We start from the raw sequence: 72,089 nt of genomic DNA on the forward strand, positions 1-72,089 counted from the left end.
GAAAATAAGCTAGGTAATTTTTTGGGAGCCTATGACCTAAATTGCATAGGGCCTAGTTTGACCTTTATTTACTAAAATGTTATATTTAGGCTTTTTAAGCAACAAAAAAAGCTAGTGTTTGCTCTTATTGAGAGTGCTTAGAGTGTGCATTTTTAAGTAAAAAAGGTCATATTTAGATTGTTTAAATTTAAAAAAAGGCTAGTGTGTGCTCTTATTGATAGTGCTTAGATTTTTTTGTTTTACTAAAAAGACTTTTTAAAAAACCTAAATATGACACTTTTAATAAACAGGTAAGACCAAATTAGACCTTACAAAATCTAGGGCGTAGGCCCATGATGAGCTATCTAGTCTATTTTTACCCCTATCTACCATGAACAATGATAAAAAGAAACAAGAAAAAGTGAGAAAAAGTCAATGTGTGATAATGTTGAGTGAGGAAAAAAATAAGAACAAGGGATGAATTAATATTTGTGTGTGTTCACATTTAGTGTGTCTAGATTGTGTATCTTTTGTGTGGTGTGCATTAGAGAGGGAAGAAATAATATATATGGTGAGTAAGAGAGTCTAGAGTGTTTATGCAATGTGTGAGTGGTCTCATAGTGTTGAAGAAGGGAAAAAATAAAGAAAGTTAAAAAAATACGTTGTTATTATTATTTTTTGTTATTTAAGATTTTATTTATATTAATTAAAATTAAAATTATACATTACATTTATGGCTTACTTTTTTCATGTTACAAATTTGCCACTTTTTTCTTTTGATCTATGTATTTTTATTTTATTTTTTGTCCCCGTAATATTTTTTTTTTCATTTTAAATCCCTTTTCCAATTTTTTGCCCATCTATAGTAAAGGTGACTTGACACTATTTCTAACATGGTACTATTACTAATGTGACAAGTTATGCTAACATGTCACTGATAATTGATAATTATCCCCTATACTTAGATTTTAGCAGTGTTTTTTTTGTGCAATTATTGGGTGTCTTGTATGTTTCTAATGTATATTTTACGCATTATTTGGTTAATTGTTGAATAAATACTTTTAATAGTTAGGAATTTAGTTTTATTGTTTTTTTCTCATGATACTTGTTATCTTTGTTTATTTTGTAGGAATTGCATCGAATGACTCTTTTGGAGAGATATTTAAAGCAATGTCATGAAAGTTTAAAGCTCTAGAGAAGTATTGAGGCAATGACTCACTTAAGCTACCTATATCTAGTTAGACTAAGCAAGCCAACTTGTTGAAGTCTAGAGCATTATTAGGCTATTTTAAGTGTGACCTTTTTGGCTCTCTTAAATGAGAGCTTGTTGTGCTTCAGACATAATAGATAAATGAACCTAGTCTAATTATAGAAAAAACAGTAAGTATTGAATTATCATATCCACAAAGACTATGTGTAACATAAAGGAAATCAACAAGCAATTTTCAGACACATTGTTGTAGTGTGTTGTTAGAACTTTATCTTGAAAGATTGTTCTCCTATCACTAGAATGAGGGAAGCAATGGTTTTTCTCATTGAGCTTTTCTTTAAAGGTTTCAAGAGAAAATATTTTTGTATTTTTGGATAAAAAACGGTTCAAGGGTAAAATTTAAAATATTTTTGGTTGACATTTTGGCTAAGAGGCTAAAATAAAAGAAAAACAAGTGCCTTGATCTCTTTCATGCTTTATGTGACATCCTAATGATATAAGTTTCAAGAGAAAATATTTTTGTATTTTTGGATAAAAAATGGCTCAAGGGTAAAATTTAAAATATTTTTGGTTGACTTTTTTGGCTAAGAGGCTAAAATAAAAGAAAAACAAGTGCCTTGATCTCTCTAATGCTTTATGTGACATCCTAATGATATAAGAATCAAACAAAATCAATGGTAAACATAACAATGGTGATACACATTTAGTCACTATGTAGGTTCACACATCACACCTCACAAGGTAATACCATATTTATAAGTCTCATCAAAGAATGTCACACAACCAATCACATCCAAATGCACCAATCAATTGAATTCATCCAAGTTCACATATGCACAAGTCCCATAAAATGAGCATAATCTTTAATTCATCATGTGTTGTGATGCGCTTGATCATTTCAAACCAAACAAAGGGACTACCAACATTCTGTTTTATTTCTTTTTAAATTTTAAAATTTAATTTTTCTAATAGTGGGGTTCATGATGGCAAAACCATATCTTGCCATAGGGAACCTTGTATGTTTTTCTGACTTTTCTTTTGATTAATTCACTACAATGAGTGTATGATTCGCTATAGCGAAAATACAATTGTTCATTTTTTAATTAAGTGTTCTTCGTTGAAGCGAATTCACCGCTCGTTGTGGCAAATTTATTAATTGTAATGACATTAAAAATCAACTAAAAGCATGCACAACAGCAAAATTAAATTTGAAACCATCCACAATCACATAAAATTATCCAAATTCTACAAAACATTCTCAAAATCAAATCAAAATTGTTCAAACTTATCCTTGACACTTCAATTATATCTAATGCATATCAAAATTTGTCAATTGCTTGAATGTTGAGACACAAGTCCCCTACAGCAACACCAGTTTCTTGTTGTGCTACAGATGCAATAGGCAAGTAAAGTTAGTTTAATTATAGAAAAAAAACAAGTATTGAGTTATCGTATCCACAGAGACTATCTACAATATAAAGGAAATCAGCAAATAATTTTTAGACGCATTCGTTGTAGTGAGTTGTCAATTTGTTATGACAAAACTAAACTCATTTTGGTTTTGAAAGAAGATTTTGGAGTGAAAATGGATTCAAACAAAGAAAAGTGTTGCTGAGATAACATCCACAAAATTCTTCATATGAAAATTGTTCCTAATCAATCTCTTAATTCAATGCAACCAAGATCCAAACTACAATGACTAGTCCTAATTCCTCAGTAATTAATCCTTGAGTTCCAAGCCAAATCCCTAATTCCTTAGGTGATTTAGACCTAGAAACTTAGAGTTAGATAAGTGAATCTCTACATATGCACATATTTGATTAATTCCTAACATCAAATCCTTGCACAATTTCAATTCAGATCTAGGATTTGATTTTGTTTCCACACAATCCAAATCCCCAAAAGCTAGGTTGATCACTCTTAACATGCATCTAAGCATAGAATTGAAATAGGATCACATAAACTATGAGAATTGATAAGAAAATAGAGAATTACATACTTGAGTTCTACTTCAATCACTTAGCAATAATGAAATTTAGATCATTTGGATCATGAAGGATCCAAATAGAACCTCAAATGGGAGTTTGAATGGAGGAAAAGAAAGAGAGAGAAAAGAAGAGAGAAGTTCAAAATTCTATTTTTGAAATTCACAAATGAACCCAAAGTTCTTCCAAAATATGTTTCAAGCTCTTTATATGGAGTTGAGATTACATTTTTTTGTGCCATAGAGGATTTTCATTGCAACGAAATTACAATTATACATTAAGGACTTTTGCATTGGATCTTCATGCTTCTGAGCCTTGTTTGCTGAGGCAAAATGGATGACTCGTTGTGGCAAGTTTCTTTTAACTACAAGGTCTTCAATTTTGCAGATTCGTTGTGGTGAAGTGTTGCTTTAGTTGTGTCGTATCTCTGCCACTTCCTATTCATCAATAGCCCAGTTTCATTATGGTGAAAACACACCTTGTTGTGATGGGATCATGTTTGTAGCTCTTTATTCTTTGACAATCAAAATATGCTCTTGTAACATCCAAATTTACATAAAAACATAAAAAAAAACTATCTTTTTTAGTTTCTAAAACCAATTTATACAATTTTAAACAAAAACAACAATTATGTATGAAAAATCTAAAGAAAAGTTAAGATAATTACTCAAAAAATAAAGTGTGAAAAACAAGTATTAGAGCTCCCCCGGAACAAATTTGGATGTTATTGTGCTAGCTTAAGTGGATTAAGTACAACTTGCTTAAGCGCAATTGTTTGACAAAGCCCAATTGTTGAAGACTCAATGCCATGTAAAAGGCCAACTAAAATAAGAGTAGATGGTTCCAAATTTTGTGAATTCCAAGGCACAAAGGTTAGGGATAGTTATGTGGTGACTTCCATGCTTAGGAATTCATCTCCACTTGTTTCTTCATTGATTTCTCCTTCCCCCACGGCTATGAGTAGCTAAATTCTTCATTTATTGAGTTTAATGTAATTAGATCTTTTTTTCATGTAACTACTATATTGTTTCTTATTCAATATAATATTGTTATTGTTTCTCTTCTACGCTTATTTCTTGCTCTTGGTCTGATCATCTGATTGTATAACCTTTTTCATTCAATTTTTTTGTAAATTTCAATTGAATCACGGATTGAAGAGAATTGCCAATGAACTTTATACTAGAGATAAGGTAAAGGTTTTTGATCATTGTTAGAACCCTTGTTCTTAATGCAAATCAATTAATTATACTAGTTAAGAGATTGATCGTGTAATTAAGGGACATAGGTTCTCTCTCCTAAAAGATTAATGTTAAAAAATATTTGTGGGTTGATGATAACATATGCTTAATTGAATATAAATTATTTGTAATGCATGTTAGGTTAGTCCAATGAATGTAAACCCCAACGATTTCTTCCATTGATGCAAATCCAGTTCATGTTTTCACCACGTGTTTGATAAAAATTTTGAACTAACTTTATTCCTTTAAACTCTTTACTTCTATGCAATTGTCTTTTTGTTATTAAATTATCTTAAATTTCATACTTTGTAAAATATACTGTTAATTATCCAATTATTGCACAAATCCCAATAAAGATGTCTTTACTCATCATTTTGTTATATGGATGATTTAATACTCTTGCCAAAATCTTAATAATGACATAACATTATATTAACATGGCACATGCTGACATCAATATTATTTAGATGGCATGATGTCATTGACAATTTAATGATGATGTACCTAGTTCGACAACAAAGACTAAAATAAAAATATTTTGTTAAAATTTAATTTTGGTTATTTTATTTTATTTAATTCACAAAATTCGCCCCTATAAAAAATATAGACATTTAATCTTTTTATTTTTTCAAAATCAAAGATTTTGGTTTAATCATCAATTTTGTGGTGTTGATTGTTGATAATAAAATGTTGATCACTAAATCATTGACATAATACTATATCATTTGTTTTTTAAAATTAAATTCTTAAGTTATTCAAAGAGTTTTTTTAATCACTAAAAAATGAATTTTTTAATAAATAATACTTTTAATTAAATTCTTATTAAATTAAATGATTTACTAATCAAATTAATAATTAAAAAAACTTAATATCATAGTGCCAAAGATTTAGCTACCAACGTTTTCACGTTAATAGTCAATGTCCTAAAATGGTTGGTTGAACTAAAATTCTTGATTTTAAAAATAGGAAATTAAATATTTTTATTTTTTTAAAGAACAAAAATTATGAATCGAGAAAAATTCAATAATTAAAATTGTATTGTAGAAAAAATTATAGTAACGAAAAATGAAAAGAAAAAGTTAAACTAAATGAACCAAATTACCAAAATACTATTGTTTACGAAAAAAAAAATTCCTTCAACAATCTCAATTACACCTAAAAAACAAACAAATAAAAATAAAAATAAAACTAAGAGAGAAGAGAAAGAGAGAGAGAGACGAAGAACTGGGATTGAAGTCTCGCTGACACCCTCCAAAACCCAGAACCTGCGACTAACCACAACCTACGACTACGACTACGACAGAGGAACATAAACGGTGTAGGCAATTCATTTCGCTCTGTTATTTCTCCCTGCTTCACATTGTTCAATGATTTATAATCGCCATTTGCTTTCTTCTGCTACCAATCTCTACAAACTCACCCATCAATCCTCTCTTCTCTCTCGCGCTTACTCCTTCGTTTCTCCACCACCCTTTACCCAAAAGTTAACGTTTTTGGCCTTTCCATGGAGATTCCCCTCTACCCGACGTTTGTGCAATGGTTCAAACCTTGTGGGGATGAGAATCATGAGATGTTACTGCCATGACAGTAGGGGGTCTAAGGAGTGGACCGAGGAAATTGAGTACTTGGATGAATCTGGTGGTGTTATTTACAAGGGTAAGGGTGTTAGGTCTGTTGAGCCCGGTGTTGATGATCATGTGATGGTTGGTGAGGTGAAGAAGCCCTTTGTGAATGCCCTGGCTGTGGCCAAAATTGTAGAGGTTGTGAAGAGGTGGAAGTGGGGTCCAGAATTGGAGACCCAATTGGACAAGCTGCAGTTTGTGCCCAACATGACTCACATTGCTCAGGCCTTGAAGGTTGTTGGTGATGTTGATGCTTGTTTTAGTTTGTTTAGGTGGGCCAAGAGGCAGGCTTGGTATGTACCTAGTGATGATTGTTATGTCATGTTGTTTGATGGGTTGAACCAGAAGAGGGATTTTGAGGGGATTCAGTTGTTGTTTGATGAGATGGTTGGTGATTCGGCAGATGGGGTTTCCTTGTTTGCGGCATGTAATGGGGTGATTCGGTACTTGGCTAAGGCGGAGAAGTTGGAGGTCTCGTTTTACTGCTTTAAGAAGATACTGGATGTTGGTTGCAAAGTTGATACCGAGACATATAATTCGCTCATTACTTTGTTTTTGAACAAGGGTTTGCCTTATAAGGCATTTGAGATGTATGAGAGCATGGAGAAAGCCGGTTGTTCGTTGGATGGTTCAACATATGAATTGATGATCCCAAACTTGGCAAAGTCGGGGCGTCTTGATGCTGCTTTCAAACTCTTCCAAGAGATGAAAGTGAGAGGTTTTCGGCTGGGTTTGAATGTGTTTGCATCACTTGTTGATTCGATGGGGAAGGCGGGGAGGTTGGACAGTGCAATGAAAGTTTACATGGAGATGCGAGGTTATGGGTACAAACCTCCCCACACTATATGTTTCTTTGATTGAATCTTATGTGAAGTCTGGAAAGTTAGAAACTGCTCTAAGGCTTTGGGATGAAATGAGGATGGCAGGGTTCAGGCCCAACTTTGGCTTGTATACTTTGATCATCGAATCCCATGCAAAATCAGGGAAGCTTGAGATTGCTATGTCTACATTTTTAGATATAGAGATAGCAGGATTTCTACCCACCCCATCTACGTATGCTTGTCTCTTAGAAATGCATGCTGCATCTGGACAAATTGATCCTGCCATGAAACTGTACAATTCAATGACTAATGTAGGTTTGAGGCCTGGCCTAAGTACTTATACTGTCCTTTTAACTCTACTGGCTAATAAAAAGCTGGTGGATGTGGCTGCCAAAATTTTACTTGAAATGAAGGCCATGGGATATTCTGTGGATGTGACAGCTAGTGATATTTTGATGGTTTATATTAAGGAAGGTTCAGTTGATCTAGCTTTGAGGTGGTTGCGTTTCATGGGTTCATCAGGGATCAGAACCAATAATTTTATTATGAGGCAGTTGTTTGAGTCATGCATGAAGAGTGGGTTATATGAATCGGCCAAGCCTCTTCTGGAAACATATGTCAACTCTGCTGCAAAAGTTGATTTGATACTTTACACCTCCATTTTAGCTCATCTTGTTAGGTGCCAGGAAGAGAAAAATGAGAGGCATTTGATGTCTATCCTTAGTGCTACAAAGCATAAGGCACACTCTTTTATGTGTGGACTTTTCACAGGCCCAGAACATAGGGGACAGCCAGTGTTATCTTTTGTCCGGGAATTCTTTCAAGGTATTGATTATGAATTGGAGGAGGGTGCTGCTAAGTACTTTGTCAATGTTCTTCTCAATTACCTAGTTCTAATGGGGCAGATAAATCGAGCTCGATGTGTTTGGAAGGTTGCTTATGAGAATAAACTTTTCCCAAAGACTATAGTATTTGATCAGCATATTGCTTGGTCCCTTGATGTTCGAAACTTGTCAGTTGGAGCGGCTCTTATTGCAGTAGTGCATACTCTTCATAGATTCAGAAAGCGCATGCTATATTATGGTATTGTGCCAAGACGCATAAAATTGGTTACGGGAGCAACTCTGAAGATTGTGATTGCACAGATGTTGAGCTCAGTAGAGTCTCCATTTGAGGTGAGTAAAGTGGTTCTTAGGGCATCTGGAGATTCTGTCATGGAGTGGTTTAAGAAACCAATTGTTCAGCAGTTTCTTCTGAATGAAATTCCATCTAGGTCTGATATTCTGATGCATAAGCTGAACATACTTTTCCCCAGTTCAGCACCTGAAGTTAGATCTCTATCTCCTCCTAAACCTCTCATTGCAGGCAGGGCAATGTAAACAGTTTTGATATCTACGGTTAGTAACTGGTGTTTGAGATGTTATTGTTAGTCTAATGTCATAGAGTGGTGCACACTCTTCATATGTTCTGAAAGCTAATGCTATAAACAGATATGTACTATTCAAGAATTTGGAATATAATCTATGAAGATTCATTTTCCCCCCCAAAATTTTTGAAGTAGATGCATAGAGTATGCTTTCTCATGATTAGGGTATTCATGTATGTCAACTTAGGGTTTTCGATCTTGGTGAATAAGAATTGGTTTAGTTCACATACTAGAGGATTATTATGTTCTTATTTCTCAGGTCTTAATTAATTGTTAATATTGAGGAATTATTAGCCCTCTTTTGACTTCTCCCATTCTATCCTCTCTCTAAATTTTCCTTCATTATTTTTCCTCTTTTAACACACGTACTATAAAATAAGAGGGTGTATGTTAGCAAATTCCTTTAATTATTTAGAATAAAATATAATTTTTAGTTTTATGGCAATGATGATAAGGATAGAAAATCTTCATATCCAAATGTTAATTATTAAAAATTAAAGATGACATATATTCCATAGAGTAAGCCGCTCATTGTTGTTGTTGCCAACAACTTATCCTACCTTCATATCCTCAACCTTGAAAAGGGACCCATATGAAAAACCCTAGATTGGGAAAACGTCCTACCAAATCCCGCTCCATTGTCCATTGCCCGAAAAATCGCAATAGCTACAAATCTTCACAGCGAAACTTGAATTTGATAATGATTTGGATGTGTAGTTGTGGGATTTTCAATCCAAAAGGGGATTTGGGTAGTGAAGGATGAAACTAATTTATCATGAGTGTTCTTATTTTTCATTTTGTGGTGGCTTTTAGCCACAAGTATTTGAACATCATTAATAGTGTTAGCTTCATAATGATGGAAGAATCAATTTTGAACCAATTTAAAAAAATAAAGATCAAAATGAATTTTTTAAAAGATAAATAATCAAAATAAACAAAAAAAAAAAAGATAAATGAGAAAATTTTTATAATACGGGTCATCAACCTATCCCAACAAAATTTTATTTTTAATAGTTTAGTAAATTTTAAAGCATAAAGAAAGCTACTATCTCCATTCAAAAAGAACTAAGGGAGGAACAAGAAAAATGATTGATCATAACAAGCAGCAGAAAGCGACCAAGCAAGGTAAACCTTGGACATTTCATGATGATGTGTGTGACAACTTTAATAAAACTGTCAGTTACAGAGGAGACAAGAAAAAGTGGCGATCTTATCAACTTTGCATTCTTCAGCCCCACATGTTGTACAGGTCATGGGGTGTTGTGGAGGAGTTCAATTCAAGCTGTGTCGCTAAGGAACACACAACAGCAGCATAAATCTTATTTCACTAAATGAGATCTACTACATAAATTACACGAAATCATTCAACTTGGTTAAATTCATATAACATGGGACAAGCAAAAACAAAATATCCAATTCACATTCAACAATATGGAATCACATTCAAAAAAGCAGTGGCATTCTTCTTCACAAGATGTTTTGTAACATTTTATTGATTGAGAGATTGTAAAAATGTGGCAGTTTCAAGAGATGGTTATGCTTATTGCCTATTATCCAAGAAGAGAAAATCTTTCTCAAGAGAATTGAAGTTATCCCAAGACAGAATGGAATCCAAATCATCAACCCATTGCTGTAAGGAATTTTCCTGAAGGTAAGAGGATTCACCCACAGAATGGTTGCTAGAATCATCAAGTGAGAAAGAAGAACTACAATAAGAACTAGTGCTGGATTTGGTTTCTTGGCTCACCCATGATCCCAAGTCCAACTGTGAGCACAGCATTTCATAATTGTTGAAAATTCCAGTGGTATCATCCCATGTCACCTCGTTCTCTTCAATTTTCCCTTCTGTTTTTGCCACTTCTCTTGTGCCATGCATGTCCAAGGATTTGTTCTCCACACCTTGTTCAGACCCTTTTGAAGTGTTTGGTTGTAATTCTATATTTTTTATGTCATCACCCGACTTTTCCTTTTGCTCAGCTGGCTTCAGTGTCAAAGGGTCCAAACCAAGGAGCTTCAGCCTCTTCTTGATTTTTGTGTTCCAATGGTTCTTGATTTCATTGTCTGTCCTCCCTGGAAAATGTGAAGCAATCTTAGACCACCTGAAAATGTGCTTCATTGTGTCAGAAGAAATTAGTATGCATTGATATCCTTTTAAAACCGCAATACCCCTAGGATCATTTCAAACAAAGTTCTAAAAAATGTCCGTGACCGTGATTTTGGCAACATCAAGATTTTTGAACTCTTTGCAAGTACATTGCAACTGCAATTTCAGTTGCACATGCCTGTAATTTCCTACAATGTCAAGAATTGTGACGAAATCACGACGACAATTTAAAACCTTGATTTAAAAGGTTGATTTCGGCCCATCAAAGTTTTTGGACTCTTTGGAAAAGCATTGCAACTGTAATTGCGGTCACGTGTATGCAATTTCTTGCCGTGTCAAGGATCGTGATGAAACCACGGCCATAATTTTTTTGATTGGCACCACAATCATAATTTAAAACCTTGATTTCTAAGGATTTTTCGCATACACACTGTCCAAACACCATACCATTTTTTATTTTTTTTGCAAAGACAATTTAGAAACATGTAATATATATACCTATTACCAAGACACGAATGCAGTTGCATAATTTGATCCTCTTCCATTTCAGTGAATCCACCTCTCTTGAGGTCTGGCCTCAGATAATTAATCCATCTCAATCTGCAGCTCTTTCCACATCTTAGCAAGCCTTCACCAGCATGCCACACACAAAAATAAAAAAAAAAAAACCAATTCAAGTAAATACACAACTTTAATGCAAAGTCAAAATGTGAACAAAATTTTCACAAAATAAATACCTGCTAGCTTGGGAACTGTTCTCCAGCAGTGGATACCATTATTGATGATGAAATTCACAAGCTTGCGATCTTCCTCAATAGTCCATGGACCTCTCTTCAAACCAACCTTATCACAACAAGGCTGTCTTCCCATTTTGTAACCTTCACCTTTTCCAAATCAAGAAATTTATCCCTTGAGGGTTAATAAGTGTGACAACATATAAAGGAGGACACTTAAAAAAGGAGCTCATTTAAGGTTCAAGCAAAGATGCGGCCAGTTCATTCAGACATTTAAATAAAAACAAGGTGTCCTATGATAAGGGTGACAAATGATTGGATGGAAAGCACTTTAGTTGAAAGCTACGAAAGCATGAAGGGGTTGTCATTATAAAATGATGGCCACCACCACCCTTATTGAAACAAAAGGAAGAGTTTCTTCTTCCACTAGAGAATTTTTCAATGCAAGAAAAAAGAACCAGACGTGAGTCCACCTTTCTTGAAAAATTTCATTATTTGGTGCCATAATCTTCTCTTGTTGATAGCATTCCATGTAAAATATTGAGTTTGATGGGATTCCCTGGTCCCAAAATGGCTGGCACGCTTTGTCGTTGTAGGCTACCCTCGTTTCATCTTTCACTACTATAGAGATGCCTTCACTATTATTATGTCATGGCTAGTGTCATGAAATTCTTCCATGGATTCACTAAGATCTGGAACCTTGATCATTAAGTAAATTGAGAATGAATAAGACAATAACATATACAACACAATCAAAATATTTTTTTTAGAATTAAATTAATTAATTTTTATGCATTGTAAACCAACTAGAAATTATAATTATAATAGATATAATTTTTAAAGTAATTATTATAAAAATTTATAAAAGTACAATGTATACGATGATTTGTAACCAAATATTATTAGTCAATAAAATATTTACTCTTTCTTTTTTATTATATATATATATATATATATATATATATATATATATATATATATATATATATATATATATATATATAATAAAAAACGGACAGATAGGAAGTAAGAATGCAGTATGATTAATGAAATGAAAATATAAACTTGAAAACAGATATCAAGGTCACACCGGAGACCGGCTTACAAAACCCAGGTTTTCATAAACAAAGAAACCGAAGCGGCGGCAGAGCCGCACAGGATCGGTGAAGGGAGAAGAGAGAAGAATGAAAAACAGAAATTTATTGAATCTAGAAAGAAGCGCTTACAAAAATCTTGTTTCAGAGCACCTCTCTTCCGAAACCTGAAAAATGACTAAATGAAAGGGTGCCTCACAACATGCTTGAGGACTCCTTATATAGCCAAATATCTAAGACCGGTAGTTGCCGGTAGTTTTGACCGGGACTATTTGACTGTTTGTTACAAGACAAGTAGTTTTGACCGGGACTTTAATGACTACAGGACAGGTAGTATTGTCCAGCATTAATTACACATTAGTTACAAACAGACGGTTTTGTGACCGAAATTAAATTTAATCTAAACAGATACCAAAACAATCATCTTCGTTTTGGTAAAAGGGATCTTCTTCGTCTTCTTCAACAGAACTTGTTTCTTCCTTCTTTGAGGATGAAGCTTCTTCTTCCTGTTGTAACATTTGTAGAACTTCCTTCAGATTTTTAGCTAAGACCTCCTTTGATGTCGATCCTGCTAAAAATGCTGCCAGATGAGACTTTTGGTTCAAGAACACTGAAGTCTCTGGATCAGCCGCTTTGAGGAATTCTGGATGGGATTTGAACCATAGTTTTACTTGTTCTGGATCCGCTTTGGATGAGTCAAATTGTGTCCACCATTTTACAAATGCGTGTCTTTGTAGTGATGGATATTGATTTGTCTTTTCAGTCTTGCTGTAGCGATATTGCCATGAGAATATCCATGACAGTGCAAAGCTTGAAAAGTATTTAAGATCTGCTGGAATTCGTGATTCCTGCGAATTGTATTGTTTCTTAAATTGGGAAAATCCTTGTTGGACCGTTTCTGGGAATATCTCTGGGATTGGTCCAAAGAAGTCCCACCATTGCAAAAACCAATTGGGAAAATTGTAAATTGTGTTGGTCTTGAAATATATTAGCCATGAATGCTTGAAGCGGGTATTTTGGTGCCAAAACACCTTGGTCCAAGCATCAACGTAATCCCAATAGGTATAACCTACCGGATCAAATGGAACTGAAAATCTCTTCCCTTTGTTCAAGTCTGAACCAAAGTGTCTTGGTTGAAGAACTTTTAGTATTTGGATGGTTGAATGGGTGTTTAAGGTTTGGTCTTTTGGATCTTTGAAATGTTTGATAGATACTGAGTTTGAATCTACCAAAATCAATTCATAAAAAGTTCTTGTCTTCAGGATGGTGGTTGGTTTGTAGTGAAATCCTGGTGGGAAAGCCTTGGCCGTCGCCTTGAAGGGATTTTTGTCCCAAAATTCAGGTTCCATTTGCAAAACAGTTAACAATTTATTTTTATAAATATAATTGTTAGTTTGTTTGGTAGGTGGTGTTTGAGCTTTGGCTAAAGGTAGTTTTCCTTTAGTATTGGTGGCTGTTTTGGTCATTGACGCATTTTGGATCATTGTTTGTAAATTTGATTCAGATTCATCATCAGATTCTGAGGCAATGTCTGCCCAAGATTTTTTGATTATTTTTGGAAATTTGGTCAGACCCATGTCTTGAAGGGCCTGAAGGGTTTCAATTGGCCAAGCATAGTCGGCCGATGTTTGTTTGGCGGTTGCCGGTTTGGGAGATTCCTGAGTGGATGGCTCAGGTTTGATTGAGGCAATCTGGGTTGATGACCCTTCTAAATTGGTTTTCTGGGTAGATGACCCAGCCTGGGTTGGTGACCCAGAAGAGGTAGATGATTTCTTCATGGTTGGTTCTGGAAGAGCCAGCCTGGCTCCTTTGCCTGTACTCCTTCCTCCCCGTAGGGAGATTCCCGATGCCTTAGGAGGCATTACCACTTTTTTGTAGGAATTCACGGGTAAGGTAGTCAGGTAATGAATTTGAGGTGCCCTTGATGTATTCTATGTCAAAATCAAAGACACTTAAAATTGCTTGCCATCGTGCAAAAATTTGTTTTGAGGCAAGGTTTTTTACATCTTTTTGTAAAATATCTTTGGCTGATTTACAATCAACCCTGATTAAAAATTTTTGGTTTAATAAATCCGATTGAAATTTGGAAATGCACAAAACAATTGCTAAAACTTCTTTTTTAACAGTTGAATATTTTAATTGTGCAGGATTCCAATGTTTTGATGTATATGCAATGACATGATCTTGGCCATGGACTCTTTGTTTGAGGATGCCACCATAACCTATGTCTGAAGCATCTGTTTCGACAATTTTAAATGCCTGTGGAATAGGAAGATACAGACATTTAATGGATTGGACTTTGACTTTGATTTCTTTAACCGTTTGTGTATGGAGGTCAGACCAAGGAGGCGGATTTTTCTTCAGCCTATCATGTAATGGCTTGACAATATTATTTAAATAGGGGACAAATTCTCCTACGTAATTTAGACAACCTAGAAATCTTTGTAACTGGGTTTTGTCTAAGATTTGGTTGGGGAATTTGCTAGCAAACTCTATTGACCTTTCGATTGGAATGATTGTACCCTGATATATATTGTGACCAAGGAATCGAATTCGAGTTTGGAAAAGATTGATTTTTGATTTGGAGACTGCCAAACCATTTTGTTTGATGATATGTATGAAGGTTTGGAGATGTTTGAAATGTTGGTCAATGTTTTGGGAAAAGATTAAAACATCATCTATGTAGACAATGACAAATTTTGAATAAGGATTGAAAATATCATTCATAATTTTTTGAAATTCTGAAGGGGCATTCTTCAGCCCGAATGGCATCACGTTCCATTCATATTGCCCGAAAGGTACAGTAAACGCTGTTTTGTACCTGTCTGATTCTTGGATTTGGATTTGCCAAAATCCAGATTTCATATCAAATTTTGAAAATATCTTCGCAGAATTTAATCTGTTAAGCAAATCTTTTTTGTTTGGAATAGGATATCTAATCCATTGTAATGCTTGATTTAATGGTTTGTAATTTATGACTAAGCGGGGTGTTCCACGCTCAATCTCAGATTGTTTGTTAACATAAAAAGCCGCACAAGACCATGGGCTTTTGCTTTTCCGGATTAGGCCTTTATCAAGCAAATCCTTGATTTCCTTTTGACAGTATTGAAGAAGTTCTTCATTCATTTGGATTGGTCTGGCTTTTGTGGGAATTTGTTTTTCCCTAAAGTCTTTCTCATAAGGGAGATCGACAATATGTTTCTTTCTGTCCCAAAATGCATGTGGCAATTCAGAACAAACGGTCGATTCAATATGATTTAATAAAGATTGAATTCTTTCTTTTACTTGGGGTTTTCCTAGTTGTATCTGAATATTATTAAAAGATACTTCTTCTTTTAAGAAGTTAATTTGATTAATCTTATTTTCTATAAGGTTTATATTTCTAGAAATTGGTTTAGTAGAAAAATTAAATATAATTTTTCTTCCTAAATAATTTGTGGTTATTCCTTCATTGGATATTTGGATGGGAAACAGGGCTCTAATGAAGGGCGTTCCTAAGATTACTTCATTCTTAAGGTTTTTTACCAGAAGAAAGTTTGTGTTAATCTTAAGACCTTGGTTTTCAATTATTGCATTTGATAGCTTAAAATTAATTTTTAATTTTGAGCCATTTGCCGTACTTAATTTTTCTGAGGTTTTCTCAAAGAATTTTGTAGGAATTAATCCTTCTAAAATGCAGTTTGAATCAGCCCCTGTATCAAATAGGGCCATTGTTTCTAAAACGAAATCATTAATAATTATTTTTATGTTTATGTAAAATTTTTGGATTTTAATCTTGTTGATTAATCCCATAAACATATCATCTTCTAAATTTTCTGGTTGGTTTTCCTCACTGTTGTTGGTACTTTCAGAATCACTGTCTTCCTCAAGTTGAGAAAGAATGATCTGATGAATTTCTTGTTGTTGACGAAGTTCTTTTACTTCTCTTTTTAGATTGTTTATCTCTGTTTGGAGATCTTGGATTGTCGTTGGTTTGGTTGAAGAATTTTCTAATCTCTTGAGTATGTTACTTACATCAAATTTGTTGTTTGTGATAAAATCCTTTTGTCTAGGTTTTACCTCTAATGTTTTCTTGAGTTTTTCCAGAAAAACCTTCTTTTCCTGGGGGTCGGGTATGGAATTGATTGCTTCAAACCAGAGATCTTGTTCTCTCGTTAGAGTATTGATTTGCCCATCATCATCATCTGTTGATGATAGTTGGTCATCCTGTTGGATTAAGTTTAGGTTTTCATCGGAAAGCACGGAGGATGAAGTTTCTGTTTCTTCCTCCGAGGTTTCTATGAGCAAATTGTTTATTTGCTCTTCAATTGCGGGTTCTAGGTTAAGATTTCTTAACTTCCTTTTTAGCCTACAGTATTTGCTGATGTGGCCTTGTTTTCCACAATTGTAGCACGTTATTTTTGATTTTGTTTTTTGTTTAGGATTTTCCATTCCTCTACTGGTTGATGGTTTGTGTGAGTATCTCCTCCTTGGAAATCTCTTTGTATTGATCGGTTTATTCTCATGGATTTCCTTTTTAGAGGATTGTTTTTTCTTTTGTTTTGGACAGGCCGGTAGACCAAATTGTTCGCAGAAAGAACCTAAATCTCTCTTTGTTTGAGCCTTTTCTTTTGCTAATTGCCTCTGAATTTTGTCATCCTGACAAATTTTTAAGGCTACCTTTTGGACGTAAGAAATTAATTGACCATAGCTTAAACTTTCATATGGAATATCTCCATTGGCAGATTGACTACGGATTTTATCTCTAACCTTGTCTCCTAATGATCTGGGAAGACCAGCTAGAAATTTTTCTTTCCAAAAAGGTCGTTGACTATCTTCTCTTGTGTAAACCCTAGTTAGGAAAGTATCTCTATACCACCTAAAATCCGCTAAGGTTCTACACTTAAGATTTGACAATAATTCTGCAGACCTATCTTTCCACAAGGATGGGTCTCCAATGAAATGTTGGGCTATTGTAAAAATTAATGTGTTAACAGCGTCAGGAATCTCTTTATCATCGTCATTAGTAATGACTTTTCCATTGAGATCCGTCTTAACTGCGCTGTAAATTTTTGATTTCTCTTCGTTAGTGAGATAATTATCCCACCATCCTTTCAGTTGTCCAGAAAATCCTGCCACTAAGATATCTATAATGGTCTCTTCTGAACATTCATGGGAGGTTTGGTAAGCCGTAGCTACCATGGTCATATGTTGGAGTGTATTCATGATGTTATACTCCGTTTGTGCATCTATGTTCCATTCATAGATGTTGTTTGCACTAAAACTCTTAAAATTGTTTTCACCTCTTTCTTCTAATAGAAGGTCAGGGGCAGTTGGACGTTGATAATATAATTTGGAGGGTGTCTTCCAGTGTTTGGAATTAATTGGGTTTATATTCTTCTCTGACACTGATCCTATCTCAGTTGTGTTATCTGAGTTTTGGTCACTATCTTCATTAATAACATTGATTAATTTGGAGATACTTCTTGTTACCATTTTGGAAGTATTTTCCGAGGCTTGGGGGGTATCGGGAATGACTTTAAGTAAACTACCAATCTTGTTTAGTAATTCACTATGGTTGTCACCTACGCCTTCAATTAAGGATTTAGTTTTTCTAAGTTCCCTAATTTTTCTTTTAGCCTTCTCACTAACTTTGAAAGGTTTGAATAAAGGTTTCTCAATGGGGATCTTTGGCGAAGTTTCCTCAATTGGTTTTTGTTTAGGAACTACCTTAGTTTTTATGGTTTCTCCTAAAGCTTGTAAGTATTTGTTGGTATAATTTGCCTGTTCCATTAGGCTCTTAATGTCTTTAGAGGTTATTTCCTCGTTGACATCTTTTGTTTTGAATGGTATTGCCATGACAGGTTTATTGTTACTGTCTTTGATGTTTGGTAGTTGATATTGTGTTGCGGGAGGTAATTCCGATTGGATTAACTCACCATCCTTCACTTGCCAATTTGTTATGACATTTGTTGCTGGATCACCTATGATGTCTTGTTTCCAAGGGTAATCTATATCCTTTCTGATGGCATAAGCATGAAACCAATCAAAGAAAAGGACATTGATTTTGACTCTTTCGACAAATTCATAGAACTTGTCTTGGATTTGTTTTCTGTTTGCACCCTTGTAATGTTGGAAAAACCATCTCCTTTGAGGTTCATTCTCCGGAGAATAGAAATCTTTCCTAAGGGTTTCCTTATCAATGCTAAAGTTGTCAAATAACATCATAAGGTTCCATAGAAGAGTATGTTGGGGATTGGATCGACTTTTGGTCGTCCTCCTGTTCTTGGTTGTAAGTTGTTCTAGGTATGCTAGAAGTAGTGTCTAATCCTTGGAGGTTTACAGTAGGGAACTGGTTATGTGACTCAGATCTGGTTAGTCCTACTGGAATTGAACGGGTTCTAACTGAAAAAGACCTTCTGGTTGACTCATGTTCAGACCTAGAGGCTTCTATTCTTGATGAAAAAGAATTTCTCCTATTGAAGGTTATCTCTACCTTTCCGGAGTTATCTTGCTTAATATGCTCTATTGTTGGAGCGGGTCGGGGAATAGACGGTGTGGCCTTATCCATAACCCATCTTTCGGGAAGAGTTACTTCATCCCATTTTATTTTTCTTGGGAGAGACACGTTAGCCTTTGTCATATCAGTGATAAACAAGGTTGTTTCTCCTTTTTGAGGTTTTAACAGGACTCTAGATGCACAAGTATTCATGACCTTGTACTGGATCCTATAAATTAAGGCTGCTGGGATTGATCCTTCTTTCATGTCAAGGCCATGAAAGTGGATGTTTAAGAACATAGAGTCAAGAATGTTTCTGTCCATCAGACTCACTGTTTTGTTTGGATAACAATTAAAATATATTGGACCTTGTCCTAAGCTGGTTTCGACTGTTCCAATTAGGGAGTCTTCGAATTGATTATGCCTAATATCTCTTAGACACATTAAAACTGCTGCATCTATGCCCATATCAATTAAGGGCTTGATGGCTACTTGTACACAACCGATGTGTAAATATTTATACTTACGGCTATGCTCATAAATTGAATTTTTTGAAAGTAGATGAAATTCTTCCCCTATATCTTGTCCTAGAGGAATATTGTTTTCTACTGTTTTGATTATGTAATCAAAGTTGTGTTTGTCTTTAATTGTTTCAGGAACGTATAGTTGATCCTGAGGGATTTCTGGAATGTTCCAGTCATCCATGTTTTGATTAATATCTTCGAATCGGACTTCCTCATCGAAGAGATTGTGTTTTGGGGCGACCTCTTGGGTCTGGTTATCTTGATCACTTAAGAGATTGGTGTTTCTTGAAGAAGATGAAGAGGAGGAATTCGAGCGAAAAGAAATACGGGAAAACGATCGCAATAATCTAGACATGATTAAAACATTCTCTAATATCTTTGCCCTCATTTGGTTCCATAGGAATCTTTCCGTAAGGCTATATGTTACAGAACTTCTTGGATCTGAATAAATGGAAAAGAAGATTTTTTTTTTTTTTAATACAGACAATATAGTTTGAACATTACTCCTATAGCCACCAGTATATTATGTCTCAATATTTTATTTGAACAATACACCTTAGCCTTACTGCCCTTTCTCATCCACGGGACTTACTGCTACAGTATCATTCAACTAAAATATCAGACTGCTGTGCTTCCAGAAAATACTGTTCAAACACATACTGTTTAAATTAAAATTACTGTACATGCTTTAGATCCATAAGTTCAGTTAACATATGCCCTTACGGACACTATTCCTACTTCCCCATCAGGCTCTGATACCAGAGGTCAGCGGAGTAGGATCAAACGGACAGATAGGAAGTAAGAATGCAGTATGATTAATGAAATGAAAATATAAACTTGAAAACAGATATCAAGGTCACACCGGAGACCGGCTTACAAAACCCAGGTTTTCATAAACAAAGAAACCGAAGCGGCGGCAGAGCCGCACAGGATCGGTGAAGGGAGAAGAGAGAAGAATGAAAAACAGAAATTTATTGAATCTAGAAAGAAGCGCTTACAAAAATCTTGTTTCAGAGCACCTCTCTTCCGAAACCTGAAAAATGACTAAATGAAAGGGTGCCTCACAACATGCTTGAGGACTCCTTATATAGCCAAATATCTAAGACCGGTAGTTGCCGGTAGTTTTGACCGGGACTATTTGACTGTTTGTTACAAGACAAGTAGTTTTGACCGGGACTTTAATGACTACAGGACAGGTAGTATTGTCCAGCATTAATTACACATTAGTTACAAACAGACGGTTTTGTGACCGAAATTAAATTTAATCTAAACAGATACCAAAACAATCATCTTCGTTTTGGTAAAAGGGATCTTCTTCGTCTTCTTCAACAGAACTTGTTTCTTCCTTCTTTGAGGATGAAGCTTCTTCTTCCTGTTGTAACATTTGTAGAACTTCCTTCAGATTTTTAGCTAAGACCTCCTTTGATGTCGATCCTGCTAAAAATGCTGCCAGATGAGACTTTTGGTTCAAGAACACTGAAGTCTCTGGATCAGCCGCTTTGAGGAATTCTGGATGGGATTTGAACCATAGTTTTACTTGTTCTGGATCCGCTTTGGATGAGTCAAATTGTGTCCACCATTTTACAAATGCGTGTCTTTGTAGTGATGGATATTGATTTGTCTTTTCAGTCTTGCTGTAGCGATATTGCCATGAGAATATCCATGACAGTGCAAAGCTTGAAAAGTATTTAAGATCTGCTGGAATTCGTGATTCCTGCGAATTGTATTGTTTCTTAAATTGGGAAAATCCTTGTTGGACCGTTTCTGGGAATATCTCTGGGATTGGTCCAAAGAAGTCCCACCATTGCAAAAACCAATTGGGAAAATTGTAAATTGTGTTGGTCTTGAAATATATTAGCCATGAATGCTTGAAGCGGGTATTTTGGTGCCAAAACACCTTGGTCCAAGCATCAACGTAATCCCAATAGGTATAACCTACCGGATCAAATGGAACTGAAAATCTCTTCCCTTTGTTCAAGTCTGAACCAAAGTGTCTTGGTTGAAGAACTTTTAGTATTTGGATGGTTGAATGGGTGTTTAAGGTTTGGTCTTTTGGATCTTTGAAATGTTTGATAGATACTGAGTTTGAATCTACCAAAATCAATTCATAAAAAGTTCTTGTCTTCAGGATGGTGGTTGGTTTGTAGTGAAATCCTGGTGGGAAAGCCTTGGCCGTCGCCTTGAAGGGATTTTTGTCCCAAAATTCAGGTTCCATCTGCAAAACAGTTAACAATTTATTTTTATAAATATAATTGTTAGTTTGTTTGGTAGGTGGTGTTTGAGCTTTGGCTAAAGGTAGTTTTCCTTTAGTATTGGTGGCTGTTTTGGTCATTGACGCATTTTGGATCATTGTTTGTAAATTTGATTCAGATTCATCATCAGATTCTGAGGCAATGTCTGCCCAAGATTTTTTGATTATTTTTGGAAATTTGGTCAGACCCATGTCTTGAAGGGCCTGAAGGGTTTCAATTGGCCAAGCATAGTCGGCCGATGTTTGTTTGGCGGTTGCCGGTTTGGGAGATTCCTGAGTGGATGGCTCAGGTTTGATTGAGGCAATCTGGGTTGATGACCCTTCTAAATTGGTTTTCTGGGTAGATGACCCAGCCTGGGTTGGTGACCCAGAAGAGGTAGATGATTTCTTCATGGTTGGTTCTGGAAGAGCCAGCCTGGCTCCTTTGCCTGTACTCCTTCCTCCCCGTAGGGAGATTCCCGATGCCTTAGGAGGCATTACCACTTTTCTGTAAGAATTCACGGGTAAGGTAGTCAGGTAATGAATTTGAGGTGCCCTTGATGTATTCTATGTCAAAATCAAAGACACTTAAAATTGCTTGCCATCGTGCAAAAATTTGTTTTGAGGCAAGGTTTTTTACATCTTTTTGTAAAATATCTTTGGCTGATTTACAATCAACCCTGATTAAAAATTTTTGGTTTAATAAATCCGATTGAAATTTGGAAATGCACAAAACAATTGCTAAAACTTCTTTTTTAACAGTTGAATATTTTAATTGTGCAGGATTCCAATGTTTTGATGTATATGCAATGACATGATCTTGGCCATGGACTCTTTGTTTGAGGATGCCACCATAACCTATGTCTGAAGCATCAGTTTCGACAATTTTAAATGCCTGTGGAATAGGAAGATACAGACATTTAATGGATTGGACTTTGACTTTGATTTCTTTAACCGTTTGTGTATGGAGGTCAGACCAAGGAGGCGGATTTTTCTTCAGCCTATCATGTAATGGCTTGACAATATTATTTAAATAGGGGACAAATTCTCCTACGTAATTTAGACAACCTAGAAATCTTTGTAACTGGGTTTTGTCTAAGATTTGGTTGGGGAATTTGCTAGCAAACTCTATTGACCTTTCGATTGGAATGATTGTACCCTGATATATATTGTGACCAAGGAATCGAATTCGAGTTTGGAAAAGATTGATTTTTGATTTGGAGACTGCCAAACCATTTTGTTTGATGATATGTATGAAGGTTTGGAGATGTTTGAAATGTTGGTCAATGTTTTGGGAAAAGATTAAAACATCATCTATGTAGACAATGACAAATTTTGAATAAGGATTGAAAATATCATTCATAATTTTTTGAAATTCTGAAGGGGCATTCTTCAGCCCGAATGGCATCACGTTCCATTCATATTGCCCGAAAGGTACAGTAAACGCTGTTTTGTACCTGTCTGATTCTTGGATTTGGATTTGCCAAAATCCAGATTTCATATCAAATTTTGAAAATATCTTCGCAGAATTTAATCTGTTAAGCAAATCTTTTTTGTTTGGAATAGGATATCTAATCCATTGTAATGCTTGATTTAATGGTTTGTAATTTATGACTAAGCGGGGTGTTCCACGCTCAATCTCAGATTGTTTGTTAACATAAAAAGCCGCACAAGACCATGGGCTTTTGCTTTTCCGGATTAGGCCTTTATCAAGCAAATCCTTGATTTCCTTTTGACAGTATTGAAGAAGTTCTTCATTCATTTGGATTGGTCTGGCTTTTGTGGGAATTTGTTTTTCCCTAAAGTCTTTCTCATAAGGGAGATCGACAATATGTTTCTTTCTGTCCCAAAATGCATGTGGCAATTCAGAACAAACGGTCGATTCAATATGATTTAATAAAGATTGAATTCTTTCTTTTACTTGGGGTTTTCCCAGTTGTATCTGAATATTATTAAAAGATACTTCTTCTTTTAAGAAGTTAATTTGATTAATCTTATTTTCTATAAGGTTTATATTTCTAGAAATTGGTTTAGTAGAAAAATTAAATATAATTTTTCTTCCTAAATAATTTGTGGTTATTCCTTCATTGGATATTTGGATGGGAAACAGGGCTCTAATGAAGGGCGTTCCTAAGATTACTTCATTCTTAAGGTTTTTTACCAGAAGAAAGTTTGTGTTAATCTTAAGACCTTGGTTTTCAATTATTGCATTTGATAGCTTAAAATTAATTTTTAATTTTGAGCCATTTGCCGTACTTAATTTTTCTGAGGTTTTCTCAAAGAATTTTGTAGGAATTAATCCTTCTAAAATGCAGTTTGAATCAGCCCCTGTATCAAATAGGGCCATTGTTTCTAAAACGAAATCATTAATAATTATTTTTATGTTTATGTAAAATTTTTGGATTTTAATCTTGTTGATTAATCCCATAAACATATCATCTTCTAAATTTTCTGGTTGGTTTTCCTCACTGTTGTTGGTACTTTCAGAATCACTGTCTTCCTCAAGTTGAGAAAGAATGATTTGATGAATTTCTTGTTGTTGACGAAGTTCTTTTACTTCTCTTTTTAGATTGTTTATCTCTGTTTGGAGATCTTGGATTGTCGTTGGTTTGGTTGAAGAATTTTCTAATCTCTTGAGTATGTTACTTACATCAAATTTGTTGTTTGTGATAAAATCCTTTTGTCTAGGTTTTACCTCTAATGTTTTCTTGAGTTTTTCCAGAAAAACCTTCTTTTCCTGGGGGTCAGGTATGGAATTGATTGCTTCAAACAAGAGATCTTGTTCTCTCGTTAGAGTATTGATTTGCCCATCATCATCATCTGTTGATGATAGTTGGTCATCTTGTTGGATTAAGTTTAGGTTTTCATCGGAAAGCACGGAGGATGAAGTTTCTGTTTCTTCCTCCGAGGTTTCTATGAGCAAATTGTTTATTTGCTCTTCAATTGCGGGTTCTAGGTTAAGATTTCTTAACTTCCTTTTTAGCCTACAGTATTTGCTGATGTGGCCTTGTTTTCCACAATTGTAGCACGTTATTTTTGATTTTGTTTTTTGTTTAGGATTTTCCATTCCTCTACTGGTTGATGGTTTGTGTGAGTATCTCCTCCTTGGAAATCTCTTTGTATTGATCGGTTTATTCTCATGGATTTCCTTTTTAGAGGATTGTTTTTTCTTTTGTTTTGGACAGGCCGGTAGACCAAATTGTTCGCAGAAAGAACCTAAATCTCTCTTTGTTTGAGCCTTTTCTTTTGCTAATTGCCTCTGAATTTTGTCATCCTGACAAATTTTTAAGGCTACCTTTTGGACGTAAGAAATTAATTGACCATAGCTTAAACTTTCATATGGAATATCTCCATTGGCAGATTGACTACGGATTTTATCTCTAACCTTGTCTCCTAATGATCTGGGAAGACCAGCTAGAAATTTTTCTTTCCAAAAAGGTTGTTGACTATCTTCTCTTGTGTAAACCCTAGTTAGGAAAGTATCTCTATACCACCTAAAATCCGCTAAGGTTCTACACTTAAGATTTGACAATAATTCTGCAGACCTATCTTTCCACAAGGATGGGTCTCCAATGAAATGTTGGGCTATTGTAAAAATTAATGTGTTAACAGCGTCAGGAATCTCTTTATCATCGTCATTAGTAATGACTTTTCCATTGAGATCCGTCTTAACTGCGCTGTAAATTTTTGATTTCTCTTCGTTAGTGAGATAATTATCCCACCATCCTTTCAGTTGTCCAGAAAATCCTGCCACTAAGATATCTATAATGGTCTCTTCTGAACATTCATGGGAGGTTTGGTAAGCCGTAGCTACCATGGTCATATGTTGGAGTGTATTCATGATGTTATACTCCGTTTGTGCATCTATGTTCCATTCATAGATGTTGTTTGCACTAAAACTCTTAAAATTGTTTTCACCTCTTTCTTCTAATAGAAGGTCAGGGGCAGTTGGACGTTGATAATATAATTTGGAGGGTGTCTTCCAGTGTTTGGAATTAATTGGGTTTATATTCTTCTCTGACACTGATCCTATCTCAGTTGTGTTATCTGAGTTTTGGTCACTATCTTCATTAATAACATTGATTAATTTGGAGGTACTTCTTGTTACCATTTTGGAAGTATTTTCCGAGGCTTGGGGGGTATCGGGAATGACTTTAAGTAAACTACCAATCTTGTTTAGTAATTCACTATGGTTGTCACCTACGCCTTCAATTAAGGATTTAGTTTTTCTAAGTTCCCTAATTTTTCTTTTAGCCTTCTCACTAACTTTGAAAGGTTTGAATAAAGGTTTCTCAATGGGGATCTTTGGCGAAGTTTCCTCAATTGGTTTTTGTTTAGGAACTACCTTAGTTTTTATGGTTTCTCCTAAAGCTTGTAAGTATTTGTTGGTATAATTTGCCTGTTCCATTAGGCTCTTAATGTCTTTAGAGGTTATTTCCTCGTTGACATCTTTTGTTTTGAATGGTATTGCCATGACAGGTTTATTGTTACTGTCTTTGATGTTTGGTAGTTGATATTGTGTTGCGGGAGGTAATTCCGATTGGATTAACTCACCATCCTTCACTTGCCAATTTGTTATGACATTTGTTGTTGGATCACCTATGATGTCTTGTTTCCAAGGGTAATCTATATCCTTTCTGATGGCATAAGCATGAAACCAATCAAAGAAAAGGACATTGATTTTGACTCTTTCGACAAATTCGTAGAACTTGTCTTGGATTTGTTTTCTGTTTGCACCCTTGTAATGTTGGAAAAACCATCTCCTTTGAGGTTCATTCTCCGGAGAATAGAAATCTTTCCTAAGGGTTTCCTTATCAATGCTAAAGTTGTCAAATAACATCATAAGGTTCCATAGAAGAGTATGTTGGGGATTGGATCGACTTTTGGTCGTCCTCCTGTTCTTGGTTGTAAGTTGTTCTAGGTATGCTAGAAGTAGTGTCTAATCCTTGGAGGTTTACAGTAGGGAACTGGTTATGTGACTCAGATCTGGTTAGTCCTACTGGAATTGAACGGGTTCTAACTGAAAAAGACCTTCTGGTTGACTCATGTTCAGACCTAGAGGCTTCTATTCTTGATGAAAAAGAATTTCTCCTATTGAAGGTTATCTCTACCTTTCCGGAGTTATCTTGCTTAATATGCTCTATTGTTGGAGCGGGTCGGGGAATAGACGGTGTGGCCTTATCCATAACCCATCTTTCGGGAAGAGTTACTTCATCCCATTTTATTTTTCTTGGGAGAGACACGTTAGCCTTTGTCATATCAGTGATAAACAAGGTTGTTTCTCCTTTTTGAGGTTTTAACAGGACTCTAGATGCACAAGTATTCATGACCTTGTACTGGATCCTATAAATTAAGGCTGCTGGGATTGATCCTTCTTTCATGTCAAGGCCATGAAAGTGGATGTTTAAGAACATAGAGTCAAGAATGTTTCTGTCCATCAGACTCACTGTTTTGTTTGGATAACAATTAAAATATATTGGACCTTGTCCTAAGCTGGTTTCGACTGTTCCAATTAGGGAGTCTTCGAATTGATTATGCCTAATATCTCTTAGACACATTAAAACTGCTGCATCTATGCCCATATCAATTAAGGGCTTGATGGCTACTTGTACACAACCGATGTGTAAATATTTATACTTACGGCTATGCTCATAAATTGAACTTTTTGAAAGTAGATGAAATTCTTCCCCTATATCTTGTCCTAGAGGAATATTGTTTTCTACTGTTTTGATTATGTAATCAAAGTTGTGTTTGTCTTTAATTGTTTCAGGAACGTATAGTTGATCCTGAGGGATTTCTGGAATGTTCCAGTCATCCATGTTTTGATTAATATCTTCGAATCGGACTTCCTCATCGAAGAGATTGTGTTTTGGGGCGACCTCTTGGGTCTGGTTATCTTGATCACTTAAGAGATTGGTGTTTCTTGAAGAAGATGAAGAGGAGGAATTCGAGCGAAAAGAAATACGGGAAAACGATCGCAATAATCTAGACATGATTAAAACATTCTCTAATATCTTTGCCCTCATTTGGTTCCATAGGAATCTTTCCGTAAGGCTATATGTTACAGAACTTCTTGGATCTGAATAAATGGAAAAGAAGATTTTTTTTTTTTTTTTTTTTTTAATACAGACAATATAGTTTGAACATTACTCCTATAGCCACCAGTATATTATGTCTCAATATTTTATTTGAACAATACACCTTAGCCTTACTGCCCTTTCTCATCCACGGGACTTACTGCTACAGTATCATTCAACTAAAATATCAGACTGCTGTGCTTCCAGAAAATACTGTTCAAACACATACTGTTTAAATTAAAATTACTGTACATGCTTTAGATCCATAAGTTCAGTTAACATATGCCCTTACGGACACTATTCCTACTTCCCCATCAGGCTCTGATACCAGAGGTCAGCGGAGTAGGATCAAACGGACAGATAGGAAGTAAGAATGCAGTATGATTAATGAAATGAAAATATAAACTTGAAAACAGATATCAAGGTCACACCGGAGACCGGCTTACAAAACCCAGGTTTTCATAAACAAAGAAACCGAAGCGGCGGCAGAGCCGCACAGGATCGGTGAAGGGAGAAGAGAGAAGAATGAAAAACAGAAATTTATTGAATCTAGAAAGAAGCGCTTACAAAAATCTTGTTTCAGAGCACCTCTCTTCCGAAACCTGAAAAATGACTAAATGAAAGGGTGCCTCACAACATGCTTGAGGACTCCTTATATAGCCAAATATCTAAGACCGGTAGTTGCCGGTAGTTTTGACCGGGACTATTTGACTGTTTGTTACAAGACAAGTAGTTTTGACCGGGACTTTAATGACTACAGGACAGGTAGTATTGTCCAGCATTAATTACACATTAGTTACAAACAGACGGTTTTGTGACCGAAATTAAATTTAATCTAAACAGATACCAAAACAATCATCTTCGTTTTGGTAAAAGGGATCTTCTTCGTCTTCTTCAACAGAACTTGTTTCTTCCTTCTTTGAGGATGAAGCTTCTTCTTCCTGTTGTAACATTTGTAGAACTTCCTTCAGATTTTTAGCTAAGACCTCCTTTGATGTCGATCCTGCTAAAAATGCTGCCAGATGAGACTTTTGGTTCAAGAACACTGAAGTCTCTGGATCAGCCGCTTTGAGGAATTCTGGATGGGATTTGAACCATAGTTTTACTTGTTCTGGATCCGCTTTGGATGAGTCAAATTGTGTCCACCATTTTACAAATGCGTGTCTTTGTAGTGATGGATATTGATTTGTCTTTTCAGTCTTGCTGTAGCGATATTGCCATGAGAATATCCATGACAGTGCAAAGCTTGAAAAGTATTTAAGATCTGCTGGAATTCGTGATTCCTGCGAATTGTATTGTTTCTTAAATTGGGAAAATCCTTGTTGGACCGTTTCTGGGAATATCTCTGGGATTGGTCCAAAGAAGTCCCACCATTGCAAAAACCAATTGGGAAAATTGTAAATTGTGTTGGTCTTGAAATATATTAGCCATGAATGCTTGAAGCGGGTATTTTGGTGCCAAAACACCTTGGTCCAAGCATCAACGTAATCCCAATAGGTATAACCTACCGGATCAAATGGAACTGAAAATCTCTTCCCTTTGTTCAAGTCTGAACCAAAGTGTCTTGGTTGAAGAACTTTTAGTATTTGGATGGTTGAATGGGTGTTTAAGGTTTGGTCTTTTGGATCTTTGAAATGTTTGATAGATACTGAGTTTGAATCTACCAAAATCAATTCATAAAAAGTTCTTGTCTTCAGGATGGTGGTTGGTTTGTAGTGAAATCCTGGTGGGAAAGCCTTGGCCGTCGCCTTGAAGGGATTTTTGTCCCAAAATTCAGGTTCCATCTGCAAAACAGTTAACAATTTATTTTTATAAATATAATTGTTAGTTTGTTTGGTAGGTGGTGTTTGAGCTTTGGCTAAAGGTAGTTTTCCTTTAGTATTGGTGGCTGTTTTGGTCATTGACGCATTTTGGATCATTGTTTGTAAATTTGATTCAGATTCATCATCAGATTCTGAGGCAATGTCTGCCCAAGATTTTTTGATTATTTTTGGAAATTTGGTCAGACCCATGTCTTGAAGGGCCTGAAGGGTTTCAATTGGCCAAGCATAGTCGGCCGATGTTTGTTTGGCGGTTGCCGGTTTGGGAGATTCCTGAGTGGATGGCTCAGGTTTGATTGAGGCAATCTGGGTTGATGACCCTTCTAAATTGGTTTTCTGGGTAGATGACCCAGCCTGGGTTGGTGACCCAGAAGAGGTAGATGATTTCTTCATGGTTGGTTCTGGAAGAGCCAGCCTGGCTCCTTTGCCTGTACTCCTTCCTCCCCGTAGGGAGATTCCCGATGCCTTAGGAGGCATTACCACTTTTCTGTAAGAATTCACGGGTAAGGTAGTCAGGTAATGAATTTGAGGTGCCCTTGATGTATTCTATGTCAAAATCAAAGACACTTAAAATTGCTTGCCATCGTGCAAAAATTTGTCTTGATGGCTCAGTTAACATATGTTAATGTTGAATATATATATATATATATATATAATATAAAACCTAAGTGCATGCTTTAGTGTTGCTTTCTCAAACTTCTTTAACTCCAACTTCAATCTTTTAGCTATTGTTGTAAATTTTAACATTGTTATTATTTGATTTAAGGTTTTTTTTATGTTTCTTTTTTATTACTGAAAATGATATGTCAACAGTGACAAACCTACATGACCTATGAAGGTGTGTACTTGTAGCTCTTTATTTTTTAAAATTTATTAAATTTATAAATAAAATTTTATATTTTTATATTTTATTTTATTTATATTTATATAATTGAACTCATTAATTTTATTTTTTATAATTTATATCTACTGATTTAGAATTTTGGATCCTCCATATCAACCTTACTATTTTATAGGAACGTTGTGTTGCATGAAATAAACGAACATACATATACGTGTCCTTTTTTTTTTTACTGGGACAGATCATGTCCTATTTTTTATATATATCCCTGAAATAAATTTAGGGGAAGAGAATTGCTTCCCATCTAAGATAAAAAGAAGTCTCTGGGCTTAACCATTATAAAGAAACTTACATTCACCATATTTAAAGAAAATAAATAGATTCGAACCTGCTAACAATTTTCATCAAATTGAACTAAGCTTTTATTTTCTGGAGTTTACACTTTTTAAATTTTTTAATCAGGAATTGTTTAGATAAAATATATTTTGGTCCTCATTATTTGCTCCGGCATTTCGCACTGTTTTCGATTGCATCAAATAGCAAAGCTGCAGTCTCTTTTCGAAAAATAAAGAGTAAAGATTAAAGAAAACATCAAACACATAGATTAACTACTAAGGATTATTTCAACTTAACTATATATTTTGAATTCAATTTTTAAGTATATTTTAGTTTTTATAATAATTCTATCCAACTCAACCAATGTTTCAAGTAGAATAGATGATACTCAGAATTTATAGGACAAATGATTAAAAAACATCAAATCAGATACTTCATCTCTTTCTAGTACCTTTAGATTCGTCCAATTAAACACTTTCCTTTTAGCAAAAGTTTACAGAAATTGTTTACTATGTCTCATTTCGTTAACTTGCATACCGTTACTAACGCTCCATCGTCCTCTTTTTCATAATCAACCTTATTCAGGAAACCATAAAAACAATCAACCTTATTCAAAGTTATCACAAGAAATTTTAATATATTCTTTTTATAAGTTTTATCTATATATGTATTCTTTTTTTTAAAGTCTAATGTCTTGAAAAAAGTTTAAATTCTATGTGGGGCGAGCTATCTCTAGTGTCTATTTAGAATTGGAAAAGGACATAGATAACTAGATATGCTTAAATTCAATCAAGATGGGTGATAATTTTAATCATTAAAAAAGGAAGGGGCTAGTAAAAAAGTGCATCTATTTCCTTTAATATATCTTTATTGTTGTACCATGTTTTTCACTTGCAATTTTTTTCCACGGGTTTAAAAACTAGAAACAAGTAATCAATAATGGAGAGTGAGACTGAGATAACGTACTTGCTGTACGATTTTGCACGCATGTGTATGTAAAAGGTCAAAACTACAGTGTTGTTTTGTTGGTTTAGTCAAAGTGCTAAACTGTTAATGTACATTTCTCTAGGAGATCTTTTGACTAATGATTCATCATGATTAAGAGGCATCAAAGATCCCTAAAATGAGGAAAAAAAGCAAAACTAAGGGCCCTTGATAACAAAACCGCGCAGAAAGAACTAATTAGTTCAGAACCCCCCATTTCCTACCTAGGAGACATTAATTAGTATCACAAACATTTGGTGAAATTTTCACCATATTATTAAACTTTTAACGAGTGTTTGTACAAAATTATGAATGGGAACATTTGGTCATGGTTACCTAAGCGGGTTTTTATCCTAGGATCAAGTAGTACTAAAGATTCTTGTGCCTCTAGAGTTCTTGGCATCTACTTTTAACCTTGTCCACGCAGATTCTTAAGATGCACTCTATACATCTTTTACGAGTGATAGGCAGTAGGCACGTACCAAAATTTTGGTTATCCCAGGTTCTTATTTATTTGTTGAATATTTCATCTCTTACTACAATTCTGAATGAAAAAAAACATACATTGATTAATTGTTGAGAATTGTTAGGAATACAAACTCTGTCATATGTTGGACATTTTAGTGTAATTGATCTCTTTATTATGTTAAAATAAGAGTGCACGCTTGTTTTAATGTAATAACGAGATGTTCGGTTTAGGCAAATTTTGGAAGTTACATGGAAGTTACTAAAACTTCCATCAACGGTTGAAAGTTATTAAAACTTCCATCAACGACAGTTTTTAAAAGGATAAAACTTTCATCAACTGCTAGAAACCACTTGTTCTTTGATCATAAATAATCATTCTGGTTCAGAAAGCATAACGGGTGACAAAACATACAAGACCAAAACAAAACTCTTGAATTATAATCTTCTGATTTTATCCGATTGAACAATTTTGGTTGAACCCCGAAATTTGATTCAATCTGAAAGTGTTATACACGACTTCAAATTTATCCAGTATCATCTCGATTTTTCAAATTAACCAAGAAAAGATTGAATCAAATTTTTCGAGATGACGAACTATAGTTCGAAGATGACAAGCAAGTTTGCGAAGTTGGACAAGTTTGAAGGGCAGGATTTCAGAAGATGGCAGAAGAAGATGCACTTTCTCTTGACAACATTGAATGTGGTGTATGTGCTGAGTACACCGATGCCGGTGTATATGGAAGACGAAACTCTGGATCAAACAAGGAAGCGTTCGAAGTGGGAGAACGACGATTACATTTGTCGTGGACACATTCTGAACGGTATGTCTGACTCTCTCTTTGATATTTATCAAAATGTTGAGTCTGCTAAGGAATTATGAGACTATCTTGAATCCAAGTATATGGCAGAAGATGCCTCAAGTAACAAATTCTTAGTTAGTAATTTCTTTAATTACAAAATGATTGATTCGAGGCCTGTTATGGAACAATATAATGAACTGCTGCGGATTTTGGGTCAATTTACTCAACATGATTTGAAAATGGATGAATCCATTGCAGTTTCATCTATAATTGATAAACTGCCTTCTTCTTGGAAAGACTTCAAGCATACCTTGAAACATAAGAAGGAAGAGTTGACTCTGGTTCAACTCGGTAGTCATTTCATGATTGAGGAGTCGCTGAGGGCTCAGGAAATTGACAAAGTCAATAATAAAAACGTAGCAGGTTCCTGTTCCATTAATATGGTAGAGGAAAGTGGAACAGTTAAGCAAAATTACAATGCTAAAGGTAACAAACGAAAATTTCAAGGAAATAAGAACAAAGGTCCAAACAAACAGAAAAAATTGTCATGTTGGAAGTGTGGGAAACCTGGTCATTTAAAGAGGGATTGCCGGGTGTTCAAAGGAAAGAACAAGGCTGGTCTAAGTGGGTCTAATGATCCTGAAAAGCAGCAAGGTCAGATTGTAGTGAATAATTTTAATTCGAATACGAATTCAAATTATGTATCACTAATATCTGATGCATTCTATGTGCAGGATGATGACGTTGCTTGGTGGTTTGATTCGGGAGCAACAAGCCATGTGTGCAAAGATTGTCGTTGGTTCAAGGAATTTAGACCAATCGATGATGGCTCTAATGTGAAGATGGGCAATGTTGCAACTGAACCAATCCTAGGATTAGGTTGTGTGAATTTAGTTTTTACTTCCGAAAAAAGTTTGTATTTGGATAATGTCTTATTTGTACCTGGTATTCGTAAGAACTTATTGTCTGGTATGGTTTTAAATAATTGTGGTTTCAAGCAAGTACTTGAAAGTGACAAGTACATCTTGTCAAGACATGGTTCGTTTGTTGGATTTGGTTATCGTTGTAATTGAATGTTTAAATTAAACATTGATGTTCCTTTTGTTCATGAATCTGTTTGTATGACCTCGTGTAGTTCTATAATTAATATGACAAAATCTGAAATTTGGCATGCTAGATTAGGACATGTTCATTACAAAAGATTAAAAGATATGTCAAAAACAAGTATGATTCCTCCTTTTGATATGAACATTGAAAAATGCAAAACTTGCATGTTGATCAAGACCACTAGGAAACCTTTTAAGGATGTTAAAAGTGAGACTAAAGTCTCAGACCTTATTCATACTGATTTGTGTGATTTGCATGCTACTCCATCATTAGGTCATAAAAAATATCTTGTTACTTTTATTGATGATGCATCAAGGTATTGTTATGTATATTTATTAAATACAAAAGATGAAGCTCTTGATAAATTTAAAATTTATAAGAAAGAGGTAGAACTTCATCAAAATGGGCTAATCAAAACTCTTCGTACGGATAGAGGAGGTGAGTATTATGATCCGGTTTATTTTCAATCTACTGGAATAATACATCAAACTACAGCTCCCTATACACCACAACAGAATGGTGTAGCCGAAAGGAAGAATAGAACCTTGAAAGAAATGGTGAATTCCATGTTATCCTATTCGAGTTTAAGTGAAGGATTTTGGGGTGAGGCTATGTTGACAGCCTGCTACTTGTTGAACCGAATTCCTAACAAAAGGAATAAGGTTACCCCATATGAACTTTGGCTAAGGCATATAGTCAAGTGTATAATGGGAAGTCTAGACACTTGGGTGTTAGACACAACATGGTTCGGGAGTTAATCATGCATGGTGTGATATTAGTGGAGTTTGTGAGAACTCAGCATAATTTGGCCGATCATTTAACCAAAGGGTTAAGTAGAGATCTCGTGAAAAGGTCGGCTGTGGGATTAGGATTAAAGTCCATCTGAAATCTCTTATGTTAAGATACCCAATTCCCATCTAATATGACATTAGGTGCTGAATTCAATGTGGAAAGCTTAACATGTAGAGATTGGAAAACATCATCGAAAGTATCCCAAAAGGAATGTGTTCGGTTCTATAAGTTAAGGAGATTGAAGTATAACTTCTCAATGGTTCTTTTGAAAAATTGCATTTCCAGGTGCAAGAAAGAAAAAGACTACCTATATAAGCATGAAGTTTAGCCGCTTCAAGAAGCTGGGACTTGGCTTTGATATGCTTATGAAGGATAGGGACACAGGCTAGTAAACTAGTGTCGAGCAAGAGTAATGTTATAAACTATTGTGCAGATTATCTTCATGTATTTATTATGAATAGAAAGGGTTCAATCCTTAGTGACACTCTGATATTCGAATATTTGAAATGTGTAATTTGCTAAGATGAAATTCAATCGTCACGATATTTCATCTATGCAGTAGTTTGTTGTATGTTATGACTTTGGTGATTTGATCGGTAATTACACTAAAATGGGGGAGGTTTGTTGGACATTTTAGCGTAATTGATCTCTTTATTATGTTAAAATAAGAGTGCACGCTTGTTTTAATGTAATAACGAGATGTTCGATTTAGACAAATTTTGGAAGTTACATGGAAGTTACTAAAACTTCCATCAACGGTTGGAAGTTACTAAAACTTCCATCAACGACAGTTTTTAAAAGGAAAAAAACTTCCATCAACTGCTAAAAACCACTTGTTCTTTGATCATAAATAATCATTCTGGTTCAAAAAGTATAACGGGTGACAAAACATACAAGACCAAAACAAAACTCTTGAATTATAATCTTCTGATTTTATCCGATTGAACAATTTTGGTTGAACCCCAAAATTTGATTCAATCTGAAAGTGTTATACACGACTTCAGATTTATCCAGTATCATCTCGATTTTTCAAATTAACCAAGATCATACTATTTTAGACATATATTTTTTATTAGTTAAAATTTATTTACTTATTGGTCAGCAAAAAAGAAGTGCGTGTATATATATATATATATATATATATATATATATATATATATATATATATATATATATATATATATATATATATATATAATGAGAGTACAAGGGATATCTCAACCATGTACACAGATGATAAGATCTAAAGAAAAACAAAATTGTTATAAAAGATCAAAGAAACATGTGACATTAATCTACTTTAATCTCTCTCATGGACAGGGGCGGATCCATGGGGACAAACAGGGAACTTGGCTCCCCTAGTATTTTTTATGTATATATGAGAAAGAAAAACATTAAAATTAAAAAATACTAATAAAAGAAAATGAATATGAAAAATAGATTTTTGAGTTGATATATGTTTAATTTTTTTAGTAATAGATTATATATCTAGCTTTACACATAAAATTAATAATAACTTTTTTATTAAAATTATTATTTTTAAATAATTATTTATTAGAAGTTAAATATTTAAATAATTATGTAAAAAAATTTGGCCCTGCTCTCCTGGATCCATCCGTCCTACTTATAGGTAACAAATTTATTGATATAACATATGGAACAAATCTACACATAAGATTTAGTTTAAATTTATTAAAAAAATACAAAATTTTGTGGGTGTCACATTCTAATTAATTAGCTTCTCTTTTTTATTTTTTTATTTTTTTTATAAATTTTAACTAAAAGAAAAGAGTGTGTTGCCACAATTCTTCTTAATAAATTATTTATTGTTTTGTGAGATTTAGAAATATTAAAAATTAATATTTTTTCTCCTATTTTAGTACATAATTGTTTTTACTATGTTTAATAAGTGAGTTTATTTCATTAAGACTTCAGCTTTTCTTCAAATGTTACTTGACGTGTATGGGCTTATGATTAAAGGTTTTATCATGATTTTTTTAAAATGTTTACCGGTAATATTTTAATAAAATTTCTCATTTATCTCATCTTTTTAATATTTCATAATTTATTTGAATAAAATTCATCCTTTAATATTATATTATTTATTTTAATGTTACACTATTCATTTTTTAATAAACTATATTATCTTAAAAAGTTGCAAGAGTTTAAAATTAGTAAAAAAAACCTATAATCATACAAAAAAATATTTTTTGGTTTAAAAAATAAAATTATAATTTATATAAAAATCATATAAACAAATTTGTTGTTATTTTATATTTATAATTAATTTTAACAACTAATTTTATCAAATAGTTCTAATTCAATGGATCGATTAGCTAAATATTTTTCAACTTTTAGCTATAAATTATTAACTAATTGTTTTTCACTTTATCTAATTTATCAATTAATTTTGACGAACTTAGCCTTTGAAGACAGTCTTTCATTACTCATTTTTAATGATAAATTTTTAAACTTGATCATATATTAAGTTTGTTCTTCTTTCTATATATATCAGTTTTTTAATGTTAAGACGTCTTCTTCTTTTCTCTCTCTGTTTTTTTATTTTTTTATTTTTCTAATGTTAAAACTTCTAAAACAACATGGTTCCTTATTGGTGAAACTTATTTAAGCGAGTCCACTAAATGGCTATTTGGATCAACATCCTAGATGCATGTTAACTTGCGAATTCACATTAAAACCAACTAAATAACGTAGAAATAAGCCTAAATTGCTTCAAGTGGATGCAAATCCAGGTAAATATATGCGATGCCAAAGTAAACACATGCTAATAGTGTGTTTGGATATCCTAAAAAATGTGGTGCGGTTCCTAAAATCACATAAAAAAAAATTAAATATTATTTCCTTAAAATAACAATGAGTTACTTGAAGCTCACCACGATAATAATGATTATTTTCCCTCACCGCCACTCGAAACACGCTCTAAACAAGTCCTAATGGCTTAAATTGTAAGACCACATTAAACCATATATAGTTACTCTTTGTACTGGTGGATTATCTGGCAGAAACCACTTCCACCGACCACCAAACACATACCTGGCACGGTCTTGTGCTTCATTAGAGTTCTATTCTAAAACTCTTTGACTCTATATGTCCTGGAAGGGTCATCAATCATAATATTATGAGGGTCATAATTAACATTTAGGGTCAATTTTATTGGTTGACTTTGGTAAATTAAAAAATCAACATCTTCCGACAGTTTGAATGGCTGAAATGATGCCTACGTCGTACTTTGAAATTAACATCGGAAGACACTATAAGTGAAACAACAAAATGGTGCATGCTCTGGCTTATACGTAATACGTAATATTATAATTATTATAGACAAGGTGCATGGTAGAGTATATCATCTTCCTTTTTCTAAGGTTTCGTTCATATCTAAGTACATGCATCCTCTCATAGCACAATTCAGGAAACAAAACAGTGCTCTGGCTTATATATATAATAATAATACTCAGGATTGTAGAATATCATCTTCCTTTTTCCTAGACTTACATACATGCATCCATCCATAGCACAATTACGGAAGAAAATAATTATTTTAAAAAAAAATGTTCCGCGATGATTTGTTTGTTGGTTCATTTCTTTGATGAGTGATTTGTTTGGTTCATGCATAGAAATATTCCCTTTTACTAATTAATTCCAACAATTGCGATGCACGTACAATTGATATGCGCCAATAGGCCATTCAGGTAGGGCTAGCAACAAAAAGTAACTAAAATTTTTAGAGAAAAAGGGTTATATGCTAATAGTATAAAATATTTTACACAGTCATTCAATGACAACTAATCATGTATTATGAGTTTATTGATTTTCAAAATAATTATATTAAAATAATTCAAACATTGATTTGTTATTGGATGGCAACGTAAAATTATTTTACATTGTTAGTACATAAATGTTTCTGTCACGAATGGACTAGACACTGTCTCCTTTGCTGAAGGGTCTCTTGCTACGTCGAATGGTCTTTCTGATGATAACTTGTCTGTATCTCTGGTGTATATGAATTCGAAAGAGGGGGGGGGGCAGAGGGTACCTGCAAAATGTGACACCCTCTACCCCACACATATATGTACTAATAATAAAAGAAATAAAAAAAAACTTAATTCAAGTTTTTAAAACATATTTAAATATATACAAGCCTTTCAAGAGGGTAGCAGACTCACATTCACCTTTCTAACATCATCATAAAACTTCTCTAAATAAATAATAAATTCACTTCGGCTCAAACAAGGCCGTCTATAAAATCCTATACCCAATGCCACATCCTATCAGAGCGTTGTGTCCCGACGTCCTTCAGCACATGATTCCTTAAAGCAATTCACCTAGTCATCTGCTCCCCCGAACACAAAGTTCATGATCATCACAGGATCCAAACACAAACAACACACGGGGAGATAGTTATCACATTCCTAACTAATAGAGAAACAAGACAACTAGATATACATATCATATAAACCAAATAAAACTTAGTTACACGTAATTCACGTAATTCCACCACTTTGTCATTCAAAGTTTACTTTTCAATCATCAATCACATTACACAAGAATCACACGCTCTGATCAAGACATAATAACACATCAATTTCATAATAAACAATTAGCAAGCGCATGAGACAGTTATACTAAGACTCAAGCCTATATGCAATGTGGTACCATGTTAGTGAAAAACCACCCTGGGGCACTTAGGAGTACATAACAAGACACACCAAATAATGGGTTTGTCAGGTCACTCTCACTAAGTAAGATCATAGGGAGACCAGTCAGGGTCACGATGTTTTGCGAGAATGCTCCAACCATATGGGATTAGCATAGGCTTAAAGGACCACTCAAACCCGGTGACCCCCAAGGCTTACACTCCGAAGAGTCCGTCAGGGCCTCTCCCTCTTGATTCAGGTCCAACCCCTAAAATCATTTTAGCACACAGACACTTCTCGTGAATTATACAATACCCATGACCTCACACTTGTGTGTTAAACACGTACAACATATTACGCTACAATTTAACATTGGTTCCTAAATAGGAAACTTACACTTTCTCTTTAACACTGCGCATTTACACTTTTCTCAAGATAACACTGGTCGGGTTATTGTACAATTCACAACTTACAACACAAATAATGTCACATCAAAAGTTAATCACACACTTATTCACAACTAAAACTCATTCACAATTTCACATCTCATAATGTCACAATCCACCATCACATGTTTTCACGTATCTCACAATTCAACACATGTTCTACTTTACACTTTTACTCAATCTCAATAACAATATTATAATCTCAAGACAACATATTATTCCATAATTCATCACATATTTCATTTATAAACACTGCTCATGAATTATACAATACCATGACCTCACACTCATGTTTTAAACATGTTTAACACAATTGCGCTACAATTTAACACTGGTTCCTAACTAGGAACCTACACTTTCTCTTTAACACTGGTCGGGTTATTGTATAATTCATAGCTCACAATATAATTAATGTAACATCAAGTGTTAACACATCCATTTATTCACAATCGAATATCATGTCCACACTTTAACATCTCATAACATCACATCAACCATCTCATAACATTTCCAATGATATTCATAAGGTACAACATACACATGTTCATGAAATTTAACCATAATATTCTCAAACTCCAACACTTAATAATTTTTGGAATCATACTATAACACTCAACAATATTATTTACATAAATTATTAATATAAATAACTACCTCTATATCTATAAACTAGCATACATCATATTGAATCACAAATTTCAAAGTAAACTTTCAATGCACAAATTCTAAATAATTATATGAACACTTTGGTCAGTTTCAATTATGATATTAATTTTTTAAAATTATATATAAAAACATAAACAACAAGAAAAGGAGAAAATACAAAATCAATATCTCTCTCTAAATTTCTCCTTATTTTATTTCATCAATTCATATTAATTAGAAAAAAATACTCGATTTATAGGGTTCACGCTCAACACAATAGCATATCAATTTCACAAAAATTGGTCTGTCAAACATATATAATTCACTGTAATAATTATAAGGATAAAATGAAAATTACAAAAACACCCCAAAACCCATTCCAATTGATATCTCTAAGGATCCCTACACATGTTCTCACTAATTCCCAATTGTGAATAACTTATCCCTTACCTCTAAGCGGAGTCACGTGTCTTCCGACAGCGATAACATCATCTCTAGCGGTTCCCTGAGATTCCTTCAGTTATTCCTCCAACTGCTCCGATAGAATTCTCAAACGTCAGAGAGACGGAGAAGAGATTGAAACCTCCACTTGTATTGTCTTCATGAGATTCCTTTTTCTCCCTCCACGAATATTATGTTTCAAATCCCAACGGTGGAAGTGTGCGCAATTGAATTTTGAATAATATATCTGTCATACCCTAATTTCGTCCGGGGACCTTTGCTTGATGACATGCGACCTTTCTTTGGTCCTTGTGAGGTGCTTGGCACCCATCATTAGGCAATTTGTGAAATTCCAGGACATGCCGGAAAACCAAAAAAATATTGATGCACAATCCGTAAGTTTCCGTGACACATCGGAAATCAAATGGAAGCATCATTGCATAATTAAGTGAGGTTCCGTAACATTCCGTAAGTCAAAAAGGGGATGATTATGTAATCCGCAAGGTTCCGTAACATTACGGAAAGAAAACAAGTATCGTTACGAAATTCGTAAGTTTCCGTAACTTTACGAAAAAAGAATCACCAAAAAAAGCAGAGGGAGTGTACTTAGTAAAAATGGGGGTGCAAATAGCACCCAGGCCCACTTGGGCCCTCCAGAATATTCCTCCATAAGGTTGTTGCTTCTGGGGGAAGCAACCTGGCTCGCCTGGGCGAGCTGGGCGGCAACCACCTCCCCTATTTTGCTATAAATAGGGGAGGAAGTGAAGAAGAAAAGGGTTCAGCCCCTTTGGCACTTCTCTCTCTTTCGAATTTGCTTGGAAAAATTGTTTCCGTGAAGAAAATCTAAGCCGAGGCGCTTCCGAAACGTTTCCGTAACGTTTTCCGTGAGGAATTTCGCAAAGATTTCAACCGTTCTCCGACGTTCTTCATTTGTTCTTCATCGTTCTTCGATCTTCAACGGGTAAGTACCTCGAACCAAGCTTTTCGATTCATTCTATGTACCCGTAGTGGTCCACATTGTGTTTCGTGCATTTTTATTCTCGTTTTGTTTACTTTTTATACCCCCTCTTGACGTGCTTAAGCCATTTTACTTAAGTCATTTCTCGCTTAACTTAAAAATAAAATAAATTTCCACCGAACGTTTGAATTGTATTATCCGTTAACTTCGGTTAAAATGAATTCCGACCGTTCGGTCATGCCGTAACCACGTTGGAAATCAAAAAGAGGTAAAAAATAATATAATAATAATAAAAAAAAAACATCTTTTAGCCAAATAAAACGGAAAATCAATCGGACGTTTTCTCTTTGGGATTTCTCATTCTTAATCGAATTGATTGATAACTAAAGTGAAACTAAGGCTAAAATCAACTCGCCTAGTCAAGCTCGTCCACAAAAATAGGCTTTTGAAGTTTGTCATTTCAATTTCTCACTAAGTAAAATGGGTCATTTTTAAGGTCCAACGCCTTAAAATGATCACCTCTTAAGCAAAAAGAGAATCACTTGATAAGAAAGAACTACGTAGGTCTGAGTTCCTCATTGAGGATACGTAGGAGCAAAAGCCCCGCTTTTGTCGACCACCCCAAGAGATCGTTAATGGTCCAATGCCTTAACGTTTCTCTCCTTTCAAAAACAAGAGATCGTTAATGGTCCAATCCCTTAACGTTTCTCTCCTTTCAAAAAAACAAGAGATCGTTAATGGTCCAATACCTTAACGCTTCTCCCCTTTCAAAATCAAAAGACCGTTTAATGGTTCAACACCTTAAATGACCTTTTGTTCAATAAAAACATATTTTGCAAAAAAGACAAAAACAACTTAACCAAACACTTTGTTCCGAAAGAACTACGTAGGTCTGATTTCCTCATCGCAAATTGAGGAATACGTAGGAGCAAAGGGAAACACCCTTGTCGACCACAAAAAGAGAAAAATATAAAAAGGGTATAAAGGATATAAGGACATAAAAGGGAAATAAAAAATCAAAGTCATGTTTGCACATTCGATTAAAGGCTGCCGTCCCTTGGACGGACGTATGGGGTGCTAATACCTTCCCCGTGCGTAAATACAACTCCCGAACCTTTCACTTAAAAGTTCGTAGATCGCGTCTTTTCCGGTTTTTCCGATGTTTTCCTCAAATAAACGTTGGTGGCGACTCCACGCGTATTCCTTTCGTGGAACACGCATCCCGTGAGTCACGCGTCGCCCTCCCGCCGAAGGGTAGGTTGCGATAATATCCAAATTTCATGAAAATCCAACGGTTAACAAAACCGGGATCGTAATTTTACTGAGACCATTTTGGGTTTCTACAGGAAAGGAAAAGGCTACAATGTGAAAGGTATTTCTCTCAGCTCAAACATGATATCCAAATTCCCAACGGTGAGAATACTAAGAATTGGGCTGCAAACGTAGTGCGCAATTGAATTTTGAACAATATATCCAAATTTCATGAAAATCCAACGGTTAACGAAACCAGGATTGTAATTTTACTGAGACCATTTTGGGTTTCTACAGGAAAGGAAAAGGCTACAATGCGAAAGGTATTTCTCTCAGCTCAAGCATGATATCCAAATTCCCAACGGTGAGAATACTAAGAATTGGGCTGCAAACATAGTGCTCAAACAGAGAGGGTTTTGGGAGAAGAGAGAAGAAACGAAATTGTGAGGCAGAGGAGGCTGAGGAGTCAGTCTGAAAACTGACCTAGCATGTTGTTATTTATAGCTAGGGGCATTTACGACCTATTATTTACTCTATTTATTTATTATTTTATAAAAACAAACTTTATTTTATTCTCTATCAAACAAATAAATAAAATACCCTTGATAGTGTCGATGAACCATCTTGGTTGGTCGAAAGGATTTTCTTTTCTTTCTCTTGATCGGCTCAGCTTTTGCACTTATCTAAATTACTTGTGCGTTCTCGATCCTTCCCCCTGCTTGACTCTTGTCTGTAAGGGTTATGAGGTTTGTATGATTGTGGTTTGTGGACAAACTCCTTTAGATGGCCAACCTAAATGACGTATTCTATCTTGTCTTTTAACACATTGCATTCCTTTATCGAGTGACTACAATTACAGTGGTATCAACAATGTTTTGAATAGTCAGCCTTTGGTGGGGTATTGTGAAAAAGATGATGGAACTCACAAATCAAGAGGACGGGGATTATGACACCCTTTACCCTGATATAAATATTTATGTAATAAAATACATGAAAACATGGAATTACATAAAATGAGATTTTATTCAATGAACATAAAAGAGTTCATGTGGTAAAATGTTCACATTCACTTCACTATTACCAAATAAAACTTGTCAGAAACATTTTTGGCTCAAAACATCATGTAATTAAACAAAAACTCATGTCCCAATGTCACATCCTATCAGAGCATTGTGTCCCGACATCCTTTAGCACAAGGTTCCTTAAAGCAATCCACCTAGTCATCTGCTCTCATGAACACAAAGTTTGAGATCATCACAAGATCCAAACATAAACAACACACGGGGAGTGAATTATCACATTCGTAACTAATAGAGAGAAACAGGACAACATAGATATACATATCATATAAATGAAATATAATTTACTTAAACACAGTTCATGTCATTTCGCCACCTATCACGTAACACCACACCTCAATACAATATGACTCATTTATTTTCACATCATTCACGTACTAAAGGGTCAAACACAATATCACTCAACCAATCAATATCAATTAATACACAAGTGTTATGTTATAGATATACTAAGACTCAATCCTATATGCAATGTGGTACCATGTCAGTGAAAAACCTCATCGGACGCCCAAGAGTACATGACAAGACAAACCACCCACTGGTAAGTCAGGTCACTCTCACTAGGTAAAATCATAGGGAAACCAGTCAGAGTCACATTGTTTTGAGAGAATGCTCCAATCACGTGGGATCGACACCGACTTAAATGAGCACTCAAATCAGGTGTATTTACCCCAAGGCCTAAACTCTGAAGAGTCCGTCAGTGCCTCTCCCTCCTGATTCAGGTCCAACCCAAAAAACATATTAGCACATAGACTCTATCTATGAATTGTACAAAACACACGACTCCTCAATTGTTCTCAAAATAATTTTATCTCATCGCGCTTTTGATTAAACTCGCCAGGTCCCTATAGTGGTTCCCATCATAATACTCATTGCACATTAACTTGTTGCCCTTAAAGGGTCTTATAGTTGTGTAATTATATGATTCATACCTCACAACTCAATGCACATATATATTACAAGTCAATACATACTCAATTTATCATATACACTCAGTCTCAATCACAATGGTATAATCCCAAAGTAGCATCTTATAACACCTCATGAATCATATACACTTTACCTATGAACTATGCAATACACACAACTACTCAATTGTTTTCAAAATCATTTTATCTCGTCGCGCCTCAAAGTGATTCAACTCGTCGGGTTCCCACAGTGGATCCCATCGCAATACTTGTTGCGCAAAAACTCGTCGCTCTTAAAGGGTCTTACAATTGTGTGATTGCACAATTCATAACTCACAACTCAATACATACAACATCTCAATACACATGTATCTCACCATTCATCACATGTTCAATTTGTCACTTACTCACAATTTGAATCACCATTTCATAATCTCAATATAACAATTTATACAAAAGTGTTTCTCATAACATGCGGAGTAAAACCCCTTAAACAATTTCACAAAATCATATTAAAATCAATTAATCAAAATTATAGGTCAAAAACACAAAAACACCAAGAGCACTCAATTGTATCAACCAATTTGCATCAGGACATCAATTGGTCCATCAAATACAAAAATATTATATTTATAATCATAAAGAAAAATTATAATTCAATAAACATCCAAAAATAAACTCTAATTTAATCCCCTAAGGATCCTTACACATGTTCATTCTAATCTCCAATTGTGATAAACTCATCTCTTACCTCTAAGCGAGTTCACGTGTGTATTCTGACAGCTATAACAGCATCTCTAACAGTTTCCCAAGATTTCTCAAGTTTTTCCTCTGGTTGTTCTGCTAGGGTTTCCAAGCGTTAGAGAGAAGGAGAAATAATTGAAGTCTTCATTCCACTATCTGTGTGCAATGAGTATTTTTCCCTCTACAGACATTAATTTAAAAATCCCAACGGTGAGGATATGAAGAAATGAAATTCAAACTCAATGTCCCAATTTCACGATGATCCAACGGTTAATGAGTTCGAGATTATAGTTTTACTAGGACAGTTTTGGGTGTATGTGAGAAAAGAGAAAGCTCAATGTGAGGGACATTTCTTCCGCCATAGACATTATCTCAAAAATTCCAACAGTGAGTATGTGTGAGGGAAAATTATAATTCAATAAAAATTCCAACAGTTAACGAGTCTGAGATCGTCGTTTTACTAAAACATGTTTGGGTGTATGCGAAAAATAAAGAGGGTTTTGGGAGAAGGAGAAGGAAAAACAAATTTGAGAGGAAGACAAAACGTACTAAAACTGAAAACTCACATAATATGTTTCTATTTATAGCTAGGGTACTCTCAACCTATTATTTACTCTATTTTTTTATTATTTTATAAACAAGAATTGTATTTTATTTCCTATAAAATGAATAAATAAAATATCTTTTTTTATTTTCTTCAAACCATTATTTTAATTAATAAAGTTATTTCTCCTTATTTATTTAATTACAAAAACCTCATCATTTTTATAAAACACTATTTACTTTTCAATAAAAATCCTTTTTAATTTATTTTACAAAAAAATGGAGTGTTACATGAATGAATTGGTTTCTAAATCAAATCAGATTGTTAAAAATTAGAGTTAAAAAACTTCTTTTCCAATGATCGTATCACAAACTTTTAACAAACCAATATTTAATCAATCACCCTTTATACAAAATTTTTTGCTAAAGTTTTTTCTTAAAAGATATTTTCTTTAACCTTCACTAAATTAATCAAGACTAGAATGAGAAAGAAAGATAAGATTAAGAGAAGATGTACACCAATTTTTACATTGGTTCACTCTATCACTGGAGAAGTTAATTCAGTGATCTAATCCAACCCGAATTAGATTTTCACTATGCATATAAAATTCTTACAAGCAAATCACAATCAATCTCAGTTCCTACCCCAGAAAAGGAGACTATGACACCCAACCCTAGGGTCCTTTGTGAATAAGAGCTTAAGAGAAATCTACCCTTAACCCAAACTAGAAAAACCTATTCCAGCATGCCTTCAAAAGTTCATTCATATGCTAACAATGTACATGAAAATAGAGTCAAAGAAAGACACAACCTGATCAATTATACGCAAGAAACCTGTTTGAGTGAATGAGTCTCTTCTTGAACTTAAGAGAAATTCACAACTCGCTTTTCACCATGAGATCTTCAAAATGAAGTTTAGAAGTTGAGTCACACTTTTTCTAAACACTTACCCTTCTCTCTTTATTTCACTTATTTCAGCTCACATTTTTAGCACACTTTTCACACACTGAAGTGAGAACACAATGTGGTTATTTATAAAGAAAACAATTATAATTTCCTGTAATCGATTAAATATACAATGTAATCAATTATTTTGAAGAAGTAATTGATTATATTATCATTTTGATTGATTAAAGTGTTCTTCCCAAATCTGAAAAACTTTCAAAAACAATGTAATCTATTATATTCTTGATGTAATTGATTAAAGTGTTCTTGATCACTTCTGGGAACACTTTGAAGAACAAAGTAATTGATTACGAGCACCCGGTAATCAATTAAAGCAAAGACTCCTGATAAACCAATCATTGTCTCAACTAAATCATGTAATCGATTACGATTGACTTTTAATTGATAAAACCGATACGAAAAACTTCTCTACAAGCTACAAACATTTGTGTAATCGATTATGATCAACCTTGTAATCGATTAAAACAAAGAGTTTTATGCATTGAATAAAGTTTCTAACTTTAGAATCAATCTTCTTACTCCTACATGATGATACATGATGTACATATGAAAAGATAAAGACTAAGATGCAACAAATAATACAACAATCAATACAAATGCCACTCAAGAGAGTTGGGCATGTAAAAGACAAAAATTATTCAAGCTACAAGACTTAGTTTTCATGTTGCCCCCCTATCTCTAACAATCTCCCCCTTTTTGGCTTTGATGATGCCAAACTTGAATTCTCATTTAAGTGCATTTGAAAAGTCTTGAGAGTAAAGACTTTTCTTAGACAGACCTGAAAGTTTCTAAACACTAAGAGAAGTATCAATTCATATAATCATCATCATTAAGTAGAGTTATATATGAATGTATGTATGCAGTGCACTAATCCTTTCTACTGCAATGCTAATGCAATTTTTCTCCCCCTACATAGTGCTAATGCAATACATAATACTAATGCAATAAATGCACTATGCTAATTCAATTTTTTCTCTCCCCCTTCTGACATTAACAAGGTCAAAAAGTTACAGCTATTCATAGAATTAAAACAAACAAACATATGATGTGAAAAGGGGAAAAACCACTTAATCATTAAGCTATTAAAAGATACCATAATTTCTTAATCAAACAGAGACACAGAGACAGATTTAAACATAATCAGAAATGACAAACAAACCACATAAACAAGCACTTAAAACTCAACTAAGCTTCATCCTCATCAGGGTTAAGGAGGTTGCTAAGGGTCAGTCTAGTTTCTATGTTTTCCAATCGGATAGTTATGTTCTCCAATGAACTATGAACTTCAGCTGAGTGCTCTTGATGGAGGTGAAGCATAACGTCCATCTTCTAAATCATAGGCGACTCAAAAGGACTCCATTGATGTGCAGACTCTTGTGGAGCTTCAGCTTTAGCATCTTCTTCCATCTGTTCCAAGTTTCCTACTGCTGGATCTCCAGCCACTATCCATTCATGGTCAACAAACCTCATTACAAGCTTCTTGAGATGCCTTTCGGTAATCTGACCAGACGCTTTGGTAAAATCCACAATCTCATTAGATACATTGAAGTAGTCAATGAATCTTGAGGCAAGTACAACATAAGAAAATTCGTAATCTACCAAACGATGACTCTTTAGCTTAATGTCTTCAATCAACAGTACCCAATTCATCTTAATACCTGATTTTAGACCATAAACAATATGCAGATCAACATCCATTACCTGAGCGTGATTACTTGACCTCAGAGTGAGAATGTAGGTAATGAGGTAGACTAGCATTCTGTCCTCTACAGTCAGGACACCTACTCCTTGGCAATTTCTCAAGTTTCTTGCGGGGTCAAGAAGCACTCCCCTAGAGGCCTGCATCTTGCTGTACCCATTAGTTGTTTCATCGAACTTGCAGACTCCACCCATGTCCAGACCGACTACTTCCTTCCACACTTCAGCGTCAATGACCATTTCTACTCCATTAACAGTAGAGAAGAGATTACCTTCAAGGTCGGCACGTGCACAAGTGTAGAAAACCTTGACTAGCTCCGGATAAAATGTTCCTTTCATCTGCACTAACTTTGACATTCCTTGTGCTTCCAGCAGATTAGGAAAGTTAGACCCTTGTTGAGAGAACCATTCTAAGTCCAGATACTTAGGGATCCTCAAGTTTTTGATAGCATAGATCATCTTGTAGTCATTCTTCTTGCTTTCATCAATGAACTATGTGTCCAACCTTTTGAGAGCTGCCTGAGAGCATTCACCTTGTTTCCTCTTGGAAGATTTCACTTTCTTTTGAGCTCTTGAGGGGTTGCTCACCATTTTGAAAAGGATACAAAGGGTTTGAGAACATATGATATTTGGGTTCAGAGAAGGGTTTTAGAGAAGATGTTGTTGTGATTTGTGGATGGGTTTGGGTTGCCTTTTATAAAGAGGTTGCACCATTTTGGTTGGCTGAGGTGGGTGGTAGAAGTAATTGTTGTAATAAAGATGGATGATGAGGTGAAGATGAAGAGATGTAACGGATTACACACAACAGACACACAAGTAATCGATTAAAATAACATAGTAATTGATTAAATTGGTCTTCATTTTCACTTGAAACCAAAAACTGGTATAATTAATTGATTAAAATGCAGGTGTAATCGATTAAATATGCCAGAAAAACTCCCCCTGAGGCCTTTGTAATCAATTAAAACATAACACAAAGCCAAAAGAAGTCATAAAACACAACATGTAATTAAAGATGTAATCAATTACAACAGAACAAAACACTAGAAAAAGCTTTAAACTAAAACATGTAATCAATTAACACGTGGCAGTAATCGATTAAAACAGATAATTTTAAACCATAACACCATAAACACATGAATGAAAATCGATTAAATCATGGGGTAATCATTTAAACCAAAAAGTTTCAAAAACTGATAAAACATAAAAACACATTATAATCGATTAACACGAGGGAGTAATCGATCAAAACAGTGAAAAATACAAAATAATGAAAGTAAAACATGTATTTTTTAGAGAGAAAATCAACTACACATCAACATATCAACATACTAAGACATTTAAAGAGAATTAATAGACACAGAGAGCATATATAACAGGCTGTGTGTACTAAGCTTAACAATCATTCAGTACTAGACCCATCTAAGATACCTAGTTCATTCCTAATGAAGAAGAACCTATCTCTAGCAAGAGGTTTAGTAAAGATGTCAGCTAGTTGATGCTCACTATCAATAAACTCAATGCAACAATCACGCTTTGATATATGATCTCTAAGAAAATGATGTTTTATCTTTATATGTTTGGTTCTATAATGCATGACATGATTTTTAGATAGATTGATAGCACTTGTGTTGTCACATTTCAAGGGAATGTGATCAAGGATTACTCCAAATTCTTCAAGCTATTGTTTCATCCAGAGACTTTGAGCATAACAACTTCTAACTGCTATATATTCTGCTTCTACAGTGGATAGTTCTACACTAGCTTGTTTCTTGCAATTCCATGATACAAGAGAGCTTCCTAAGAGATGGCATATCCCATTTGTACTTTTCCTATCTAGTTTGCACCTTGCAAAATCAAAATCTGAAAAGCTAATTAGATTTAAGGAGGTACCTTTGGGATACCATAGACAAACACTGGTTGTGCCCTTAAGGTACTTAATGATCCTTTTAATAGTTGTTAAGTGAGATTCCTTAGGATTAACATGATACCTTGCACACAAGCAAACACTAAGCATAATATCTGGCCGACTTGTAGTTAAGTAAAGAAGTGAACCAATCATACCTCTATACCTTGACTCATTAATTGATTTATCTTTCTCATCTAAGTCAAGATAGTTTGATGTTGTCATTGGAGTTGATGCTTATTTGCACTTTTCCATGCCGAATTTCTTAATTAGTTCTATATAGTATTTGGTTTAACATAGGAAAGTTCCATGCTTCATTTGCTTGACTTGAAGTCCAAGGAAGAAGTTCAACTCTCCTATCATAGACATCTCAAATTCTTTATGCATACAACTGGAAAATTCCTTACACAAAGTTTCATTAATAGCACCAAAGATTATATCATCAACATATATTTGCACAACTAACAACTCATTGTTTAATCTCTTGATAAACAATATTTTGTCAACTTGACCTCTTATAAAAGATTGCTCAATTAGGAAATTGTTGAATCTCTCATACCAAGATCTAGGTGCTTGTTTCAAACCATACAAAGCTTTTTTCAGATTATAGACATGATTAGGGTGTTCGTAGTCCACGAAACCTAAAGGTTGTACCCTTTTGCAACCAATCTGGCTTTATTTCTTACTAAGATGCTTGATTCATCAAGTTTGTTTCGAAACACCCATTTGGTTTTGATTAACTTGTGAGGGGCAGGTTTAGGAACTAAGTCCCACACTGCTTCTTTCCTTTTAAACTGATTTAGTTCTTCATGCATAGCCATCAACCAATATTCATCGTACAAGACTTTATCTATGTTTCTTGGTTCAGTCTGAGAAAAAAAAGCCATGTTATTGCATAAAATCCCGAGTCTTGAGTGAGTAGAAACTCCCTTTAATATTTCTCCGATAATGTTGTCCAAGGAAAGGTCTTTTTGAGTTCTCCATTCTCTAGAGATATATTTAGGAGGTTTGGCGGTGATTTCATTGCTTTGTTCAAGCTTGTCAACCTTGGTTTCATCTTCAGGAGAAGAATCCTTATCCTGAAAACCTGCATCTTCATCTTCCAAAGAATTTCCTTGAACAATAGAATTAGCTTCATCATACACAACATGAACAAATTTTTCCACACATAAATTTCTCTTATTGAACACTCTATATGCTTTACTTTGCAATGAGTAACCAAGAAAAATACCAATTCACACACATTCCAATGTGTCTAAACAGAGAAGTTACTCTCTTGATGGATTGAATCAAACAAACGTTTAGTGTGTTGGAACGGAAATCCAAACACACACAAACTCCTCTACACCATGAGTTCATCCTTAGTGTTTGCTTTTGTTTATTGCAACAGCCAAATGATTACTAGTAAGTACGGTTCAACGTCATTTGTCAATGAAGACATAAGGTCAGTCTGGCTTCATCATGATATGACACTTGAGGCCTTGAAGCAAACCACCCAAAATACGAATAGTCCTCTTGACAAAAAGGTAGTGACCGATGTCTATCATCGATATCCTATATCCATCGTTGGGGATTGTCCTCAATATAGGACATGTAAACTTGAAGACAATGAGGATGTACAAACGATGTTCTCTATAACTGCAGAATATCCTAACCTCATTTTTGTTAATTTGTATGCTAGTATGGATAACACTCGACTAGAACATATCCAATCGCAATCTCATCCTAGTGATTGGGACGTTATGGAGAAATATCTTGATCAAGCAATGAAACTAGAATGATTATGTATAGAGTAAGAGTACTATCTATCTACTACTAAAAAGTCAGGATAATGGGATTTTTTTATGTTTTTAAGATTTCAAAGTCTAATTGTTATTCAATTATCATTTGTTTTGAAAAGTTGTTATTTTCATTATGCAAATGTAAACTATTTGAGTTGGACTTGTTAAATGCTCATTGGGAGACATATTGGCAGGTTTGCAATATACTACCTCTTCCTGGCTTGTTTGTAAGCTCAAAACGCAAGGTGATTTATAGGCTTCAAAACATCTAAAACCAAGCATGAGGGACTTCAGCCTTTTGAAATACTCAACCAAATACAACAAAAAGAATGCATCACAGCTGTTAAAAGAAATATTAATGTATTATTAATATAGATATCACCGAGTAAAGTCTCTCAAAATTTGATGCCAATATAGAAAACGATAACCTACCAATTACTAGTTAAGACTATCCTTGACAGGAAGAAATCTAATAACAAAATTTGTCAAAAGTAAAGGATATCCCGAGTGAGGGACAGACATCACTTCTTGTATTTTTACTACATTATTCCAAATACTACTTTATAATCATAGAGCAAATAAGCTGAATGCTGAAAGGCATGGGATTTGGGAAAAAATCCTTGTAGCTCTTTAGACTGAGGCCATGTGTCGAATCAAGTCAACCACACGTGTGCTGCAAAGAAGAAAGTAAAACATTGAAAGTGAAAGTAGGAGTTAGAAATCATTTCCACCGCGAGAACTTGATGGCATAGCCTAGAGTTCTACTCCAAGGATGTGTGTTACTTTTATCTTTTGGCACAAGATTAAATAATGCATAACTGAACTCAAACATAAAAGGGTGCTTAGTTGCATGCAAAGATGAGATTGTACAAACTAAAATAGTTCTGTAAGTGTAAAAAAAAAAAATAGATAGTTCTATAGGGAATTAGTTATCTAATAGTAGTAGCTGCAACTTTTTTTCCATCGACAGTTTATGTTGTTTTTACATATCTTAGTGAGTGTAGTTTTGCTTCTTGCTGCCTGGAGATTTTGACAAAAAAGAAAAAGACTATAACCACTTAAGTGAAAATAAAATGAAAAGGCGTAGAAGTTTGTTTTACCTGTAGCCCCATTCATTGTCATACCAAGAGACAAGTTTCACAAAATTGTTGTTCAATGAAATTCCAGCCTTTGCATCAAAAATACTTGACCTGCCAGCATATAATGGATCACATGGTAAGCTACACCACACTAAAGCCTTGTTGATGGAAAATGACATGCTATAGCAATATTAACATAAGCTCCAAACATTAGTAACATAATCTAACCAATAGACTCAGGCACATGATCTAATTGTCAATCCTAATTGCTACATTGTTCTTCCTAAGCTAAAACCAAACAATTGGCCATATTAGGTGCACAATGCATGATGGTGGCATACTAATTTAATAACTAGAAGCATCATCACCTGTTGTCACCCACAAAATCAGTAGACACAACATCATCCTCTGTGTAACCAAGGATTCCTTTCATACTTCCCTCAGATGCCTCCCTGTGAAAAAAAAAATTGAGGACATGAGATGAGGACTTCATTCATTATAGTAATTACATCTTAAAAAGTAAACAGAACATCCTTATCCCTTAGCTAGAAAAAACAGTTTATACTCACTTGACAGCAGCTTTAATCTCATCATAACTGGCTCCCTTCTCAAGTCTAACAGTGAGATCAACCACTGAAACATCTACAGTTGGAACTCTGAAAGACATTCCTGTCAACTTATTATTAAGGGATGGCAACACCTTACCAACAGCCTGAACAGTTCCAAAATAGGCACACAGTTATTTCCAAGAACTTGTGTGGATACACAATAATATACATCTAAAGATAATAAAAATTGGGAAATTAAAAGGAACATAGTTTAGTAAATATTACAATACAATGATCGGATAACATGACTTGCATTCACATGTTTGCTTGTTATATCTACCTATCTGTTCCAAGGTCAACTATCCCTTAAAGCAACTAAAACTTGAAATCACATGAACAATGAGAGAAAGGGATGTGCATGTATTCACATATGCTAGATACCTTAGCAGCTCCAGTGCTACTAGGAATGATGTTACAAGAAGCAGCTCTTCCACCTCTCCAGTCCTTCATTGATGGTCCATCAACAGTCTTTTGAGTGGCTGTGTAACATAGAAAGGCATGTCAATTAAATAGTGAATCATGTGAAGCCAAAAGGATTGCAAAACATTACACACTTACCAGTCATAGAGTGAACGGTGCTCATGAGGCCTTCAAGGATACCAAATTTGTCATGTATAACCTGAATATATTTCAACAAGGTCACTTAATTGAGATGTTGTTTTTCTCTGCATAATGAGAATCTTTTTCAACTTAAACCTACTATAGGAAAAACTACCTTTGCAAGTGGAGCAAGACAGTTGGTTGTGCAGCTAGCATTAGAAACGACAGTGATATCAGACTTATATTCCTTCTCATTGACACCAACAACAAACATTGGGGCATCCTTGCTTGGGGCAGAAATAATAACCTTCTTTGCGCCACCCTAATATCAGTGTACATGACCAAAAATGAGGAGAAAAGACCAAAGACCAGAAGTGTTTTAACTTTTAAGGCATAGTATAAAATGTGAAGATTAAAATAACCGTAGTAGAAAATGTGAAGACAGAGTGTATAAAAATAGCCTTCTTAAAATTTAAAATCCCACCAAAAGCAAAGTCATTCATTAGTAAAACTTAGTATAAGATTTTTTATCCAATGTGAAAGTTACACAAATTGTTTCTAACTCAAATTAATTCTTCGACGAGAAATCAAACCTGGAAAGATTTACCTAAGATAACGTTAGCTAATATTTCAATGTAATTTTAGATTAGTTAACGTGAAATTAAACATACTCTAAAAACGAAGCTTACCAAAATATTATTCACAAAATTTTGCCCTTCACTTTTTCACTAGACACCAAATATGGGTAGTAGCAATCACATTTATAATTGATTCACAACATCATATGATGTGAAATCTTAAAGACAAACCTTCAAGTGGGCAGCTGCCTTGTCTTTATCAGTGAAAACTCCAGTGGACTCAACAACATAATCAGCTCCAGCCTCACCCCATGGAATTTCCTCCGGGTTCCTAATAAAATAAGAAAACCATTTTAGCCTGAGAAATTGCTTCATGGTGTTAATCAAATTGTATCCACATCCAATTTACTTAACATATAAAATTAAACTGTACCTGATGCCAAAAACAGTAACCGGGCTACTACCAAGGAGAAGGGTTTTACTGTCCTTAATCTTAATCTCACAGTTTTTGAATTTGCCATGAACAGTATCATACTTGAACATATAAGTCTGCAGGAAACAATTCCAAATTTCTTAATGGGCAAACCTCATTAATGTTTGATTACTGGAATGAACACATTGCAAATCAAATTTGAAACAAACGAATCTTCCTAGATTGCAATTTTCAATCCCAATAAAATAGTACATATTTGGACAAACTGGTATTCTCGTATATTTACCCGTACTCATTTTTTACAACACCTTTATCAAACAAAATAAGATATTATCTCTAGTCTATGATCACATACGTGTGCTTTTTTATTTGACCAAAGTAATCAAATTAGCATTGTCGGATTTCATCTTTAGAACCAATCGGCATGGAGATAGGCACGGCGAGACTTTCTAATGCAATGCACAAATATGGACCATTATTATTATAATATTATGTTAGATTTTATCTTAAAATTAATTGAAATTAAGTGAAGTTTTGCAAGAGATATTTAAAACATACACCAATAAATCAAAGAGATCTTGCTCAGTTTATAGATTGTTGTAAATCCCTAATACCAAAATTCGAGTCCCACTGCTAATATTAAAAAAAAAAAACATTAATTGAGACCCGCCAGGTGGAATTTTCCAACAAACATGATGAAATTAAACATCACATTAGCAAGATCCATGCATGTTCAACTACTACAATGCACAATTAAATGATAAAAAAAGAAGAAAAAAGAACATCATCACCAATCCCACATGAACTACACAAATATATTATTGTACCATGTAATCAGTTGTGATGAAAGGATCATTAACAGCAACAAGCTCCACGTCGTCTCTCTGCAGTGCCACCCTGGCGACCAAACGGCCAATCCTTCCAAATCCTTCATCATCACAAGCAAGTGCACACACACAAACGTTGCATATCATTAAGGTACAAAAACAACAACAAAGTTTGACACACAAATCCAAAAGTGCTGAAAAAAAGAAAAAGAAAATGGCATTATTAGAGTACCATTGATGCCAATCTTGATCTTCTGTCCCATGATCTCTCTTCTGGTTTAACTGACACAGAGAAAAGAGGGCAGTATAAGGTAGTCAATATATAAGATCAAGGTGCAATGGCAATTTGCAAACATGCTTATAGCTATATATATATATATATATATAGTGAAGGCTGGGTGAACGAGTGTGAAGCCGAAATAAGTGTAAGTTGTATATGCCATGCGCCACAAAATCCGTTGCATTCGAGAGGAAGGTTCAAGGACTTGCATAATATCAAATCAAAAGCATCACGAGATAACGACTTTCATGTAGAATCGGTAAAAGGCAATTTTCTTCAAAGATTAAAAGCTAAAACTCAAAAACAAAAAATAGTTGAGAGCAAAATTTATCTTTTTAAGAATATATAGTAATTTTTATATCAAAAGAATTAATACAAAAAGCATAATGTAATTCAAACTCCGTAATCAAAAGTCTTTCATTAATTTCCTTATCTAGTTAAATTTGTTGTTTCAATTAAAAAAAAAGAAAGAAAGACAAGTCACTTTATACGTCTCGTGTTTGGCAAAAATAATTTATAAATTAGGTGAAAATTTATAATTTATAAGCTAGAAGATAGGAATTGAAAAATTAAAAACTTATAAATTAAATGATTGAATTAAAAGTATTTAGTGAAATAAGTTAATAAACTAACTGATAAATATATTTAATAGTATATATACATATATATAAGACATATCATATGATAATGACTATCATCGTTATGATCATCATCACTTTCATGATTGTTTTCACTACAACTGTCTCACTGTAATCACCGTCGTCACTATCAACATGAATGTTGTTGTTGTTACTGTCATGATTACTGTTGTTATTAACATGATCGTCATTGTTACTGTTGCTACCGTCGCTATAATCATCATCTTGACCATCATCGTCATCATCAACATGAGCGTTGTTACTATCGCCACCACCACCGGCAGTGGTGGTGGCTAGGTGGTGGCAGTGGTGATGGCAATAGCGACGGTCATGTTGGTATCGACAACGATGTCATGTTCATAGCGGTGGTGATTGGGGCGATGGGTGACAATCTTGACATTAATTAAATCTTTAAAATATTTGATTTTTTTTATTTGACTAATTTTATAAAGATTTTATGATTAAATGAGTTTTTAATTTAAATTTAAAATATTTTAATTTAGATCTTTCGTTTTAATCTAATGACTGATATTAAGCATTCACATTCTCACATAAAATCATCATTCTTTTATATATATATATATATATATATATATATATAAAAGTTTAGTTGTTTAAATTTATCTTTAATAATTTATCGTAGTTGTTTTATTTTATTTTATAATATTTCTTCTTTCTTAGCAAAAAATAGTAACTTAATTAAATAATTTTTTATTGTTTAATTTTTTGAATAATATTATTTTGAAATAACAAGAATAAATATCCTTCTTTATAATTCTAAATTGAAAAAAATGCTAAAAGCAATTTCAAGAAAATTAGTAAGATAAAAAGATAAAATAATAAAGTTGTTGCTAAAATTATAAATTAGTTGAATTAGCTTATGAAAATAAATTAAAATTTAATAAAATAAATTTGTATATCTATGATCCCTTTTGAAGTGTTTATAAATAACTTATTTGGATTTATGTTATGTTGTTTGTTTTTTCATTTCTTCTCTCCGAATTCGACGTGACTCTCATACACTTATATACTACAATTAATAAAATGACAAATGCAATATTTCCGATAAATATAATAGACGAACAAATTAATATAAATAGTAACTAAGTAAACCTTCAATTTGGTCTTTCAAATATTATCATCTCTCCTAAATAATCCTTAAAGTAATTAAATTATACAATAGCAAAAAATAAATAATGAAATTATATAAATAGTCCCTGTATTATGCTGATAGCACTTGTTTTGACATAAACTCTTTTGTATTGTGCTGATAAGTTCTTGCACATTCTTGTGCTTTCATTAATAAAATATTGTCTTTTATCTTTCAAAAACACACATACATGTACATATACATTCCCTAAAGTAAATATCAATTACTACATAATATACAAGTTAAACATTTAAAATATGTGTTATTCGTTATTAAATCATATTCATTGTTATTTATATCAAACATTTTTACATTATCATCTAACAAAATTTAACTGTTTTATCACATTATTTAACTCATTAATATGATGTAATTCATCCTAGATATTTGTATATAAATATAAATAGAATTTAATGTTTATGTATTAATCGTGCAAATCAATTTTACACTGTCATATAATCATAAATCTTCATTTGATTTATTTTAAAATAATTATTTTAAAAATTAAAAAAATTATTATACATTATGAATTATGATTTAAATAATTATGTAAAACTTTTTACATTATCAATATATAATATTTTTCTCATATAAATATATTACACTTAAAATTTATATAAATTCTCTCTCATTCGGTTTGTTTTCGTTTTCATTATGTTATCTTTAAAGTGAGCAAAGATATATTTTTCCTTGATTTACTAAATTTTAAGTAAATTTAATTTACTAAAGTTTGTAAACATATTCTAACTTAATTTAGTAATAATACCATGTTAGAGGAACTTTTTTCCACAATTTTTAAGATATATTTATGATAATAAAACAACACAAACATAATTCAACACACTATATATATTTTGCCCCCTCCTCAAACAAGGTGTAAAATATGTCATATGATACATAATGTACAACCGTTTCTCTTCCCTTGTTTCGTAACACTGCTTGACTTTCGAAAGTAACAAGACACTTTTCCTGCAACCATAGTTACTTTCTGGTGAACTCATGGTTACAGGTCAGTCAGCAGAGATGCCACCTATCCAAATAAGCCCAGAAGATCTTACAGGTTCATGAACCCTGGTCCATACTCCCCACAGGGTCAGAGTGGTGGCTCCCATTCCCTCAAAGTGCTTCCAATATCTACAAAGAACTAAGCAAAATCGGCTTTAGCTTTTGGCTAATATTATTAAAGAAACTCTATATCTTCATCCTAGAGACCATCTATGAAAGGTATCTTATGGGAAATTGTTTATTTAATCTGAAATCTTAATGATACGAAGCACAACGAAGTGGTCTCTTGTACAAAATTAATTAACTATGAACTCCACTACTCCAAAAGTTGCAGAGAGCAGAATAGATTGGAGACTGCATGATCGATGACCCTAATGCTAAAAGAATAGATCAACAAATATATCATGAGAAATATTACATCAAAATACACAAGAAAAAAATGGAACAGGGGCTTCCAAATGCAGTGTGCATGGAGGTGAATGAATCTCTCTCTAGCTCAACTAATCCGCTCTCAAACAACTCTATCTTACAACAAGAACTGACAGGTGGAGGGAACGTGGAACCAATCAACAAGAAGGACAGCAGGACCTTGTAAACCACCAAAACAAATCATGTAAAAGAATGACCTAAAGATGATTTCAAAGATGAGGAAAAGATTTTCTCACTGAACCATCATCTTAAATACTGCTCAATAAGAGAATTCATGACCTCGAAGCGAAATATATTTCTTGACCCAGATGGCAATGTCCTCGGCACAAACCTGGGCCTGGGGGCTTTTGAGAAGTACGTCAAGTGTTGCAAATTCATGGACTGCATCTTTATACTCATAAACAGGTGCATCAACATTCACCTTCCTTAGCTCCTCTGAATAGGCAATGGCGCGGTCCCTCATCCAGTCATGGTCTGCCACCACTGTCAATGTTGGAGGCATCTTCTTTAAAGGAGGACTGTGATCTGGGGCTAGAGGATTGGCGGCTGGATGATCTAGGCTAAACTCTTTCTCAGGTAGGAATAGTTTCCATGCTAGCATACACATGGCCTTGTCGTAAAAGTAAGAATTTGCCAACTTTATTTCAGAACGAGTGGGCACACTTCCAATAAAAAATGGATACATCAGGACCTGTGCCACCACCTTGACAGGGTCCAGAAGTTTGCCTGCTTCTACAGCTTTTCGAGCCACATGGTCTGCAATATTTGCACCGCAACTCACGCCAAGAAGAACACACCTGATTCAATATCAAAGAAAAAAATAAAAGGTTAAGTGTTGAACTAATGGTGTACTTAACTCCTGACAAGAAAAAAATTATGGTAAAAGACAACATCTACAAAGTGATACCCTTCAACTTTTTTTTTTTTTTGCTTTTAAACAAGACCAGTTTCGAAGAGGCAGAGCATTACAATATATATATATATATATATATATATATATGTTCATGTCCAAAGGAAATATATAAAATCTTTGCAACATCATAGATGATACAATAATCAAGTCAAACAAGCATCCTCTTAATTGACCCAACGTACCTAGATGCCAATTGCCTAATATATGCTCCAAAAAATAATATACTACTTGAAAAATTCTATTTTCAAGAAAAATTAAAACACAAGTGAATATTAATGAGGAAGTTAGGCAGAATAAGACTGATTCACTAACCAAGTTTCATGGGTTGTTAAAGAAAGACACCCAAGAAATCTGTTTAGAGAGAGAAAGTTGAGGAAGGATTGCAGACAGACAAGTAGAAAAGATTAAACAAGATATGAGATTCTTAGCCAAAACTAAGAAGAAACTGAGCATTAGAACAGCAAGTAAAAATGACCCAGAAAGATAAGACTCCAAAATGGTTCGTAGAGAACCCTCCAAATGACAAAATGGCAGAAACTTCATGTGAAGCATTACATTAGGTTTCATTACAAGCCCATGCAGTCTAATCAATATAGTAGTAGTTGATTGTTAATTTCAGCTCTGCGTCCATGAATAGGATTAAACTAGCATTAACTAGGAATAGATCTACACAAATTCCTCCTGTACCTTTCAAATGTCTTAAAAAAATTCAAAACTCAAATAAGTTCAAAAAGGTTGGCTGGGTCTACCAGAATGCTATTAATTAATTTACATATAGTAAATAAAACGAAATAAAATTTGGAAATTAGAAGGGAAAAAAAAAAGAAAAAAAAAACTGGAATCTGGTACTGATAATAAAATAGTAAAGAAAACATCTGACTGAAACCAAAAAAGACCAAGTCCAAGGATAAAAAGGTTCACATAAACTAGTGCTTAAGCACCTTGTGTCCACCATTCCTTTTTCCTTTATCGTCAAAATCCTCAAATTTTCCCATCCTAGAGTGCAGGATGACCTGTGCTGCCATCAAGTGCCATCCACCAGAAGAATATTCTTCATGCCATCATCACTTTAACTCCTATATCTCAAAGCCTTTGTGTTTTGTTATAAGAACTGAGCTGATGAGCTACAGACCCAATCTAAAAGCAAATGATCTCATGTCATTGGAGAAGATGAAAAATGAAGCTAACTCATATAGACACCAATCAACTCCAGTTTGGCAAGTGGGATGGGCAAATGTGTTATTCTACAAAGGAAATGGTGGCAAAACAACCATACCCAAGCAAGAAATTCCATTTCATTAAAACCTAAATACTTAAATTAGGAGAATGTGATGAATTCCAACAACCATATTAATTAAAGCAACATGTCATGACTTCTACACCCCAAAAAAAATGAATTTCATCCCACATAACAGAATGCCAATGTGATTTTATCCAAGAACACTCAAGAGGGTAACTAATTAGCCAGTAAAATGAGGCTGAACATATATTATTGCTTCAAATCTGAAACTTCCCTAAAATTTTTTTTTAATCGGCAAATATTAGTTGTTAGTTTGTTAGTTTTTGTTAGCAGAGGAAATCGAAACTGCGACCTCTCATCCCCTCCCTTCTCCCTTCACCATCCAGCCAACCTTATATCTCCTACTTCCCTAAAATGTGACTAAATCAAACAAGTAAAACAATGGGCAAGAATAACTCTAAAGACGTCTTCCTAGCCAAGACCAAGGTCCTGCTTAGATAAACTTCTTCAAAAGCCCTTACAGGAGAAGAAAACAAAAGGAAAAAATGAATTAAACTTCTCCCATATGTTAAAATCAACTTATGAACCTCAACTTCCGGACAATTTAGATGAAAACGCTTCTATTAAAGTTGAAGTGTATATATAAGTTGTTTTTAACTTATAGGAGATACATAATTTAGTTTATCTTCTTTTTCCTTCTATAAATACTAAAGGAGAAGTTTAACCAAACGAGACCTAAGTCAGTCACTAGTTCAATTGCAATCAACATCCGATTGAAAATTCCAACCCAAACTTGCTGCAATCAAATTCAAAAAACCCTACTCACTACCCAGCCTGTCACCTCCTACCTGAATCCCTTCACCAATTTGCTACCTTAATGCTCACTCTCTAATCACTACCTACATTTAAAACAGACAATCAAGGGCATCACCCCCAATCCAAAACTATGAAATGTATAAAAAAAATCAAGAAGAGAGATAGCACACTTCAAATATTCTCTTTACTACTACTTAAAATTTATTGGAAACTACAAAAATCATGAATAAAGCTCATTAAGTCCCACATGATTTTGGAATTTTCAAAAATTTGAATATATTCAAAAGAGTGTTGCTAGCATTTCTCATGAGACCAACCTACAACACTAACATAAGCACATAAATCAAACCAAAAAAAGTGCAAGTTTCAACCTTGAAGGATTTCCATGAGCAGCCAACCAAGGCTCAACCATTGATGCCCCAAAGGAACCCACAATATGCTTGTGCTGGCCCTCCAACCTCCTACCCCCCATCAACTTACTACACTCCGCCAAATTCGCCTGCTTCGCCAGCCAATTCAGCACCTTCATCCCGTCCTCGAACGCCGCCGGGTACCGATTCTCTGGCGCCAGCCGGTACCCCACCGCCACCACCACCGCCTCACAGAGCCTCGCGATCCGCCGGCAGAACACGTCGTTCGCCACCGAATCGTTGCTCCCGGTCACCCACCCCCCACCATGGAACTGTAGAACCACCGGCAACTTTTTCCGGCGACCTTCCCCCGAAGGCGCCGGCGCGTACCCCCGGTACGCGCCGACATCGCCGACGCTGTTCCGCCGCTCCTCCTCCCGCGGCAAGAAAATCGCCGGCTCGTAGCTGTTGCGCCTCAGCCTGCTTAACGACGCCGTTTTGGGGTTCGCCGATCCGGGTTCGGGTTTGGAGCTAGGTTTGGAATTAGGCTCGAGCGCGGAATCGGGAAGGAAAATTCGAATGGAGAGAGAGGTTAAGGGGTCGATGTGAATGTCTTTGGTGGCAACGCCGTCGGAGAATGAAGGGTTGGCCGGAGCCACCGATTCGTCGGGTCGGGTCGTGACGCCGAAAGAGTCGGAGTCTTCGGGCGGTGCTTGGATCCGGTTCTGCAAACGGTGCTTTAAGAGAAACTTGAAAAACACGCTGTAGAGTTTCACGGCCACGCTCGGCATCGCTGTGTGTGATTTGCAGAAACCGGGAACCGTTGATTAATTACTAATTACTATAATTTCATGGCTTCATTAATTGGATCGGATTTTGGGGTTGATTAAGCTGATAATTACTTGGGATTAGGGTTTGGAGGGTTGAATGGGTTTGAATTTCGATTTGAATGGTGCTGGTGAAGGAAAGAAGGAGGAAGAAGACAGCACGTAAGGTAGAAAGAAAAAGAGATGGGATTTGATTTTTTTATTATTATTTTCTAAAACAATTCGCGGTTCTTTCTTTTTTTCATAAAAAAATAAGCTATCGTGCATGAAACAAATTTATTTTCTCTAGCATTTGTTCATTTTTAGTCTTTAATCAGGTGATAAATTAAAATTATACTGTTATTTTTATAAAATGTAAAGGTTAAAATTAAATAATTTTTCATGATTAAATCATAAAAATGAAAAAATTATTAAAAGTTTAATATATAATAATATAAAATAATTTTATAATGTCATCCAATTATGTATTATCTTTTAAATTATTGTAAGATACTTATAAGTCAATAAATTTATTATATACGATGAGTTGTGATTGAATAATTTTTATATTTTAATATATAATTTTTTATTATTTATTAATCTATGATATTTAAGGTTTTTTTATGTATTAGAGAAAACATTAAAATAAAATAATTTGTTAAATAATTTTATTGAAATATCTCAACTTTGTTTTTTTTTTTTAGTTTTTATGTTTTATAAGTGTTTTAAGACAATAACATTTTGCATTAAAAAAAGACAATAACATTTATTAGAGAGTAAAATTGAAATAGTTTTTCTAATACTTTTTTAAAAATTGAAGACGTCAATTAAATTTATTTTTTTAATGCTAAAATCTCAGTCAATTTGAAATTAAAAAAAATTAAATATTTAAAAAATTGTAAATTTCATTTCATATTTGATGAACTTTATTTGTGGTTTTTTATTTTTTAACTTATAATACAAGAAGAAGGAAAATATTAAAAAGTGTATTAGTAGAATGCTTGTAAATAATCTATTTGTCCTTACACAAGAAACTAACTTAGTTTTTCGTTTCTTGAATAAGTATTAAATTTACATTTTATAATTTATAAGAATAATTTTTGATATTTGAATTTTTAAAATATTTTACTCAGTTTAAATTTTAATAAATATATCTTAGTTTCTAACTTTTTATCCTCACTATATTTATCCAATTTCATAGTTATCTTTTTTTTAAATCAATTATAATTTTATTATTTTTATGTCATTTTATATTTTTCTGCTACTTTTATAATTAGTTTTATGAAACACTTATAATTTAATAAGATAGTTTTTTTACCTTTCAGCTATGAAAATGAAAAACTAACATATTAAACTATAAATGTTTGATAAAACTAAATATTAAAGTAGTTGAAAAATGTAAAATGACAAAAAAATAATAAAATTATAATTTATTTTAAAAGGGTAACTAGAAAATTGGATAAATATATTGAAGATAAAAAGTTAGAAATTAGAAGTTATCATTTTTAAAAATGATACTTCAAATAACGTTCTAAAGAACATTAAAACTACTAAAAAAAACTTTACTAAACAGTCACACAAGTTTTTTAACTAATAAAAAAAGTTATAAGTTAACTTAAATGTATTGTCGAACATAGTCACATGCTCCAAAAAAACTGTTATTATTTGAATCGTTGTCCTAGGTAGGATCCCTTTTACTTTAATGATGTCTTACACGCTCTATTTTGATTTTTAAAGTAAAAGTTGATTATTAAAAGTAAAGAGTGAAATTTCATACATAGCATAAGAATAAGAAACATCACTATATATCATCAACGAGAGTTGATCATTTTCAACATCATGATAGGTTATCTTAAGCAAATCAAAGGAAAGAAATCAAAGAAAATAATCATATGGGAGACCTTTAATTTTAATATGTTGGTATATATAAGCATATAAAAAATTCATAATGAAATAAAAATAGAAAGAATGTTCACTATATTGGTCTTAATTACCTTAATTAATTCAAATTAAAATATATTGGTCGATCAATTAATTATGATTTCAATTAATTGTCATTTTATATTTGTTTTGAATATTAAAATAAATTGTGATGATTTTTTTTAAAATTATAAATAAATATATAATATTGAGTAACTATATAGAATAAACTAATGTTGATTTAAATTATTTTATTAGATAATCAACTAAAATTGTGCACATGCATATTTCATAATAATAAAATATACTTATGTGAATTGATTTTAAGTTTAATTACTATATTCTAAAATATACATGTAATCAAATATTTTTCATATTTTTACTTTGATCAACAAAAATATACCATATCAATTTACACATTTATTATATCTACTATATAAAATTTGAAATAAAAATAGAATAAATATAAAATATGAATATTCTAATTTATATTATTCTTAAGTATTATAATTGATTTAAGATTTATTATTGATTTAAAATTTTATTGGAAATAAAATGAATATAAAATGTGTATTAATTATTTGAAGAAAACGAATATGATATGTCACGTGGCATAATCTTGTAGAATAATACATTGTTTTATATATTTAATAATAATATAATAGATTAATATTTAATGCACTAAGACCAATAAATAAAGTCAATTAATTTTCATTAATAATATAATAAATTTTAATTTTTTTAAAAAATACTCTTTAAATTATTTGGTTTATATAGTACTCCCTCCATATCTAATTATAATTTTTTAAAAAAAATTTGTTTGTCTCGTTTGGTCATATCATTTTCTTATTTCTAAATGCATTAATTTTTTTCTTCTCTACGTGTCTTTATTTAATTATTTTATTTCTAAACATTAATAAGAAACAATTAAATGAATAGAAAGATAAAAAAAGAATAATTTTAGAATGATAATAGAAATAACTGATATATTTGATGTAATTAAGTAAATTAACTAATTTTATAATTAAGATAAAAAAAAGTATTTATTTATTCTTTATACAAATGACAAATATATTATTTACCTGGAAAGGCATAAAGTTTAGCCGACATACATTTTTTTATATTGTTAACTGGAATAATTAGAAATTGTCATTCGAGAAAAGACGCATACACAACCAATTCATACAATAATTTGTTCAATATTATTTGTGTAGGTTTATCTTTTTCTATTTATCATTTATTATATTTTAAATTTTCTCTATTTTATCGCTCTTTATTACATTTTGTTGTATGATATGTTGTAACAATAGCATTTTTAAATATATTAAACTTAATTTTCACAATGACATGATTAAATGACAACTTAAAAATAATAAATATATTATTGTATTGGTCAAGATCCACAAAACTTAAAAATAATAAATATATTATTGTATTGGTCAAGATCCACAAAATTTATGTGGCATTCCACCTGGCACCCGAAGACATGTGCCTACCCTCCATGTTAGCCCTATTATAGGAGTGCAGACGCCTAATTCTTAGCCGTCGGACTCCCCAACAAATAGGTTATTTTTAACCTAACTAATATTCAAATGTATTTGAATATCTTATGTGTTGGCAGGTATTAAATTATATATAATGTCACATTATCTATAAGGTATGATTATCTTCTACCTTTATTTATAATTTAAATGTTTATGTCTAACATTATCTCTAAGCACCCGACTATTATCTATAAGCCGAGAATTATCTATAAGGCTACAATAGCCCCTGCAAACAAGGACCATTAACCACACTCGAACTACTATAAATATAGGTTCCATCAAATCACTCTACACGACTTGCTCACACACTCAGCACATGGCAACAAGCTTGTGCCCCTCTTTCTCTCTTTCGCTCATACGAGCTCCATTACAGTATATACTTGCTTTACTCTCCTTACACATGTTGGATCAAGTGGCCTCGGAATAATTAAGAGGGGGGGTTGAATTAATTATTAATGTGTCTTGACTAATTAAAAATTATTCTTCTTAATATTACTAGATTCAATTAGGCTTTACTACTAAGTTATGAGGAAGTAAAGAACAAAAACAATAACTTAGACAAAAGTAAAGCAGAAATAAAAGTACACAACGGAAAAGTAAAGAGTGTAGGGAAGAAGAAGACAAACACAAGATTTATACTGGTTCGGCAACAACCCGTGCCTACATCCAGTCCCCAAGCAACCACCGGTTCTTGAGATTTCCAATAACCTTGTAAAATCCTGTACAAGCAAAGATCCACAAGGGATGTACCCTCCCTTGTTCTCTTTGAACAACCAAGTGGATGTACGCTCCACTTGAACTGATCCACAAGAGATGTACTCTTTCTTGTTCTCAGTATAACAACCCAAGTAGATGTACGCTCTACTTGTACCACAAAGGATGTACACTCCAATGTGTTAAGACAAAGAATTCTTAGGCGGTTAGTCCCTTGAATCTTTGTAAGGGTAAACAAAAGAAATCTCAAGCGGTTAGTCCTTTGAAATCTTTTGTTTAAAGGGAAAGGGAAAAAGATATCTCAGGCGGTTAGTCCTTTGAAATCTTATGTCAAGAGGCAGAAGGGAAGAAACAAAAGAATTCTCAGGCGGTTAGTCCTTTGAATCTTTTGACAAGAGAGAAGGAATGAAGAAAAAGAATAGCACGAGTTTTTGGTCAATGAACTTTTCTTGAAAGAGAAAGTATTGACTTTTAGAAAGATGAAGAGGAATGAATGAAATAAATCTTTTATGCATGAAAGGAATCAGTCTTTTTTTTTAAATTCGTGCCATGGTCACATATTTATAATCATTTGATGACTCAAGTTAAAGATTGTGACTCTTGGCAATTTCTTTAAAACTAGTCACTTTTTAAAAGTTGTGACTCTTTTGAAAACTATTCATTTTAAAAGTTGTGACTCTTTTGAAAACTAGTCACTTAAAGGTTGTGACTTTTGAAAAACTCTTCAGAAACAAGTCACTTTAAGAATTGTGACTTTTGGTAATTTATTTTTCAAAATCAGTTACTGGTAATCGATTACCATCATAGTGTAATCGATTACACATCAACAGATGTGACTCTTCATGTTTAAATTTGAAAATCAAAATGTTTAGAAACACTGGTAATCGATTACAAGTATTGTGTAATCGATTACACAAGTTTGAAATGATTTGAAAAAGTTTTATCACAAGTTGTGACTCTTGAAATTTGAAATCTAACGTTTTAAAACATTGGTAATCGATTACATGATTATGGTAATCGATTATAGCTTTGTAAATCAGTTTTGAAAGGAATATTGGCTACTGGTAATCAATTACTGCCTTATGGTAATTGATTACCAGAAAGTAAAACTCTTTGGTAAAAGATTTTTCTTTTTGAAAAATTATTGTGCTATTCAATGTTTTGAAAAACTCTTTTAATACTTATCTTGATTGAGTCTTTTCTTGATTCTTGAATCTTGATCTTGATTCTTGAAACTTGTTTGACTCTTGATTCTTTGGCATCATCAAAATAATCTTGGAAGGCATTATTTTCACAACACATATTCTTACTTAAGCGTCAGAGTCTTTTATTTTCCAGGCCTGTTCATGTCAAAGGCATTTCTCCAAGCTGACGTGTGAAGTTCGGGACCCTACTTAGCCACGTTCACACTGACGTGCCACGATTCTGGATTTTGATAAGAACATTTAGTGCCCACTATGGGGCCACGGTAAAACATACCCGTAGCCTTTCATCAATCTGCTTACATTCATCCATGGTTAGCACTCGGTCTGGCCTTAGACGTGAGACCCCCTTCACAGACTCCTATCCTCGTCCGATAGTTATGACAAACATGGACACTCTACAACAACTCCAAAACTGCATCGCAGAGATGGAGTAACGCCACGAGAAAGAGTTAACAAAGTTAAAGGCTAACCATGACCAGCTAGAGGCTCGTGTCAGACGTCCTCAGGTGACGAGAAATCCACCCACACCTTGCCTGAACACACCCAAGGGGAATTACACCCCAGATGCACAGGCAGCACTATAGACGACCTAAGTCTCTCCCATATTCACCGTCCAACATCACAGACTGTCCATCGACATCCTTTTGTTGACCATATTATGGAGGCAAACATACCCTTGGGATGGAAGCCACTCAACCTCGAGCAATACGATGGGACAACAGATCCAACCGAGTATCTAGACGCCTTCCTGACACAAGCGAACCTCTACACCAACGACGACGTGATTCTATGCCATGTCTTCCCTACATCTCTCAAGGGAGCAACATTGACCTGGTATGAATTATGATGGACTCCCACCCAGGTCCATAGACAATTTCGACACCCTCGTTGAACGATTCAGTTCACAGTACGCCACTGGCAAGTCTCACCACATGACCTCAATCGCCTTGGCTAGTTTGCGACAAGTAGACGAGGAGTCCCGCAAAAAGTTCATGGACAGATTTGGGCGCACAGTTGTCCAGATCCAAAATCTCAATCTTGAGGTAGCGTTTCATTCCATGCTCCTCGCCTTACACCGGCAAGTTTGTAGATAGTCTATGCAAAAAATCACCCGATAGCATGGACGAACTACGCGAACGAGCCAAGGGCTACATCCAAATGGAAGAAATGTCCAGATTCTGGAATAAAGTCCGCTAAGTCAGACAGAAGCGCGACAAGCGCAAAGCAAACACCAAGGCCGACTTGCACAAGTCTGACAAAAGGTACAAGCTGGATAAGCACTAGCCTCTTTCCAAAGGGCCCAAATATGAGCGTTACACACCTCTGACGACCAATCATATCACGATTCTCAAGGAAGCATTCAACCTGGAGGTACCCATCTGGCTACCCTAGACGAAACCTCCGAGGCCGAGGTCAGATGCAACCAAGTACTGCAGGTATCACCGCAATATTGGACACAACACCGAAGACAGTGGGGCCCTGAAGGACAAGATATAAGAACTTATACAGATTAGGTACTTAGCCCAGTTCATTAATAGATCAGACAACTACCAAGTAGGATTAAGACTCGGAGGACATTTAGAGGAGCGAAACGAGAACCAGGAAGCAGATAGAAAAAGAGCAAAAGACCGAGGCAGACCAAGACAACAAAAACAATGGCATGAGCAACAACCTCCACCGTAATAGGAACTCGCCCAACACATCAAAGGTGTAATCAACACCATTGCTAGTAGCTTTTCTTGTGGAGGACAGTCCAGCCAGTCCTGAAAATGTCATCTACACACCATCCACGACATTGACATTAACTTTGTCGTCTCACCCTTATAGCGAAGTCTCCCTCCTATCACCTTTATGGATAGGGACTTCAAGGGCATCAACTTTGGTCAAGGCAAGCTCTCCAGGAGCTTCACCATCAGATATTTACGGGTTGACACAAACACATCATACTTTGCCTTAATCGACAGGAAGACACTCAACGAGCTTGGAGCTATAGTCTCCATGCCCCATCTGACAATGAAATTCCTTACACTGATAGAGGAGATTGCAACCGCTAAGGCTAACCAAAAGCAAGCATGCTAGTGCTATGCAAAGAGCCTGGAGGTAGCACCATATCCTCCAATTTGGCAATCGACCATGCCTCACCCCACAACGGCTAAAGGCACTCAAGTCATGACAGTAGATGAAGGGTCTCAAATCTGAGCCCTGACCATTTACCAATCTAGCCTGGGCAGAGAATTTAGCATAGATCTGTAAGATGAGACCTCTGACCGAGGCCCAAAACCTATCAAAGAGCTTATCCAACTACAACTCGGACCTAAACCGG

At 34.1% G+C, this 72,089-nt stretch overlaps 4 protein-coding genes and 1 pseudogene across 6 annotated transcripts; 1 reads left to right on the forward strand and 4 right to left on the reverse strand.

Moving 5' to 3' along the window:
- The first annotated feature begins 5,563 nt into the window (after positions 1-5,563).
- LOC114412269 lies at positions 5,564-8,519 on the forward strand (annotated as a pseudogene).
- Positions 8,520-9,392: 873 nt separating this feature from the next.
- On the reverse strand, positions 9,393-11,778 carry LOC114412270 (myb-related protein 315-like). Its single transcript, XM_028376093.1, has 4 exons — positions 11,593-11,778; positions 11,123-11,269; positions 10,884-11,013; positions 9,393-10,380 (listed from the first exon to the last, which is right to left on the reverse strand). Exons 1-4 carry the CDS (start codon positions 11,609-11,611, stop codon positions 9,822-9,824), a joined length of 855 nt encoding a protein of 284 aa, XP_028231894.1. The 5' UTR covers positions 11,612-11,778; the 3' UTR covers positions 9,393-9,821.
- An 8,394-nt stretch (positions 11,779-20,172) lies between these two features.
- Positions 20,173-29,883, reverse strand: LOC114412271. The gene is made up of 2 exons (XM_028376095.1): positions 28,090-29,883; positions 20,173-21,953 (listed from the first exon to the last, which is right to left on the reverse strand). The coding sequence occupies exon 2, from the start codon at positions 21,941-21,943 to the stop codon at positions 20,477-20,479; it is 1,467 nt and encodes a 488-aa protein (XP_028231896.1). The 5' UTR covers positions 21,944-21,953; positions 28,090-29,883; the 3' UTR covers positions 20,173-20,476.
- A 23,151-nt stretch (positions 29,884-53,034) lies between these two features.
- LOC114412272 (glyceraldehyde-3-phosphate dehydrogenase, cytosolic-like) lies at positions 53,035-57,254 on the reverse strand. Its single transcript, XM_028376096.1, has 11 exons — positions 56,989-57,254; positions 56,757-56,857; positions 55,930-56,045; positions 55,728-55,827; positions 55,094-55,240; positions 54,937-54,997; positions 54,760-54,857; positions 54,340-54,482; positions 54,139-54,222; positions 53,792-53,881; positions 53,035-53,364 (listed from the first exon to the last, which is right to left on the reverse strand). The coding sequence occupies exons 1-11, from the start codon at positions 57,017-57,019 to the stop codon at positions 53,322-53,324; spliced, it is 1,014 nt and encodes a 337-aa protein (XP_028231897.1). The 5' UTR covers positions 57,020-57,254; the 3' UTR covers positions 53,035-53,321.
- Positions 57,255-59,655: 2,401 nt separating this feature from the next.
- Positions 59,656-64,581, reverse strand: LOC114412273 (probable carboxylesterase 11). 3 transcript variants are annotated; one of them, XM_028376099.1, is made up of 3 exons: positions 63,599-64,581; positions 60,590-61,055; positions 59,656-59,958 (listed from the first exon to the last, which is right to left on the reverse strand). In XM_028376099.1, the coding sequence occupies exons 1-3, from the start codon at positions 64,366-64,368 to the stop codon at positions 59,941-59,943; spliced, it is 1,254 nt and encodes a 417-aa protein (XP_028231900.1). In that variant the 5' UTR covers positions 64,369-64,581; the 3' UTR covers positions 59,656-59,940. The 3 variants fall into 3 exon arrangements, with proteins under 3 accessions (XP_028231900.1, XP_028231899.1, XP_028231898.1); XM_028376098.1 differs by having other exon boundaries at positions 59,656-59,968; XM_028376097.1 differs by having other exon boundaries at positions 59,656-61,055.
- Positions 64,582-72,089: the final 7,508 nt, after the last annotated feature.

Source organism: Glycine soja, chromosome 5, assembly GCF_004193775.1.
Source record: "Glycine soja cultivar W05 chromosome 5, ASM419377v2, whole genome shotgun sequence".
In the NCBI taxonomy this organism is placed as follows: Eukaryota; Viridiplantae; Streptophyta; class Magnoliopsida; order Fabales; family Fabaceae; genus Glycine; species Glycine soja.

Bases quoted from the DNA above. Each gene is read 5' to 3' on its own strand.
- LOC114412272 (XM_028376096.1), bottom strand. From the start codon at position 57,019: ATGGGACAGAAGATCAAGATTGGCATCAATG. The intron at 56,858-56,988 runs GTACTCTAATAA...GTGATGATGAAG, and splicing joins GATCAAGATTGGCATCAATG to GATTTGGAAGGATTGGCCGT. The intron at 53,365-53,791 runs GTAAAACAAACT...TCTTCTTTGCAG, and splicing joins GACAATGAATGGGGCTACAG to CACACGTGTGGTTGACTTGA.
- LOC114412273 (XM_028376097.1), bottom strand. From the start codon at position 64,368: ATGCCGAGCGTGGCCGTGAAACTCTACAGCGTGTTTTTCAAGTTTCTC. The intron at 61,056-63,598 runs GTTGAAACTTGC...ATATTGAATCAG, and splicing joins GCTCATGGAAATCCTTCAAG to GTGTGTTCTTCTTGGCGTGA.
- LOC114412270 (XM_028376093.1), bottom strand. The intron at 11,014-11,122 runs GTATTTATTTTG...ATGCTGGTGAAG, and splicing joins AACAGTTCCCAAGCTAGCAG to GCTTGCTAAGATGTGGAAAG. The intron at 10,381-10,883 runs GTATATATATTA...GCACATTTTCAG, and splicing joins CATTCGTGTCTTGGTAATAG to GTGGTCTAAGATTGCTTCAC.
- LOC114412271 (XM_028376095.1), bottom strand. From the start codon at position 21,943: ATGCCTCCTAAGGCATCGGGAATCTCCCTACGGGGAGGAAGGAGTACA.